Here is a 72,089-nt window from a genome sequence, read left to right as displayed (position 1 = left end):
CATGTTCTATCTGCAAAGTGAGCTGTTACTTTTTCACCGGGAAAGCTTTGAAAGTTACCTGTGGGGTGCTAATGCTGTTAGCTGCACTGAGCTATGGTGTCACGTCTTTCTTCCTCAGCCAAACCGGCGCGTTTCAGTTTCTTTCGGGTGCGCCCCCTGCTGTCGGGAAGTCTGAACAACAACAACAACAACTCTTAATGCATCACGTGACTTTTGGCACAAATTTACCGCAGCTGTGGTGGGATTGTTTCGTACTCGAGCAGAGGCTGCTTTGTGCGAGCAGAGGCTGTTTTGTGCAAGCACAGACCGTTTTGTACCCGAGGAAAACTTATAAATGATATTTTGAGTGCAAGGTTGGCGAACAGTTTGCAAAACAATTTTTTGTGTGTGAAACATATCTTTTTGTGTGCAAAACAAGTTTTATTTGTGTGCAACACATTTTTTTGCTTACAACGTTTTGTCAAGAAATTATCTCCATAATATAACATATTATACAAATCCATCACAACTAAATTAGTGTGTTAATGGAGCATAATACTACTGTACTTAGATATTAAGAATAATATCACACACATGCACACATTGTCTGATGATGTGCAAAAGGGCTAAATTGATGATGTACATGTAAGATACATGTATTGATTACACTGTTATGGTAAATACATACTACATATAATTTCAAGATTTTACATCAAGACTGAATTACAAGTACATGTCTGTTAATGCTATAGTATTTTTCTATTTACAAATTGTGCATGCATGATGCCATATACTTTTATGCTGTGTCTGTGCATTAGCCTTTAAATCTGACATATATTTACAATATAGCTAAATTAATGAACCAATTTAATCACTTCACAGAGCTTCAGTTTCTACACGGGCAAAATCACATAAACTTGCAAAATAGCTGGCAACATCAAATTCATATTTTGTTTTATGCACATAGTAACAACAAGAAATGGACAATTACACTTCAATGTTCAAAAATTCCCATGGAAACTCCTAATGACAAAAGAGCACTCATGGTTAACAAATGCTCTCATTGTACAAAATGCAAATGCCATTACAAGATGTACCTACTGCCATACACATTCAAGTGTACATGTATATCTATACATTACATACACAGTGTGTGTATGCAAACACACACACACACACACACACACACACACACACACACACACACACACACACACACAAATGTATGCCTTTATTAATATTGCAAGTAACTACACGTCGGCATGTTTATGCTGTGACTCCATGAGAGCACCAAGGTGGTGGCAAATGACTTCAGGTTTTCAGCCAATCGGATATCCAGAGAATAAATAGAGATCAGTGGTAGCCCCAGCTGCCCTGGGGCAGACTGACATAAGGGAGGCTGCTATGCATTGGTGTCACCGGGCCCTCTGGCACCCCTGTGTTGTCCAAGGACACAACAAGGATCTGTGCTTGGCCTATGTCTATTTTCCCTTTATCTGCTGCTGTTTGGTCTTCTTTTATGTTCTGTTAATGTAACCTTTCATTGTTGTGTAATGATTTGCAGCTTTATGTGCATTTAACCACTGGTAACTGGGTTGACTTGTTGAAAATCTGCTTGTTTGCCATTAGGGGCTGGTTATCCAATAATTTCCTGCTTCTTAATGCTGACAATACAGATTTAATGGTCATCGGACCTGAAAAACGTCCATATTTCATCTTGAATATTGAAGACAATATCATAAAATGTGGGGACAAGGTAAAGAACTTGGGAGTGTGCTTTGATCTGGACCACACAAACGCAAGCAGAAAAAGAGCTTATCAAGAGGGAGTAAAAAACAGCTGGGACTGAGTGAAAGGAGAGCAATAAGTTGAATGATAAACAGCTGAAACTAATGAGAACTAAAGAGCTGGGATGAGCAGGGAAATGAACAAGAAAAACAGAGGAGATCTAACGATCTAAACAAACCCCCTAAATAATCGACCTTCAAAGATTGAACTAAAATGACAATGCTAGAGAAAATATAGGCATAGGATCATTTACCAAGAAACTTCTAAGAAACTTTAAGAACCAGTCAAACATGTATGCAAGAGATGATCAAATCATGGTAAGACTGTTTGATGTGATTGTAGGAAGAACAACAACCTTTAAGTTTGTACAAACTTAATGACTTGAAGATAAGTCATTTATTTCTGTTCTTTTCCCCCCACAAGCTTTTTCTATTTCACAACAATACCTAGTTTAACCTGAAACACAGGGTGAGGAAGAGTGAGCTGGAAGGAGCTTTTCCAGGTAAAACCTGGATGTTGGCTCAGTTGTAATGGAGTCATATTCCAGGTAATCTTCAAAACAACAAAGCCAGCTTGGCTTTTTTTCTAATGCGGAACAATGTTTAATTACCAACATTGATAAACTGAACCTTCTTTCTTTTCAACTTGAAACAATTTGCAGTAAGTGCAGCAGCTGTGCACGAACCGGGAAGTCTCAGTATTGTAGTTGTATATGAGGGTGGTGGGAATTCTCCCTTGTATTCATGAAAGTACAATTGTGAACACAATATTCAGCTTTAGAGGAGTTAGAAGATCACATTCATAATCATTGTTCTTGTTTATTGTCTGCTAGAAACCATGACTCTTTATTTAACACATTCTTACCCCCTACTCGTCATACATTGATGCTTGGTCAGGTTCCCTGCACGGGGTACCCCCTTCTCATCTTTATTTGATGTGCAGGGTGCCCTCGTAGAATATTATAGCAACGCAGTCTACATTAAACATTTAAGCAAAACATCTGTATTTACATGCATTTAAACACATTTCTAGCAAAACGTATGTACATTGTTTTCATAATCTTCGTTCAGGGAGGATAGACAATATTTCATTCATTAGTTTAGGCCAATATCTTAAAGAGTTCCATCTCAGACAGACGGGAGGAAGTGACGTTTCCTACCTACGTCACCGAGTTGCTACGAGATTTCAGCCCTCAGCGAATAACCTTTAAGCAAAACATCGGCAGTTATATGCATTTTAATGACAACTACAGCGAAATGTATGCATGATATATTTATAGTCTTCGTTCAGGGAAGGGAGACAACTTTTCCTTCAATAGTTCAACTGAGGATTTTTCAGTACGTTCTCAGAAAGACGTGACAGCTATGTTGTTATGCTCGTTGCCATTGCCAACAACGTGACCACGTACATCCCCCCGTGCACTGACTTCCGCGATCATAAAAAAACAATATTTAATGAAAACATCACAGTTCTATGCATTTTTATGACATATCTAGTGAAAAGTAAGCATAATATAGTTATAATCTTCATTCAGGGAAGGTAGACAATCTTTCCTTTATTAGTTCTGCCAAAGGTTTCACTGTCACGTGTTCTACCGCGTGTGAGTTGACAAAAAGCAGGCTGCGTTCCAATTACTCTCAACTTATTCAGCCTCGCCTACTTTTTCATCAGCAGCACTTCTGCTTTGTCTTAGCACTTCTAAAAAAAGCTCTAAAGGGAACGAGTCTGCCTCATCAAAGGGCTCAAGTCTCCCAATGACCATGAGACATGCATTTGCCTGACTTCACACGCATTGCATTCCTCACACAGAAAAATAAAGCCCATAATGAATGGGCTGCAGATGATCAGTTTACAGCACTGTCTATTCAGAGCTCAGTCTAAACCCCGCCTTCTGCATGGCTGTTTCAGCTTTTTTCACAGCTCGTGGGCATATGTAATTCCTGTAGCAATTCGTGTTAAGAGTTGCAAGGAAGAGCTGGAAAAGCGCCAATCAGTTTAATAAAATTGTTAAATTTTAGCCCTGTGACTGTTGATCTGTACAGGATGTAGTCTACCCCACATCTCGCTCATTAATAATAATAATAATAATAATATTATCATTATTACTACATTATATATATATAAATACAGAGCATTGTTTGAGTTAATTGGACCCCGGGCCAAGACACAAAAATCAGGAAATCTGGTCTCCCTGTGTTGGTGACAGTGGGGCAGACTATGGGATGATCCTGGATTGTTTAGTTAATAAGCAGTAGCGTAATCTCTAATCCCTGTATTATGGTTTGCTACGCTTAGTAGTAAAGGTTAGGGAACTAAGAAGCCCAGCTTTTTTTCAGCACACTACTGTGAAAATTGTCATGCCATGCCTCGTTCTAAAAGCTTAAATCCTACAAATTCCAGGCACTTAATTGATTTTAAAAGCTGTAATTTTACTTCAGCACAAAAGATGAAACCAAAGCTAGAACTATTTTTTTCCCTCCCAGTGTCCTGTCTAGCAATGTGGCAATAAGAATTGATGTCTTAATGCCAAATAGAGCTTGACAGATTTTACTTTCACAAGTGGAGCAATCAGCTTTCGCCATAGTGCTCCGCTTGATTTATGCATGTAAATAGTTTTATTGTGATTCCTGTGGGGAGAATTTCAAATTATGTGGACACTACAATGGGAAAGTAGGAGAGTAAAGGAAGAACAAGAAGAGAAAAAAAGAAAGAGAAGAGGTGAAAGAAAGAAGAGATAAAAGGGCAATAATGATAAAACATCTTCCGTCTGCTTCATCACCTGAAAAGAGATGTAAAAAGAACAGCACAACAAACGGACATAGTGTAACATAGAGTAACACCTTGATACCATTGCTAAATCATATGTAATATTATTTAAGCTGACATGTGTAAAGTGATACATGAGAAAATAAAGTGAAAAAATAAATAAATAAATAAATTATGGGCTTTCTGTATATAAGTGAACACTTAGAACCTGAAACCCAGCACCTGTGGGTGTTTGTGAGAGTGCACTTGTGTATGTGAAATTTATCCAGAAGAAAATTGCTCAACAGTGGTTGTAAAAAACCAAAGGCCCGCCTTCCCCGAGCACCGAGGCAGGCGCCAAGGGACCCATAACCCTGGACTCCCAAAGGGGCCCCCAAAGCAGGGCGCCCAAGAGGGGCCAACACAGGAAATCTGCTTCGTCCTGCACCTTACCCTAGCAGCCCCTCCCCCCCACCCCTTTTTGGGGAGAGCAGAGGCGTCAGCCCCAGTCCCGGCAAGCTGCCCGAGCCCCACAGCAACCCCCCGCCAAGACCCTCTGTGCCGCAGAACGGAGGGTTGGAAAAGACCCTAATTCTCCCTACGCCTGCTCAGATGTTGTGTTGTAGCATGTGGTTCTCAAGTGTGTTTAAAACTGGGAGCACCGAAGGGGGTGCCCAGCACAGTCCACCCCCCCTCCGGAAGGTAGCTGGTGCCAGCGTGCCCCCTCCAAGCAACTGCCCAGAACCCTCAATGTCTAAATGCGAGAGGGGGTGGAGGGAGCCGTGGCTCACACAACATACAAGAGCCTACAGCAGTCCCAGGGAGCCAGCTCCCCTACTGACTCCAATAGGCATTACCGCTCCCCGAAAGCCCACCCGGAGAGGGGCCCGCAAGCCAACCACCCAACATGACCAACGCCTCCACCCCCTCCCCCCCAGCCCACCCACCAAGCCTCCTGGCTTTCCTCCAAAAAAAATATAGATAAATATTAAGAGGGGGGACCCTGGCTAGCCAGCCCACACGAGCCATCCACAACCCCACCCCCCAGGCAAAACCCTCACCGGGAGATGGCATGGACCAGGACTGAGACAGGGGGCCGGACACAAAGCCCACCAAAACGTCCACATCCACACACACCCCCTACCCCCCACTCGTAGATGTAATCCCTCCCCAACACTAACATTGAAACAACTCACATACAACAATAGACATCCAGGCTGGGTTAGTTCCTACTCCCCCTCCCCTCCACCCACTAGCAGAGTACCGCTTGCGGAACTCCCCAAGGCTGCGGTAGGCCGCCCGTAGGCCTACCAAGCCCCTCCCAGATGGGCGTAGCAGACCCCGGGGTCAGACCCACCAGGCGCCCCACTCCGAGTGCCCCAGCGCAGTGGCTGGATAGGGACCCCCTATCCAGCCACTGCGCCCTGCAGGACGCAACCCACCGCCCCCCATTCCACTAAGTGATGATGCTGATCACAGGAGCCCAAAGAGATCGATCAGATGTGGATGCAGATGCTGTCTCAAGATTAATATGATCCAACAAAAGATCTCTATACTGATTGATACTGAGATTTTCCTTACTTTTCCAATTCATGAGGATAGTTTTCTTTGCGATACATAATGCAGTGAAAACTATGCAAACTATTTTTTTCCCAGAGGGCTTTCCTCAAAGTTACCCAGCAAGCAAACTGATGGGGAAGGTGAAATTTTACAACTCAGGCACTTTGATAAGTCCTTAAATATCTGTGCCCAGAACCTCTGGACTGGTGTGCATAACCATAACGCATGGATATAATTATCGGGACGATTGCCTATGCAGTGTGGACAGATATTAGATGCAAAACCCATCTTGAATAATCTTTGTACTGTGTAGTGTACTCTATGAAGGATTTTGTATTGTATTAATTGTAAATTGGTATTTTTAGTCAGTTTGAAAGTTCTTAGACATATCTGAGCCCAGATGTTTTGTTCAAAGCTGATTGATAAATCCTCTTCCCATTTCATAATAGGAAGAGATATTGAATCATCTATTTTAGTCAGTGTCCTGTATGATTTACACAGTAGTTTGGGGGTTTAAAATCTAGAAAGTCTAAGTCAAAGCTAGAACTATTAACAAAACGGCACTGGACGTTGCGAGACAAAATGGTGCTACCCATCCTTGTCATGATGCAGCCTGAAGACTGCTCTCTTTCCTGCCTCCTCCTTTCTATGCGCAGCCCTGATCAGGATCACCTATCAGGCTGTAATCAACTAATGACTGGCTCCACCTGTTTATACCCCTATAAAACTCACCTTCAGTCTGTTCCTTGTCGCCGGCTCATATTCAGTTATCAAACACCTCGCCTGTCAGTTCCAGTCCTCGTCCTTCACGTCTTGCTCCCTGTCTGTTCAGTTAAGTACCTGTTTGCTGTGCTGCTGGATTCTGCTCTTTTGTCTCCGTCTTCATGTTCTCTGGTCTACACTCCTGGTTCTGCAGCAGCCCAGCTCCTCCGACTCCTGACAATCATCTCCGCTCCATTCCTGTCAGCCAGCCCCTTCACCCCTCAACTCCCGTCTGGTAACTGTCTCTGGTTCTCATCATCCATCATCCACTGTTTGCAATAAACTCTCAAAAAACAGCTCTGTGTGTGTGTGTGTGTGCTGTGTCTGGGTTCATCCAAGACAGATCATGACAATCCCGACTTCCTGAATAAGGTCAATAGAGGGAAATGCAACATTTAAAGACAGGACCTGCAATTCATCACATTTTGATGACATTTCTACCAAAAGAATACATAATGTTTTCACATTAGTCTTTGAAGAAGTGTAGATAATAATTCTATAGTGGTTTTTCCAACCCTAACCACTTTCAGTGGATGCTGCTATGTTTTTGTTTTTTTTTGTGGTGTGTCAACTTGTGACTCTGAGGGAACCTGACCAAGTGTCAATACTCTCACGCCACATTTTTAGGTACACCTTGTTTTTGTTATTCAGAGCTGTTCAATGTGATTTAAGTCTGTTGTCTGGATGTCATAAACTGCTTGTCTTTCTGTATTGTGTAATGTTTTACAATGTATATATATATATATATATATATATATATATATATATATATATATATATATATATATATATATATATATGTGTGTATGTATATGTAGGTACGTACATACATAAAGCCTGGTGACCTGTCCAGGGCGTACCCCACCTCTCGCCCATTGAATGCTGGAGATAGGCACCAGCACCTCTCATGACCCTTACAGGGATAAGCATGACGGAAAGTGCGTGTGTGTGTGTTTTTTTGTTTTGCTCTACAATCACCCAATGGTGTCATGAGCGTTCAACATCAGCGTATAACATTAATAAAGCTCATTAATGTTGATTAATGGTATTCTGTGTATCTTAAGAGAAAGCTACTAAGCTAGTTACCTTGCTGTTAGCTACATGCACGTTCCTTCCTAGCTTCCTCTTGCTGGTTGCTCTACTAGTTTTTATATATCCAGTTTGCTTCCGTTCATTGCAGCTCTGCTGCTGTCACCGTATACTTTGAAAATGGTGGAGAGTTGCAAGAAGCAAATTGTCTTATAAGTTTATCAGGAGAAGAGGAAGGCCTCAGAAGAAAGAAATGAGACCAGAGTATATATATGTGGTGAGTCAGACTCAGGAGTTGAAATTGTGAGCATTGGGGGCATTGAATGGTAGTGTTTTGTTACTGCTTGGCAGTACCAACATCGAGCATTGCTGATCCAGCACCTCAATTCAGCAACTGAAACTGCTACAACAAACATTGTGGTTGATTAGCCACAATAATGTTTGTTGTCTGTTTAACAGATGTAATTTCAGGATGAAATTCTTCTTTAGAGGTTGGCTTGATTAGTTAAAGCTATATCCCTTGCATTATTACTAATTACTAATACCAACTGGAGACCCCCAGGTCAAAATGGGAGTCACCTCCCAAGGTAGTGGAGAACGACAGAGCTAAGGTTCAGTGGGACTTCCACATATAAACAGACAAAATGGTAATGGCCAACCAAACGGACATTGTGATCACTGACAAGCAGCAGAGGACAACCGTTATGATCAATGTTGCCATCCGGAGTGATGGAAACATCAGGAAAAAAGAGCACGAGAAACTAAAGAAATTCCAGGGGCTCAGGGAAGAACTAGAAAGAGCCTGGAAGGTGACAAAAGTAGTGCCTGTGGTCATCGGAGAACTTGGGGTAGTAACCCCTACTCTGGAGAAGTGGCTCCAACAGATCCCTAGATAACATCAGACATCTCAGTCCAGAAGAGTGCAGTTTTAGGAACAGCAAAGATCCTAAGAAGAACCCTCAAGCTCCCAGACCTCTGGTAGAGGACCTGAGCTTGAGAGATGGAGAACCACCCACCCTGCTCAGGAGTATGAGGGGTGGGTTTAGGGGTAGGGTTAGGGACAGACCATTGAAAGGTTTGAAAAGGTTTTTAGGTGTTTGTTTATTTATTTAAGAGTAAATGTGCAAAAGGGGACATGGAAACACATTTGTGGAAAGAGTTCTGACATAGTGAACATTTACCTCACACGACTGTTTCTGCTGCCGTCTTCCTGGATATTCTCATAACACTAGAAATCATGGCTGGAAGCAACAACAGGCACATTTGGACAGACAAAGAGACTCAAGCGTTTCTTAGTCTTGTCCATGACAAAACTGTTAAATTAATGTTGGATGGAAAACAGCAAGGTAATGCCACAGTGTATCAGGATTTGCAATCTGAAATGTTTGCTAAGGAACTTGATGAGGTCACACTAACCCTGACATTAGATGTTCCATCACCTGGTTCTCTTGCTACAAACTACTAGATGAAAATTCAACTAATTCACATTTCTTTTTTTTTTGCAACATTTTAAAAGTTCACTCAAAATCTGATTGAGAATTGGATGAAAACAAGGCTAGTGAGCACCTCCAGAGCCTGAGCCTCAGGAGGAGTCCCTCCTCCAGTGTTGTAGTACTCGAGTCCGAGACTCGAACTCGAGTCCGAGTCATTAGCTAAATTTAGAGACTCGTGACTTGACTTGGACTTGAGCACTGATGACTCGAACTTGGACTCGGACTCCTACATTCAGATCATTCTGACTCGGAAATTGAGAAAAAGACTTGACTCATTAGGCTATAATTTTAATATGTCATTAGAATATTATTTGGTGTATGATTTTAATATCTAAATGGCGCAACCGCGCACGTGACCTCACCATCTCATGAGCAACGCCCCTTACCGCTAAGGTTGGGCAAACAGTGTAAGAGCGCACGTAGCAACCAGCCATTACACATGCAACAGATACAACGATCTGACCGACTTTACCGCTGTTAAACTTTCACAAGAGGATGTCCAGGCACCCATTTTACTGATAGAACTGTGGAACAACATACCAACGTTCAGCTCAAACGATGGCTTGAGTGTCGAGGTCTTAGAAAGACAGGAAAACGGGCCGAGTTGATAGAAAGGTACGTCGATGTTTTTCTCCTGCTCGGCGTTCATGTTGTCAGCGGCCGTTTTTTTTTCTGTTTGTAGTCACCGTCCAGGAATCGGTATAAATTTTCCGGCCCGCCGAATAATTTAGTCCGGTCCGGTGGCCAAATGCATTATCATTATCCAACGGCTGTATCTCCTTGCTGCATCTGCACCAGATTTATTGTGAGTCATGAGGGAACGCTGCCGAACGCGTTTGTGGGAATCGCCCGGTGGACGGGCGAGGAAAATGCGTGACAGCATCTGCGGCCACCGCCGGCCGGCCGGAGCTGCGGCGGTGCGCGAACCCCGCCCGCCGGCCGGCACAGCACCAGTGGCCAATAGGCCGGAGCGCGCTTGGCGGCGAGGGCCGATCGACGCCGCTTGCGGCTTTAACATCCTTCATATGCGGCCTATCAGCGTACCTCGAATCGCTGTTGCACGTTCCATAACAACAATGTTTAAAAACCGTGGTTAGGAGACGTCTTAGACTTGGAAAAAGCAGTCGTTTTACCGAGTAAAACCAAGGGTAACTACAGCGAAAGAGTGGAGGAAAACGCATATTTGCACTACCTGTATGTGATATGACGTCACGTTCTAAAAATAGCTCGCTAGCGGAACGCCATTATTAGTGCAATGGAATGTTACTGCTTCATGTCATACATCACACGTCACGGCATGTTCCTACAACGTACTTGGATCAATAGTGACTCGACTCGGACTTGACTCGGATGAGTAGTGGACTTGACTCGGACTCGACTCTGATGTTTTTTTTAATGACTTGGACTTGACTCGGACTTGAACACTGGAGACTCGAACCTGGACTCGGACTCGAGGCATAGTGACTTGACTACAACACTGCCCTCCTCCATGGTTTTTATAGGATACTAGGCTTTTCAGGGATTTGATGTTGTCTCAGTCAGTGTATGCTTTTGAAAACCTCGCTGAAAACTCACTAGAGCACCTTCAATATATGTTGGTTTGGATAGATCTGTAACACTGACCCAGGCATCTGAAACCTGTGAAACTCAGCCACATGGGTCTCTTTGGCCCCTCCTCCATGGTTTTTAAAACCAGATAAACGGAGTTGTAGACCAATACTTAATATTTAGTTAGCCAACCAAACATTTAGCACCACATTAAATATTCAATTAAAAACTAAATGTTTAGGTCCAAGATAAATATATAGTTACCAGCAAGCTAAAGCTTTAGTGAGAAAGCAAAATATTTCGCTCCAAATTAAACATTTGGGTGTGAGTTAAATATTTAGTTTGCAAATACAATATTTGGTTTTAAAATAAAATGTTTAGATTAAAAAATATTTAGTTTGTAAACTAAATATTTAGCTTGCTGAATGTATACATTTATGAATGACAAGATGAAAATATGACTTTGAAAATTTAACCAATTTTTCTCTTATGACACAATATTGCTGTAGTTTTTGTCTGAGTAACTTTACAAACGGGACCCCATATATTTATTCATTTATATGTTTTAGCTCTAGACAAATTTTGTGTCGTAGCAATTTTTTCAATTCAAAAAGTGTCTCTTTGAATTGCTGGCTTTTAACCTGAACCTTTCTGTCGATTTCTTTGTTCTCTATCCCCCTCTGGTGGCTGAAGACAAAATCTTAACCTTCCTATTCAGTCTCAGTTTAATGAAAGATATCCATCCATCAATCCATTTTCTGACCCGCTTAATCCCTCATGGGGTCGCGAGGGTTGCTGGTGCCTATCTCCAGCGTTCACTGGGCAGGAGGCAGGTTACACCCTGAACAGGTTGCCAGCCTGTCGCAGGGCTAATGAAAGATATGATGACAGATATTTATTTCAACGGCATAGTAAAGATTATATGGAGAAATATTATGTCTTCTAAAAGTTGTTTACGTACTACTAATATAGCGAATCAACAAAATCCAATGATAAGCTGGAAAACAAATAAATTCAAAATACACTGAGTAAGAACAGGGGGGATTTTTTTGTGTGAGAACTTATGTTTCTGTTTACTGTCATGTTAAGAAAGATTATTTTTACACGCTAGTTCAGAAGTGTAAGACTCGTGTTTGATCTGGTAAGAAAACGGAGCAAGGAGAGAATCCTTTTTTCCCCACAGCTGCAGCCGGTTTGCTTATTATCCTCCCCTGCTTTGGCAACGCAGTTTACTCCTGCCAGTATTCTGGCAACTACTTTTCTTCAACTGCCTGTTTGTCTAATTGTGTTCCCGGTTTATGTTTGTATTTTCTTTACAGATCCAGTTGATTGTGTGTTTGTTGGACTGATCACAATCTGAAAGTGTTTGCTTCAGTTTAAGCTTTGCTGCATTGGTGGTCAACCTGCCTGGCATATATTCTTGTTTTTCCTATCTTTGAGTCCTCATCAAAACCCAGAATCAAAATCTACATTACTGCCAATTAACACAACCCCTGTATTTACAACTACAGTCAGGGAGTATTAATATTTGAGTATTATTGTGTAGCCTAAATAGTCAGATTTATCAAAACTTAACCACATCCCTCTTTTAAATGAGATAGAAGATTATCTTGCCTGGTGGAAATCTCTGCACCGGGCGTCCCCCTTTTTGGCCATCTGACCTGGGATCGGGGTATGGAGTTAGGGCTAGAGTATGGACCGGGTAGGTCGGGCTATGAGGACTGTTGGGTTTGGATGGTTCCCCCCATCCTGATGATAGAGTTCATCTCTCAAGGCTGGAGACAGGATACCCCTGTGGGTTGCCGGTACCTAGACCTGGAAGAATAGGATGTGTGAGGTGAGTGCCAGTGTGTGTACAGCGTCCTCTTTTCTTGTGGGTAAGAGTTTATGCTTTTGGGGGCACTAGGGTGGGAACGTGTGAATGAGACTTTGTACCTGGTTTTCTGTTTGTCTTTTTGTCAGATTGGCTTTTGGACTACTCCCTCTCCTGGGACATCTCAGGTGTCCTCTATGTGTGAAGCCCACCCCTCCCCACCCTGCTCCCTTTCATTGGCTGGTGCCTTGACCCGCTGGTGCATTGGTAGTTCTCTGTATCCAGGGCCTGGTCCACGTGACTTTGTCGGGGCCCCGCCAGGGGCGGTATACCCCAGGGCCTCGGGTCTCTGGGTCCATAGCTGGATCCACTCCAGCGTAGCTGGTTGCCCGCGGAGCCCACGGGCTCTTCAGCACTGTGGCTTTTGATTTTTTTTTTTTTACGGGGCTCCTCTCTGTTCTTCCAAGGGATGTGAGATGGTATCCCAGTGTTGGTCTGTCTTGGGCCTCTTAGCTGTGGGAATCCTTTTGGACATCTGGGGTTCTGGTTTCCCCGGCGTCTGCCTCGGTGCTTTGGGGGTGGGGGGATGGGGGTCTCTGGTTGTTTGTACCTGTAAAATTTTTATGGTTGGTGTTGCTGTTCTTTTTATATCTCTCTCTTTAGGTGTAAAATCAGGGTAAGCGGATCCTATCTTGTTCTCTCCTTTCCTCTCCCATTTTTGTCACCTTTTCTCCCTTTTAGCATTTTCTCATCTTTTTCTCTTCCTTTTTTTCTTCTACCTTGCCCTTTTTGTGTCCATTGAATGTCAAATAGTGCCAAAATAAAACCTAATAAAGCTATTTGCATATATGAATCAAGCAGAGCACTACGTCAAGAGCAGTAATGTTCCACTTATGAAAGTAAATATGTTGGGCTCTCTTTGGCATTAAGACATCAATTCTTAATGCTGCACTGCCAGACAGGAGGATAAAAAACACAGAATTATGACAGAGAGGAATGAACTGACTCCATCTGGCAAAACTCTGATCCTTAAGAGGATTCTGCAAGAGGTTGGATTACCTTCTGCTATTCTGCAGTAAGAAGCGTCATCTAGTGTGTCTGGGATGTCAGTCGGCTCATTAAAATGTATCTATAAAAAGGCTAAAAAATTTAACTGGATATGACCTTGTTGGAGAAATATGAATGTAATCATTTTATTTCTATCAAGTTACAGGCATTTGGTTTGTTTTAAGAGTTTGCTTTCAGGAAGGTTCTGTTGTTTTTAACCTTAGACAGGGAGAACAAATAGTTCTCCCAGATAAGGAAGTTTCCCTTATCCAGCTGTGAATGAAGCTGGTGACTGATCATCACCCGCAATAAAACTTGCTCCCTTCTTTGTTTTCAACCCCCATGTTGTAAACTCCTGAATCCTCCTGACCCTTCTTTGATGCTTGACAATAAAGGCAGGAGGACAGAGGCAGACCGGCACAGATGATCCCAGACTGTTAGGGAGTAAAAGTTATCCGTTTGGGTTTATCCTCTGTCCTCTCATATAGAACAGTCTAAACTTGTGTTGTGTGGTTTTCGTTCTAGGCTAAAAGGGGTTAGTTATGATAACCCTATCAGACCTTAAAATATTTATGTCAGTGAAAGATGGTAGATCACTTAATAAACTCCAGTCAATTATGAAAAACCATCCTCACCTCTTGACCAGCCTGTGGTGACACAGCAGGGCTTTTCCTTCAACAGACATACTCTGCTGTCAGCGGGGAACATTTTCAGAAATTATTCTTGACACCTGCAATCTCTATGGATGCCAGCTCATCTCAAGCAGATACCTAGAATGATCCTGAAATGTGCATATGTCACTTTCCATGCAAAAGCTGGAATCTATAAAGAGAAAAAAAACTTGTTAGGAAAATGTGTGGTCCTCACGGCATCTTTGACCCAGGCATACACTTATTTTGGAGACAGGGGGAATTGGCAATGCACATGGTAAAGTGGTGGTTTGCAGCCAGAATGCATGATGATTCCTCTCAGATTTTCAATATCGCTCCTTATCAGACTTTAATCATAGATCGACTTGATCATGATCATTCAAAACTGCAGTGTTGTTCATGCTTGCGGTGGTGACACTTAAGTATACACAAACACCATTCAAATAAATAAATAATGTCCGTGACCAAATTTAAATATCGAAAAAAAAAAAAGCCTGCACAACATTTTATCTAGGTTTTCTACTATCACATTCCACTCCCCAAAGATCACCAGGGTGACATGTAACACAGATTAACATATTATTGTAACAAGGTGTGAGGCAAATCAGTCAAACACACTTGTGCCTATTGCTGTGCAGTGGCACTGTTAGAGGACCTTGTTAATTCGGAGAATCACTGGCTAATATGCTGCTTCAGACTCCAAGCATCACAATCTGCTATAACCCAAAGGTGACAGTCGCAACAACCCCCACCCCCAAGTTTCAGTGGTCCAAATCCCAGACCACAGAGAAGCTGCGTGCTCACTCTGCAGCACTCCGCTGAGCATCCCATCAGTTTCTAAAAACTGCGTCTTGCATTTTTTTTGATGGGGACGGGGGGTTGTTGGGGGGTTGAGACCCCCTGGTCCCCCTCCCTCCTCAGATTATGGATCTGAGCTTCAGTGGAATTTCCACATGGTGCTCGGTGTGAGTCTTTCATCCAGGCCTTTAAAATTGCAATTGTGTTTACTTTTTAACACATATTTTTTTTATGTTAGTAACATCTGTGTTTTTGGCTCTGATTTACTCATTTACAAATGTGATCTCCGTGATTACAACGTCACTGTTACTACCTGACTCAGAGGCCATAACAAAAAGGGAGACACACCATGTATACAAGACAAGATGCACAACAAAACACAGCTGCCCCATCTGTAAAGAAGTGCCAGTTTAAATACCAAATCAACCTCTGGGATGTCACAATTTTAAAAAGCAAACTTAACAGTTCTGAGTATTGTAAGACAAACATTTTATAATTTTTTTACATGGACAAGCTAATGGACATGTTATTCGAGTGCATGGTGGAGGATGATTTCCCACATGTGGTAACAAAATAGTTGTTATTGAATCACTCTGCCTAGTTTTACAGGCCAGATAAAGAGGAGGCTGTGAGCAGGCACAACTCAAGATTTTTCAAGAACGCTTAAGGTGAGCAAAACACCAGAAGATAAAAGATATTCTGTAGTTATTCAGAATTTTCTAACCTTCTAACTTAATAATAGTATAGTTATATTGTATAAAACTATATTGGCAGTATGTTTAGAAAATGCTGATTAAGGTAATCATCAGTATTATTTTGTTTCAGCTTATTTGCCTATACATAATTGTAATAAAGTGAGTATAGGAGTATTATCAACTCTGCAAGTCATTGGCTGTCTTGTAGTTTACAGTTTACACCAGCAGGTGGGAGACTAGCATTTATTATTAATACATGCATCATTTTTCTTGTGACACATTATCATTGTACAATATGTATTTTTTTATAAGTAAGACAAATATTGAATATGCTATCATAAATGTAAGAACATTAAAAGTTGTAAAAGCTTATTTGAGTATAGTGTATTGTTTTTCATCACAGTTTTCTTTTGAAAAGCAACATTCATTTATTGTCTTTTATTTTCATAGACTACAGCATGCTGCAATGCACGACAATGACAATGCAAGCAGGTCACATGCTGTTACAGGCAGAAGAGAGCTTCAATACTCGATTGATGATCCAAAATACAAGCATGTAGGTTAAACTGTGAGAGCGTTTAAGACCAAAAATTACCTCATGTTGTAATTCTAACCTTAAGACATATTTCAAGTATGAAATTTTTCGTGTATACATTTTGATATTAATCTGTTGCTTGTGAAGGTTACATTGACAAGTTGATGGTTCAGCTTTTTGACCATTACCTGGAAGACTTGAAGCTGTACATTACTTCTCAGAGATACCTTCTGTCCCACAGAGTTTTTGAAAACAGACAAGAGGCAGTCTGCAGACAAAGGTCATGGTTCCTAAATAATCCATAGGGGGAAAGCCACACTCTTTCTCCAAAGGTCATAACTAGACACCACAACAAAGTGGTATGTATGTATGTATGTATGTATGTATGTATGTAGGTAGGTACAGGAGGCTGCAACCTGTTGCTCTTTGGCCTCTCCTCTGTAGTTCTTAAAAAAAACAAATAAATATTTCCAGAACAGAAGGTCACAAACCATATAAGGCTCTCTACAAACTTCAAACACACTCTTACAAAGTACCCACAATCAACACACACATCCTATATTCCCAGATCCAGGCACCAGCACCCCAGAAGAGTATCTAGCCCCCGGACCAGGGAGGTGAACCCCAACATCAAGATGGAGGGGGGGATATAACCATCTTTCAGTCTGATTTCTTAATTAGTCCCAGGCCAACTAATAACTACAGTTCTTTTGAACATTTAACCCTCAGTTTTCCTCATCCAAATTGCAAAGCAATAAAACCTCTTCTGTTTGTTGTTTTCTATCGTCCACCAGGCCCTTACTCTCACTTTTTGGATCAGTTGTCAGACTTCTTATCTGATTTGGTGATAAACACTGACAAGACTATTATAGTGGTTGATTTTAACATTCATGTTGACACAGAATGTGATAACCTTAGTGTAGCCTTTAAAGCCATCCCAGATTCAATTGGTTTTGCTTTAAAATGTGTATAAACCGACGCACTCTTGGCTCCATACTTTAGACCTTGTGCTGACATATGGCATTGATTGTGAAGAATTAACAGTATTTCCTCACAACCCTGTCCTATCTGATCATTTTTAATAACATTTGAGTTTAATCTGAGTTCTCCACCCCCAAAATAGGGTTCCATTATAGTAGATCTTTATCGGACAATGCTGCATCAAACTTTAAAGAGTCTGTCCCCCTTTTAATATCGTCAGTATTGCAGAAATACCCTGCAGATAGGAGCAATGTTGTTTCTTCCCATTCACAAATAGATGTCTTTGTTAACGGTATCACTTCATCATTGCATTCTGCATTAGACAATGTAGCTCCCTTGAAAAAAAGGTGATTATTCACAGGAATGATCACATCTGGTTTAATTCAGATCTGCATTCCTTAAAGCACAATGTTAGGAAATAGGAGAGAAAATGGCGCTTTACACACCAAGAGGAATCCTACCTAATCTGGAGGGACAGTCTATTGTTGTATAACAAGACCCTTTGCAGAGTTAGAGCAGCATATTTTTCATCATTAATTGAGGAGAACAAAAATAATCCTAGATTTCTCTTCAGTACAGTTGCCAAACTTACACAGAGTCGCAGCTCCGTTGATCCATCCATTCCCTTAGCTCTTAGCAGTAATGATTATACGGGATTCTTCATAAATAAAATTGATTCCATTAAAAATAAAATAATTGGCATCCTCCCAAACATGATTACCTTGTCCTGAGTAAGTGAGTCAGCATTGGAGGAATCTTTAGAACCTGCGCAGTGTCTGAACTGTTTAGAAGCAGTAGAGCTTTCTGAACTATCTAAAGTTTTAGCTTCATCTAAGCCTTCTACCTGTATGTTAGACCCAATCCCAACCAAATTGTTTAAGGGGGTATTCCCTTTGATCAGTGGTCCTACTTTAGACATGATTAATCTATCCTTAGTAAATGGATATGTACCACAGGCTTTTAAAGTAGCTGTTATTAAACCTTTACTTAAGAAACCATCTCTTGATCAAGATGAGTTAGTAAACTACAGATCTATATCTAATCTTTTTTTCTTATCTAAAATTCTTGAGAGAGTAGTTGCTAATCAACTATGTGAACATTTACAAAGTAATTACCTACTTGAGGAGTTTCAGTCAGGCTTCAGAGCTCATCATAGCATTGAAACAGCTCTGGTGAAGGTAGAGCACCAATGATATTCTCATGGCCTCAGATAATGGACTTGTGTCTATACTTGTCCTGTTAGATCTCAGTGCTGCATTTGACACAATTGATCACAATATTCTCCTACAAAGACTTGAGCATACTGTAGGGATTAAAGGGAAAGCATTAGGCTGGTTTAAATCTTATCTGTCAGACAGACTCCAGTTTGTTCATGTTAATAATAAATCTTCCTCAAACTCTAGGGTCACCTGTGGAGTACCACAGGGTTCAGTCCCAGTTTTGATCCGTGAGGCAGACACCCTGTCTATTTTTAAGACTAATCTTAAAACTTTCCTTTTGGACAAAGCTTATAGTTAGAGTGGCTCATGTTTCCCTGAGCTACCTCAGTTATGCTGCTATAGGCTTAAGCTACTGGAGGACATCAGGGCCTATTTTTCTCACTCTACTGATTTCTACTGTTCTCCAGTCTACTGTTCTCCAGTTTTTCATTGCATTACATTCAAATGACTGTTGTTATTTCAGCTTTTAACTTTTAGCTCTCTCTCTTTTTTCTTCATAGTAGGTACAACTGGTCTGACGTTTTGTTAACTGTGACATCATCCAGCAAAGACCGTTATTATCATCTAATATAGAACAGATTACTGGATCGATGTGTGCTTCTGTGCTTTTTTGTCTGTCTTGTTGTGTCTCTGCTCTGTCTTCTGTAACCCCCAGTCGGTCGAGGCAGATGACCGTTCATACTGAGCCCGGTTCAGCTGGAGGTTTTTCTTCCCGTTAATGGGTGTTTTTTCTTTTCACTGTCACTTCATGCTTGCTCAGTATGAGGGATTGCTGCAAAGTCATGGACAATGCAGGACTTTGAAGCTATCAACTGGTCCACTTATATAGGAAATTTTTTACCAATCTGTATAATATGATTGATTTTGACTTTGTAAAGTGCCTCAAGATGATATGTTTCATCAATTGGTGCTATATAAATAAAATTGAATTGAATTGAATATCTAAGCCCCCCTTCCACACAATCAAGACCCCGACCAGGTGGACCGCTCTCTTTTCTCTTCATAATGGGTACACCTGGTCTGGATTTCTTTTAGCTGTGACACTATTCAGGGGACAGATCATCTTCCATTTCCATATAACATTGAATGAATTCCAAGATCAATGTGTGCTTCCGTGCTTTTTTTGTGTCAGCAAGGGGGTTCAAAGTGCTTTACATCACAAAAAAATAATAAACATCAAAACGGTCACTGGTTGTCAGACCAAATAACAAACATTGGAAATATTTACACCCTTGCTGATAATCAAGTCCAGAGTTTGTCCTCGATTGTGTGTTGCTTGTTTGATATGTTGAGTCAAATCAAAATTATCAAGTATATCACACAGGTTTTTGTGTCTCTGTCTTTTGGCTTGTCAACAAGAATGCTGAAATCTTCCACAATTATTAAACAGTCATAAACAACGTATATAACAGATAAAAAGCTCATTAACGTCATTGAAGAATTTTTTTTCATATTTTGGGGTCTCGTAGATAGTGTCAGAGTTTGTTTATGGCCTTTATCTCAACTCCCAAATATTCAAGAGTCAAATTTTCCAAGGAAAACTTTGTTCCAGTTTAGTAAATCCTGAAATATTGCAGCAACCACTCTGCCCTTTCTTATGCTTTCTATTTTCAATTAGAAAAATTGTAGTTAGGCGGTACTGATTTATTTAGTACAGGTGATTTATTATTGTCATTCAACCATGTTTCAGTCAGAAGCACAACATCAATACTATGCTCAGTAATTAATTCATGCTTTTGTTAATAACAACCTTATATTTAGCAGAGCCAAGTGACTTGGTGGTAAACAGTTCTTCAGGTTGCTTTAGACAGGGGATTAATTTAAGATTGTAATATAGGCCATTGGATTTAATTTAGCTGGTTTCTATTATTTTTCTTTTAGTGATCCAAAGAGGTGTTCCCCTGTATTGTACAGTTGTTTGGCTAGACGCATTCTGGAGGAACATTCTGGTGTAACGTTAATGTCGGGTACCCTGTTTCAGACTTTAGATACGCAGAGTGGAAGTGATCCTGAGACATCCAACCCAGGTGGTTTTTTTTGGAGTAGAACATACCTTTTGGGCACTCAGAAGAGAAGTACCTAGTAATACATGGGGGTCCATTTTCTCACTAAAGTTAAGAAACATCATTCCAGGTGACATAACCTGTTAAATCAAGAATAGAATTTAAAATTCTTCTTCTAACGTATAAAGCCCTTAATAATCAAGCTCCATCATATATCAGAGCTCTGATTACCCCGTATGTTCCTAACAGAGCACTTCGCTCTCAGACTGCAGGTCTGCTGGTGGTTCCTAGAGTCTCTAAAAGGAGAATGGGAGGCAGATCCTTTCGCTATCAGGCTCCTCTCCTGTGGAACCAACTCCCAGTTTTGGTCCGTGAGGCAGACACCCTGTCTACTTTTAAGACTAGGCTTAAAACTTTTCTTTTTGACAAAAATTATAACTAGTGGCTCATGTTACTCTCAGCTACCTTTATAGTTTCACTGCTATAGGCTTAGGCTACTGGAGTATATCAGGATCTAATTTTCTCACTCTATTGAGTTCTACTGTTCTTCAATTATGCATTATGTGTTGTCATTTCTGCCTTAACTTTCTGTTCTCTCTCTTTTCTCTTCATAGTAGGTACACCTGGTCTGGCGTTCTGTTAACTGTGACATCATCCAGAGAAGACGGCTCACCCGCTACTACCATCTAATGTAGAACAGATTACTAGATCAATGTGTGCTTCTGTGCTTTTTTGTCTCTCTTGTTGTGTCTCTGTTCTGTCTTCTGTAACCCCTGTCGGTCGAGGCAGATGACCGTTCATACTGAGCCCGGTTCTGCCGGAGGTTTTTCCTTCCCGCTAATGGGTGGTTTTTCTTCCCACTGTCGCTTCATGCTTGCTCTGTATGAGGGATTGCAGCAAAGCCATGTACAATGCAGATGACTCTTCCTGTGGCTCTACGCTTCCCCAGGAGTGAATGCTGCTTGTCGGGACTTTGATGCAATCAGCTGGTTTCCTTATATAGGACATTTTTGACCAATCTGTATAATCTGACCCAATCTGTATAATATGATTGAACTTGACTTTGTAAAGTGCCTTGAGATGACATGTTTCATGATTTGGTGCTATATAAATAAAATTGAATTGAATTGAATTGAATAACTTCTGAACTGTCCTGGCCTTAAGGAGAGGCATCCTCTGATAAGCACTGTGGGTTCCTTGCCAATGTTGATTGGGTGGAGGGGGGGGGGGGGGGTTGGCACAGGGGGCTCTCTCCTTTTTCAGCTTCTTCTCTAAACTGGAGTTCTGAGAGACGGCCGCTTACCGGTTTGTTTGGAAATTACCTCTTGTTAACAGCACTGAACATATTGGCAGTGAAAAGTCTTTTTCCATCTTGATGTAGGCCAATGCCATTGTGTCTGAAAAGATGATAGCGTCGCTGTACTAGAGTGTGGCTCCAGCTTTGCTTTACGACAGCAGGTGTATCTAACCCAAATAACACTCCCCCGACTTAGCGTAGGGCAAATATCCAATATCCAACCTATAAAAATAATCTTACTGAAAGGACTCACTGAGGGAAAAATTGCCTTGTAAAGCTCCAAATTTGAACTCCCAAAGGGGGGAACTTTGGAACAGGTTAGTTAATCCTATTTGTAAGCACACATATTTCTCCACAGATAAAAAACAACAACCCTTAAACACAATTTAGATATTGAGAAAATCATTATAAGTTTTATTTGATTCAGTTTGACATTTTAAGATCATGCATGTAAACAATAATCAGCTCCCTCTACACATATGTGTGTGTGTGTATATATATATATATATATATATATATATATATATATATATATATATGTGTGTGTGTGTGTGTGTGTGTGTGTGTGTGTGTGTCACCAGCTGGTAATAAAAAAATCCCACAAAAGAAAAAGAAGGCTAACTTTAACATAAATCCTGCAAATGGTCTGAGGCACAGAAGTTTGTCAAGAAAAAATTATTCTGTTTTTACCCTGATAAACAGTAAACACCAAAATCCCTGAAATTGACTCTAACTAACATAAATCATAAGTTTTGATGGATTTTAAATCATGATACTTATTTCACCTCAGTATAGCAAAATTCTGGTCATCAGCAAACTGACAATCAAGGTGATAGTTGATGTCAAATAGCCTGAAGCACCATTTCTGTAGATCAGTCCACCTGTAACAAACACAAATATAAAGATTTTTTCAATCTATTGCAACATGATATTTGGGCTTACTAAGCAATCAAAGTTAGAGAGAACTTTACCAGTCGTCTCTCTTTTCCTGAGGACTAGTGGTCCTAGTGATAGACTTCCTGAGTCATGGTAAGATATGTCTCTTCGGAAGCGGCTGTGATGACCCGGATAGCAGTCCTGTAAAAAAGCAAAAGCAAAACAATAACATTACAGGCTTTGGAGGGTGCACAATTTTATTAGGTGATTTAGCCACACCAAGCCCGTAATGATTCTCACAGCTGTGCAGGTGTTGTTTCTCAAAAGACATAAGTGAACATTGCAGTGCAGGTAGATCTCTGTGTGGTTGGTAAAAGTGAACATCCTGAAGGAGAAACGTGCCGCAGTGGAGACACCGTTCTGAATCATCTCTACGGTTCCATCTTCTGGATTGGGGCACCTGTGAAACAGAAAATAATGCAGAAGTTAAAATTTGAAGCAGGCAGTGAAATAAAAAGATAGTTAATAAAAATCACAGATGTTCTCATTTACTGTGAAATAATGAGATCCCAGCGGACGGGGTAGTTTGCTTGGTTGACCGGCGTGGCCCAGCAAGAATCCAGGACCGTAGAAAACTGCCGCTGATCCACTCCCTCCGTTCGCACCTCCACATAAAACATCTCATCAACTTCCATTTCTATGTTTCTGTTAGTGCTGAGGGGGATTTGGAAGCCCTCATCCTCATAGGGGATCATTCTCATTTGATACGATCCAGTGCCAACAGGAAGTTTCCTCCTCAAAATGCTGCAGAATAAACATTCAGTGTGACCACCCAGTTTTACACATTTGATAGTTTGACTAAACTAATGTAGTTTATTGGACTAGATGATAAATAATCCATAGCTGGTTGAAACAGAAGCAAGAACTGGAAAAAATGGAAAAGCTTGCCAAAAAAAAGAAAATTGTATTATCACCTCTCCACAGGATTGATGCCCACAGACATTGACAGGGCCTGAGTCAGAGGGTAAACACAGCAGAAACTTAGATGAAGGTTCCTCTGACGACTGATCAGACCTCCATGAGTGTCCACATCACCCTGAATGGTGTTCTCATACATGAAGTGAGTTCCATTGCTCTAAACAGCAACGTTAAAACAAGATTGTTAGTTGAGTGTTGCAACAGAATTTAAGTTCTAAAGAAGATGTTCCAATTTCCTAACTATACCCTCAGAGTTGTCCCACACAGATGTCCATCATTGTCAAAGTGGAACACGAGTCGTCCGTCCTGGATAGTCCCGTTGCAAGATTCATCTCGGAGGTGGGGAGCACTGGAGTGAAAGCCTGCTTCAAACAGCTGGCAGCGAGAGATCGACATGATGCCTGAACTGCTGCTGCATGTGATGTTTGAGTCTGTTCACCAGAGACAGAAAGATTATGAGGTTCAGAGGAGGCATTATAGCTCAGCATCAGTTATCCTTCCACGGCTATGCAGATGATCTACGGGTCTACTTATTTCTGAAGCCAGGTGGCATTAATGCACTCATTCTATATTGGATTGCATTTTGTCAAAAATGGTTGGGCTAGAATTTCTTGTTTTTAATCATAGAAAACACTTGAATGTATTTCATATGGTGGCAACACCAATCCATATGTCAGTGCTTACTTTTAATCAGAAGAACACTTAGGTGTAAGATTTGATAAGGATTTGACATTTAAAAAAGCAAATTGACTCTGTGGTCAGGACAAGCTTTTAGCCAAGATTAAGCTTTTTTTTAATCGACCTGACCTGAAGAAGGTCATTCATGCTTTTGTTCGTTTGAGACCAGCTTCCTTTGGACCTTCGTACTATCACCGAGCCGTGGACCAACAGTAAAGTACCAGCTTACAAATCATGCTTGATTGTGATCACACAATTAATGCAATCAATGCATCACCGCAGGGCTACAGTAGAAAAAAGATAAAGTTTTCAAGCTATGCCCCTTACCATAGCTCTCATTGTTGGGTCTGTGGTGGTGCTCATCACAGAAACAGCCGTACACACCATCTTTCTTACCACACCACTCATACTCTGCACAGTCCAGCTGTTCACAGGGGTCAGTCTCAGCTGAGAAAAAATATATCAGAAAGAGTGGAGATAACATGAAAATATGAATATTGCAAATCACCAATGAAAAGATTGGTTTTGTGAATCTACTTAACCAAACAAACATACCACAATGCAAAGGAGAGCGCCAGTCTGGGATGTTTAGGCCCAAAACAGAGCAAGTTTTCTCATAGGCAGAGACAGCAGAACACAGCATGCCATTGGCGGGTGTGTAGAGGCAGAGATCATAAACACAGGAAGTGAAAAATGGCTGCGGGTCAGAGTGCAGGTGACAGGAACTGAACGGGCCGCTGGTATTGGTGATGACTCTGCAGAGTTCAGTGTATTCTTCTATAAAGCGGCAGTCACTCAGTCCATCACCACTTCTGTCGTCAGTGGATCCACATCTAGAAAATGTGTTAAACAGATTTTAGAGACAGCTTAATTTTACAAAAATCATTTTTAATTGTTGAGATTTTTCAGGGGAAATGCAGAAAACTGGAGTCTGAGCTCACCCTGCTTGGCTCGTCTCCGATTTCCAGCTCTGACCAAAGTGATTGTCGTTTTCGGCCAACATACCGTTGGGCAAAACTTTGTCATCAGTAGGATTGCCGTTGAAGTTCCCACACATTCCAGTGACTCTGTTCTGATACTGGCGACCCATCCTGACCAGTAAAGTACTGTAGCCATCAAACTGGACTATGACATCAACTGCGTCAAACACTATGTAACTTCCCTGAGTCATCACCTGACCTAAGGTTCCTGCAGTGGTGGGAAGAGAAACCTCAGCTCCATTTACCTGTGATGATGAGAGTTTAGAGAGTTAGACAGAGGGTTCTAACACATAAAAATGTATTTCTAAAATTGCTTGTGTAAAATAAAGTTTACCTTCACTCTCTTGTTAGGTCCAAGCCTGACATGAACACTTTCTGGAGAATTTGAGAGGTATATATCAACTGATGACACAAATGACACAAGGTTGTTACCCCTGTGTTTGTTGGTGGCCACTACTTTATATTGAGTTTCATTGTTGCTGTGACTCAAGCTCTCAGTTATGACGTAAGAGCACGAGCCCTGAAAATGAGCCAGGGCTCCGTCGAAGGTGATGTAATGCGGGTCACCCCATACGGTACAGGTAGACATTGCGTCATAACAGCCCAGCTGACCATCTCTGATGGTGCACTCTTGTGCAGGAGTGCATGATGAAGGATTACATTGCAGGACATTGGGGGCATGACATTCACAGCGCTGGGAGCATCCGTCTGTCCAAAAGGATTCACCGGCCTGCAAGGTGAAAAAAAAAAAACAATGGATTATATTGCATGACAATATAAAGGATAATTAAGCTCAAGAGAAGAAAAAAAAAAGTTTGAAAAACGGCATCATGCCGAACCGGATTGATGATTTTCTCATGCCAACTTTCCACTTCTTCCTGTAAGCTAAGGCTTTTTTATATAGCTGAGGAATTTCCTAACTGAGCTCCAAAAACTTTTGTAATTAGAGACAATACCAGATTAAGATGGCATCAAGTCTGCATTTAGAGAAATGGGCAATTCCACCAAGGACTCATCTGCAGTGCAGTTGGTAAGTATTGTTCCTTGTGTAACTTTTTACCGGAGTTCTCTTTTCTCGGACAGCAAGGACTGAGGTTTTAGTATCGCCAACTGCAGTGTGTGTGTGTGTGTGTGTGTGTGTGTGTGAGACAGAGAAAAAGAGAGAGAGACATACACTCGGCATCGCCGACAATGTTGGACAACGATGGTAAACAAACCATGCCACATGGATGCGTGCCTTGGCAAGTCAAATTTTCGCACATACCTTTGTGAGAAAAATTTCCCGTTTGTTTCTTTGTAAAATAAATTAGGCAATTTTACGGATTGTTTCCTCTTGATTTTTTACCATATTTATGTTTATTCAGGTACTGGTCCACTCGTACAGATCAGCATAGTATAAAAGTAGAGATTTAGTTTTATTGGTAATGTTGTAAGCCAGGTTATACTTGTCTATAACATATTACATGGTTTTGCTCTGCCTCCTCTGCAGGATTTTATTCACCTTAAACATGGTGTGGGCGCAAAAGCCTGTAGCAGATGGGACTGTGCAATTCCTCCCAGAAAAACAATGAGTTTTTCATACTTGGAACACTGTTCCAGGAACATCAGGAACATTTCAGTACTTAGAACCTTCAGTAGATCAGTGAAACTTTTGCTCCTGGTTAATCAGATCTGCAGTCACAGTGTTGACATTTAGTGGATTTTTAAAATAATACTTTAAACCTGAACTGTCTGCGCTCAAGCAGTATCTGAGGTTCTGCTTTAAAATGCACCCACAAGTGTGCATGAAACTCAAATGTTAAGAATGAACCTATCAGAGGTTGAGATTGTTTAAAGGCAAGAGATTTTAGCACATCTACAGTTCTAAATGTGAGCTTAATAATGGCACAAATGCATTTTATAAGTGTAAAATGACATTTATAGAAGAGATTATTTGGCCCTCAAGTTCCAAATTCCTGAGCAAACTTGATAACCTTGATGAATCAGAAAAAAGTAACTTAAAATGGCCTACATTGAGGTAGAAGCCTTCATACTGACAGCCACAGCTCTCTACAGGGACACAGCTTGTTCCACTCCTGGAAAAACCGTCATCACAGAAACATCCCTCGGAGCAAACATGGTCACATGTAGCATCGATGCTGCTGGCACAGGTGTGGCCACAGTCTGTTCCACACAGCTCATAGTGACTGTTGGCTGGGCAGTCAATTCCTTTATATTTAAAAAAAAAATCTTAATCAAAGTCTCTATAACTGTAACATATCTCTATACATTACATCTCCAAAGTCTTTTAAAGAAAATACTTGTTTAATTGATTACTTAAACAGCAGAGAGCCTTCTATACTCACTACAGGTGGTGTTTTGTCTCCAAGGGTAGACTTGAACATTAGCAGACTGACAGGCCCTGACATACGTTTCAAGAGCCCTGCAGAGAAGATCATTGCCTCGATTTCCCGCCACGCAGACATCAAAGACGCAGTCATTGAAATATGGTGCTGGATCCACCTCCTCGTGGCAGAAGCTGAAGGGGCCGTCAGCTGCCCGGATCACCTCGCATTGTGACCTGGCATTCTGATCATTGTTGCATCGTGGGCATGAGGAACCACAGCCGTCACTGCAGGTGTAGTTACCAGGAACCTTCCAGGATGCCCCGAAAGTGTCTGGAATGTTGACCAGTGCTCCACTTGGGGTGTGGAAGTCGTCATTTGGATTTCCATTGAAATTTCCACAAAGTCCACACACTTTTCCTCTGATGATGATAACATACACTGAATAAGATTTTAAATATCTATGTCTCTAACTGATGTTTGATAAAGAGGACAAGAAATAATTAGACAAAAAATGAAGTAAAAGTACTAAAACAAAATCACATGTAAGGATAAAAGATATCTAAATAGGAATTTTCAATAACTAGTTAGTTAGTAACATTGAGATCCAAGGCTATGGGCTCTAAGCGATAACTAAATTAAATGATTTTTGAAAAAAATGCACCTGAATTCATCCTAAAATGGCCTTATAAAGAAAAAAAATTAATTGAATTGAAATTTCAGCTGTGTGGAAGAGTGGATAGGTTACCTGTAATTAGGGGGTACAGAAATGGTGACTGTGTAAAGTCCATCATACATTACACTCAGTCCAAAGTCTGCATTGACAAATGTTCTGGACCCACTTCCAAAAATAGAGAGACTTCCATTGAAAACAACTGGCAGGTTTCTGGTGATTCCATTCACCTGTGGGTAGAAAGGTGTTTGCTGGATGAACAGTTAATAATACTAGACCACTACCACATGCTAGATATTTAAGAATCAAATCTTGTTGTAATATACCATAAACAAAACATTTTGGCTTATAAAAGTACTTTGCAATTCCATTACTACAGTTTTAAACATCTTCAGCAATCCTCCATCAGAAAAAGCTTGACTTACCTCCACAGTCCCTCCGCTGCCTCTAGACATATGCACTTCATAGCCCAAGACATCAACAAAAACCTCAGCTGTGATGGAAACTGGCAACCCCATCCATGGTTCATTCTTTGCTTTCACAGAGAAGTGATGCAGTCCATCAGTCTCATTACAAACTGTTGCCAGGACATAGCGGCAGGTTCCCTGGAAGTCGTAGGCCTTGCCATCAAAGGTGAAGTAGTGAGGATCTCCAGAGGCAGAGCAGGTGCCTTGGGGGTTGGGATGGCAGCCAAACTCACCTGCCACAACCTGGCAGGACTCCTGAGGTCCACATGCACTGGGGGAACACTGGACTAAACCAGTTACACCATTACATGTGCAAAAACTCTGACATTCTTCACCGTTCCAGAACTGTTCACCAGCTTGCCGATAGCGTCCTTCATGATAACAACCACATGATGTTGGTGGCACACACTGGTTACCATTGAGGACAAATCCACTATCACACTGGCACCCCTCCTGGCACTGAGTGTCACAGGTGAAGGGGAAAGAGAGGCTGGGGCAGGAAGATGGACATGAACTTCCACAGAGTTCATAGTGGCTGTTTGAAGGACAGGTCAGGTCTGGACGAGAAAAAGGAACAAGTTAATTTAAAAGTACTAAGAAATGTGGTAATCTCTAAGGATTCTCTATCGAAAGGGTTACTAGAACTTACCACAGCCAGTTGCATTCCTCCAGTGTCCCAGAGAAACTCCTTTGTGTTGACACACAAGTGCATAATCTCTTAGGACATCACATAATGTTGAAGATGGATCTCTGGACCCCTGGAGGATTTCTACACATGCATCTACCTGTTGTTCTGGGTCCACTGCACCCCAACAGCTTGTAAATGGCCCAGTGTGTGAACTAAGAACTCCACAGTATTCACTGGAACTGAAATTGGTTGCAGAGTTACGATATCTGCTTTCCACACAGTGATCTGCCAGGGAACCAGTTCGCCAACTGTCCCCAAACACCTGAGAATCACTGACCAGAGTGCCATTGGGTGTATGAAACTCATCATGTTGGTCATCATTATAGTTTCCACAAAGTCCACCTAATGATCCACTGTAGACACTTGGTGCTGTGATAGCCACAAAGTGAGGCCAGACAGTCTGCAGAGTTACACCAAAGGTTGTGCGAAGGATGATGCTGTGAGTGCTGCTTTGGAAGATGCGGATTCTGTTGGACGCAGAGCTGAACGGCAGTCTGATCAGCTGGCCATCAACCTTTAAACATGTATAAATACTTTAATATATTGATACAATTTTTTATTTTTAAACATTAGAGAAAGCTTTCAAAACATTCAAGTCTTGCATCAAAAAGTTGCATTAAATGTATTAATTGTTTACACATAGTATAGCACCAGCACAACCTTCATCATTACCTGTGAGTATAACAGTTATATTGCAATTCCTTCATTAATAAGGTCTGACAGCAGAAAGAAAAACTGGATTTTGCTGCATGCAGCAAATAACTCCAATACAATAATAACTCCAAGTTCTGGGTTATTATATGATATATGAGTGAGCCAAAATCTAAAAGGTTTGCGATTTTTGAACTTTGTTTAGTTTGCCAAATTTCGTCAAACATGAAATCTTATGGGATAAACCTGAAACAAAAGCAATGTTTTTGCTTTTTCGTTGTTTTATCTGTAGAAAATTATTTCTGTCACTCACCTTAACAGTGCTACTACTCGCCAGCTCAATGACAACCAGTGTTCCCTCTGCCTCAAACTTTAACACATTGGAAAAACTCTGCAACCCCTTTGGAACTTTTTCCACAGTAACCATGAAGTGCGAGTGATTAGAAGATCCCACAACGTTGGCAAGTGTCAAGCGACATGCTCCTGGGTACTGGTACATTAGTCCATCAAACGTATGATATGATCCTGGACCTCTGATCCAACACGTTGCAAAGCTGTTCGGTGTGCATCCTCTTTCTCCATCCTGCACCCTGCAAGACTCATGCTGACCACAGCTGTGTGGGCTGCAAGACATGGAGCCATAACTGCATCTACAACGCCTCCCACAGTCTTCGTCCAGTATTACAGTTTGTCCTGAGCGGTAGTAGCGGCCCTCAAAGCTGCAGCCACAATCAGCATGAGGGACACAGACGCCACCACTCAAGAGGTAGCCTGAATCGCAGACACAGCTCTCCTGATGAGGGAGGGGGCAATTTTGATCGGAATTAGGGTTGACACATGTGGGTGGACATCCTGTCGCTTGGGCCTCATAGTGACTATTGGCTGGGCAGGGGATTTCTAAACACAAGAAACATTCATGCTCAAAATTTTGGACATTTAACAGGACTTATATTTCAAAAAATAATTTTGACTGGCTAAAAGACATACCACAAAAACCAGAACTCCGCCAGCGTCCTGGCTGGATACCATTTTGCTGACATTGACTTGAGTAGACGTTGAGGGCTTGGCACAGAATGGGCTGATATCCTCCACCGACACACAGATCGTACACACAACTATCCACAAAAGATCCTGGAGGGAGCTGTTGATGGCATGCTGCAAACGGTCCTGTACTGTTTTGAAGAATACCACAGTGGGCATCATTTCTGTACAGTGCGTTCTGATCTGCTGTGCAGCCAGCACAGGCCAAACCTCCACACTGAGCCTCACAGCCAGGCTCATCATCACCAGATGCTTTCCAGCTGTTGGCAAAAACCACATCAGAGCTCACCACTTCACCTTGACGGGTTCTAAAGTCATCTCCAGGGTGATTGTTGAAGTCACCACAGAGGCCACATGTGCTGTTCTGGTAAGTGTAGGGCACACTGATTGTGACATATGAATACATGTCATAAGACACCATCACTCCAAAGTCAGTGCTGACGATGACAGAGAAACCAGACTGATAAACCTGGATCGTGCCGTTTCTGAGGGAAAATGGAGCTGTTGCAAAGTTTCCATTAACCTGTAAACATGACAACAGAAACATTGTTACACATATAAACAGAACAAAAATGTTCAGCATATTTCTTTTGTCAGTAAAAAAGTCCTATTACCTTAGCCTCACCATAACGTCCTTTAACAAGCTCAATAGTTTCATTGTAGGCAAAGACTTTGACTAGCCGTGTCCAAGAAACATGAGTGCTGCCACGATGCTCGTTCTTCCCCTCCACTCTATAGTAGGGCAGCTCATTCTGACACTGCTCAGACAGAACATAAGTGCATGTGCCTTGAAAGTGAAACACTGAGTTGTCAAAGGTGTAGTAATGTGGATCCCCACTGATGGTGCAGGTCCGTCTATGCACTGTCTGACAGGAGAACTGAAAGGAAGATGGCCGACAGATTTGGGAAAAGGAGCAAGGGTCACTGACACACTGCAATCCTGCTGTGGTACAGGCGCACTTCTGTGCACAGGTGCTGTCACTCCAGAAAGAGTCGCCAAGTTGAACAGGTTGACCTTCAAGAAAAAAATAGTATAAATCTTAAAAGGCTTACATTAAGTTTAAATTAGTTTTGGTGTTCATATTACCCCAGTTAGAATTATATAAGAAAAATGAAGGAATTTAGTTAGAAGAATAAAACTGAAGAGCTGTTCAGTGTTTCCACTTATTTGAACTGTTCTACCACATGACTCAGAATGGGGTTGTCCCTTTCATTCTTGGAGGCATGTGGTTATTGTTATAAACAGTTAAACTCTGATCTTACCATTGAAAATGCAGCCTCTTAAACCATGGTCTACGCGGAAGACCCAGCGACCAGGTACGTTGACATTGCTATCGAGGCTAAAAATGGAGTTTATTCCAGATGCATCATTAGACATTGATCCAGGGATGCTGAAGTGGTGAGAGGAACTGATCGTGTCGTAGCCAGCCTGGAAATTACATGTGTGTAGATAGATACATTTCCTTTATACCGCAGAGAAAAATACACTCAGTAGAACTAAGACCAGGCAAAAAAGCATGTTGTGATAAACATTTATTTGAATAGTTCTAACCTGTATAGACCTATATGTAGCTGCTAGGGACCCATAGTTCATCAGCACAAATGAGTATTGCCCATTGGTGGTCAAGACGGCCTGAAAGGTTGTTCGCTGAGGAAAAAATACTTTTTAAGAATTAATTAGCATATCCAACATAGGCTATCTTATTTAATTCCACATAACATATAATCGGGTTCAGCATAGCACTTACTGTTCCAGTCGTTGGATAATATGCAACCTCATACCATGTTGCAATAAAGACCCAGTTTGCGTGAAAGTTAAGTTCTGGGAAGTATGCATTGATGTCCTGCGTAACTTGCTGGAGAATAGAGCCGCTTGTGTACTGAACATAATAGATGTCACCATTGCCTCTGTTGTCTAAATCAGTCCAGTACGGAGCAATAATGTCTCTGCTTCCATACATTGGAAACTGTTGAGGAGAATAGCTATACCATGATGAATCAAAGGTCAGATGTCCGTTGTGGTTCACCTAAAAAAAACAATCAGCTTAGTTATCACTATTCACTTACTTTTTGTTAGTATGTATTTGTATTTTGTCTTCACAATTAAAAGGAAAATTGACTTAACGTATAAGACACAAGGTAAACATACGTAAATCTGAGAGTAATTCTGGCCAAAAAAGTTAAATCTTCGGAGAAGTGGAATTTGAGGGGAGCTTCCATCATCTGATCGAGAGCTTATTGTTCCTTCAATTGGGTAGAGGGGTCCTACAAAGTACAAGAGACATCACCTGATTCAATTGCAATCAGATCCTATTTCTGGATTACAACAGCAAGCTTTCCTGCTCCAACCTATAACTTGTACAGAGCTCTATCCAAGGTAAAGTCAGACCTCACAGAGACTCTTACCTTAACCTCCAAAACCATCTAAACACAATTACAAAGTCAACCTTCTATAACCTGAGAAACATTTCCAGGGTTAAAGGACTAATGTCTCAGCAGGATCTGGAAAAACTAATTCATGTGTTTATTTTTAGTCAAATCGACTACTGTAACGTTATTTTCACAGGTCTGCCAAAAAAGTCAATGAGACAGCTGCAGTAGATCCAAAACACTGCTGCCCGCACCCAAATAATATAGAGCACATCACCCCAGTTCTAAAGTCCTTACACTAGCTTCCTCTATCTCAGATAATAGACTTTAAATACTTATATTAGTCTATAAATCACTGAATGACTTAGCTCCTATATACATTACAGACTTGTTATCAGTGTATCCACCTTACAGACCACTAAGATCTTCTGGCTCCAGCCTACTTGCCATACCCAAATCCAGAGCCATATATGGAGAGGCAGTATTAACTTTTTATGCTCCAGTTATCTGGAAAAAACTCACCGAAGACTGTAAAAGTGCTGAAACCCTAAGTTCCTTTAAATCAAGGTTCAAAACCTTTCTTTAGACCTGCCTTTAAATGTTAATGTTGAAGTTTGTAGTCCAACTTGTCTTATACTGTTTCTGACCTGCTGCTACTATTCTAATACACTGTGCTTGCTCTACAATGTGTTTCCTGTCTCTGTAATGCTTTCGTTCCTCCTTATTTTTTTAATGTACAGCTCTTTGAATCGTCTTGTTACTGAAAAGTGCTTTATAAATAAACGTGCCCTGCCATTCAAAAAAGGTGTGTGTCTTTTTGGGAGGTAGCTGGGTGTGTAGGTATGTAAATGGATGGATGGATGGATGGATGGATGAATGAATGAATGGATGAATATACGAATGAATGAATGGACGGACGGACAGACAGGCAAATATATACATAGATAACTTTCAGCTTACCTGCATTCTGAGTCGTCATTTGACCTATAAAAACAAATAAATAATTGAATTTAATGTGACTACGATTAATACATTACTCTAGTATATTCTTGTGTACGTAAAACGATAGATAGATAGAACGTTCATCTTACCTGCATTCTGAGTCGTCATTCCACCTGTGAAAAAATAAATAATAAATATAACATAAATGTGACTACTATGATAAATAGTTGACATTGAAAAAAGGTATATAACTGTCTATACTTGAGAACCATTTTTGTGTGGATTGACAGACTGAACTTTCAGTTTACCTGCATTCTGACTTGTCATTACACCTATAAAAATAAATTATTGAACATTAATGTGACTACTTTTAATACATAACTCTAGTTGTTTGTCTTGTACACATAAAATGATAGATAGAAGTTTCAGCTCACCAGCATTTGGAGTCCTCATTCCACCTGTAAAAACAAAGAAATACTTGAATATAACATAAATGTGACTACTTTTAATACATAACCCCAGGTTTATTCTTGTATACGTAAAAATATAGATGGAAAAATGGATGGAGGGAAGTTTCAGCTCACCTGCATTCTGAGTCGTCATACCACCTATAAAGACAAAGGAATAATTAAATATAACATAAATGTGACTGCTCTGATCCATAATTGACACTGAAAAAATTTATAGAACTGTCTATACATAAGAACCATTCTGTGTGGATGGATAGATAGACAGACAAATAGACTGAACTTTCAGCTGACCTGCATTCTGTGTTGTCACTACAGCTAGAAAAAAAAGAAATAATTGAATGTAACATTAATGTGACTACTATAAATACATAGTACCAATTTTATTCTTCTGAACAAAGATGGATAGAGAGATAGAATTTAACTTTCAGCTTACCTGTAATTGTAATTTCATCTATAAACACAGAGAGATGTTATTCAAGATAAAAATGTATGTATGATGATTGTGTAAATTTGAATGTATAATGGTATACACCTTTAAATTAGTATAAGAATAACATTTATATATAACAATTATTATATGACAATACCTGCACAATATGCCAGATAGCATGTAGATGGCCTTTCGAGTTTATAGACATAATATCCATAGCATCGTTTGATCTGGATAGTGTGCGGAGTAAATTGACAGCAGGAACCAGACCATGCGTTACACACAGTGCGAGTTACAATTTCATTAAACTGCACTGGATGATTTCCGTTTAACCACAAAGGAGCATGGGTTCCACACCGGTTTTCTTCTACACATCGCTCTGGAATCTGAGCGTTGCTTTGCCCCAAATAAAAGCGATACCAGCCATTCCAGGCAATGTCCTGATCACAGTGTAAGATAGAGTTGTTTGTATTATTTGTTGAACGCCATGTATCATTCAGTATACTGTAGCTGACACAGGGATCAAGACATTGAGCAATTCCATTGGTGATGATGCAGTGTGTGTCTGAGGGACAACACTGACAGCCAGCACAAGCCGGAGTTGTTGTTGCTTCAAATGTAACATGTAGGACAAAAAAGAAGGTAAAAATAGTTAGTTTAACCACTGCATAAACCTCAACCAATAAATCAATAAATATAAAATGCATGTAAATGATATCAATACATAAAACTTGTTTAATTTTTCTGTACATAGTCCTGATGTCCTGTACTTATGGAACCGTTGTTTATCCTGCACTTGCTGCTATTGCACTTCTGGTTAAACCTAAACTGCATTTTGTTGCCTTGTACCTGTACATGTGTAATGACAATAAATTTGAATCTAATCTAAACAACTAACCTGGAATGAATGAATGGATGGATGGATGGATGGATGGATGGATGGATGGATGGATGGATGGATGGATGGATGGATGGATAGATAGATAAATCTATCACCTCTCAGCCACCAGTCACCAACCAATCCGTTCATTACATCTCTAGCCACCACCCTTCCTCTGATCAGTCTCACCTGTCGCCCATAATTATCGGTCACCGGTGCAATACTCTATTTATACCTGCTTCAATCATCTGTTCAGGGGCTCGTTCTTCGTACGTTGCTCAAAACATCCGAGATCAAATGAGACATCCAAGATAATATCATCATGCTAAACATGACCCGGCTAATTGGGTTCTTCGAACACACCTGTTGTTTATGATTAGTATCGCTGGATTGAGTTATCTGAGATAAGTTTAAAAGGGGAAATGTGTCAATAGTAGAAACAATGAAACAATGAACAGCAACGCTGCTATTGGCTGTTCAGCATGGCCAAAGAACGCGCACAGTTTTTCTCCCAAGGTTATGCCGAATTTGAGTCATTAATTAAAACGACAGGAGATTTACACAGTGGTCACAAAAAGGTATTACTGGAAGATTACAAGCAATACTAAATTAAAGATTTCTAAACAATTTCAAGATAACTATAACCTGGAAAAATGTGATTTCTTTAGATACCTTCAGCTAAGATACCATTACCATAAAAATATAACTTTTTTGGAGCAGGATGAGACAGGCATACTTAAAATCTTATTAGATTTCAGCAACGGAAGACCTCCCAAAAAAAAAAAAAAAAAAAAAAAAAAATTCCAAACTATACTCATGTATACAAACAGAGAGAAAATGTAATACAACATATCCAATATGGAGGACCAAGTCTACCATATTTAAAAATAAATACATAAATAAATAAATGCTCAATAACTAACTAAGCATACAATTAATTGCCACCAAAAATACAATAAACACATAAATGTAGGTAGAAATTAAATTATACAGTGGGACATAAATGTATATATCTCTTAATTAGCTTCTTTATTTATTTGCCTTTGTAATAATAACCTTATTTATTTATTGTCCATTATAATCTTCAACTTTATTTATTAATTACTTATTTTTTTATGTATTTATTTATGTGCATGTTATAATATTTTTGTCTGTTTTATTCTTCCTTTGTATTTTTTTTACCCTATTTATTTATTCGATGCTATTTATTTCTGCCTGTCCTTTTTACATTTCTGCCTGTCCTTTTTTGCATTTCTGTATGCATTTCTGCCTCATTATTAGGGATGGGAATCGAAAACCGGTTCCTGTTCAGAACTGGTTCCGCGTGTTCCAATTCCATGGCACCGTTTGGCAGCTCGCCTAATGATTCTCTTATCGATTCCAGGCAGCACCAGAGCCGGGCAACACGACTTACGTCACGTTTTTTACACAAGTTACGCATGCGGCATTCAGTAAGCAAGTATGACGTGACCAGGGGCCTGTTTCAATAAGGAGGTTCAACCAACTCTGAGTTAAAACTTGAACTCTGAGTTAACTTAGCCTGAGATGGGAAACTTTGAGTTTTGGGTTTCAGAACAGCTGAAATTATTTAGTTCAATCAACTCTGAGTTGGCTGACTCTGAGTTAAGTGCATGCACCACAACTATAAAAAGCCATTATCAATGGAGCGCAGATATTACGAGTCACCATGGCAACAGCGTCAGACAAAAAAAGGTGTGCATATTTCTCACCAGCAAAACTGGATGTGCTTATGCAAGCATATGCAGAATTTGAGCATGTATTTAAAAAAAAAAAAAGCAACACGGCTGCAGCGGCGAAGGAGAGAGAGTTAGCTTGGGTGAAAATAGCTGCTCGAGTCAGTACGTAAGTTTACATTTTAATTACTTTTATACAGTGTTGGGTGTAATGAATTAAGTTACTAAGTCATCTAAATACTGTAATTAAATTAAAGACTATAAAACAATAGTGGATTTAATATCAACTTTTAAAAGGTATATTTTTAATTTAACTTTTTCTCCCTCTATAATACACTTTGGTCAATTTATGATTAATTCATGCAATTGAATATTGTTTTAATTTGAAAGCATTAGAAGTGCAGTTTCTTGTCTCTCCTTGTATTGTTCAAGTGGTTGAGGTTGATTTGGGATTTAGAAAGTAATTAATAAGTAAATAAAACAAATTAGTAAGTAGACCAATACTTTCTCGAGACAGTAATTATTACATTAATCTAATTAGACTTGTTGAAGATAAAATTTGTAGTTAGTAATTAAGAACTATTTTAGAGTAACTTACCCAACTGTTATAATATCAGAGGTGAAACTGGAAGAACAGTATTTTATTAAACCTAATTTAATTTTCATGGATAGGTGCAATCCTGCAGGCATCAAAAGAACATGGCAGCAGCTGAAAATGAAATATAAAAACATACTTCAAGCAGGTAAGCCTTGAGCACATCATAGGAGTAGCTACCTGGCTTTACAAACATTTGACATATTAAATGACTAAATGGCATTCAGTGTAGCATTTTTGACATATGTCTAAATGTTCATTCTCATTTGACTTCTACTCAGCCAACAGAAAGAAGGCAGAGGCTCATAAAACAGGGGGAGGACCTGCACCACCACCCCTGACAAATGCAGAAGAGATGGCCCTGAGCCTAAATGCTGGAAGGCCAATGGCTGAGGGAATTCCTGGAGGGACTTCATCAGAGCCAGTCACTCCAGAAGATTTAAGTGCCTTCATAAAATGTAAGAGGTCTACCTACAGTGTTATTTTTTTATATAGACTGAATGTGATATTTCCATTTATATTACTTTGGGTTGGGTTTTTTGTTGGTCCCAACAGATTCGGATGGTAATATCTGCCTCTTGGAGCCTCCTGTCCCAACAGTACCCCATACAGTTGTCAGTAGCCTACTCCATACACCATCAATTATGATAAATAGTATTATAAAGTGTACTCTATGAAATGCTCATCTTCACAGGATGATGGGGATGAAGAAACCGTTTCTGCTGCCACAGACAGGCCTACAGAGGTAATTTTAATATTATATGTCTACACATCAAACAATCTACACATTCACATTTATATGTGGAGTAGCCTATAGAATCCAAGTTTATATCTATAAATGGTCATTCTTATCTCTACCCCCCAGAGTTATGGAAGAACGGCAGGAGGAAGGTCCATCAACTTCTGGTGCACAGATGGACACAGTTCAGTGATTTACAGTAAATGTCACAGTTTCATTCTGAATTTTAGACTACATTCATGATGTAACTCTAATCTAATGTATTTTCAGTTGCCAGTTAAGGAGTTATATAGACTTCTTCTTATTAAAAAGATAGAAAAAAACAGCAAAGAACTTGTATACTTGGACCGCCAGATCCAAAAGGCAGATCTGGAAATCAACATTCTGAAACTAAAGTGAGATGTGAGTGTATGGTCACAGGTGAATTCTAGGAAGTATTGAAACTATTTTAAAATCTTTTTTTTGTTTTCTTTTTTTTTAGCAGATGAACAACACCATATAAATTGCTGTGATAGGATAGGGATATGACAAAAAATCCACTCTGGGCCTCAAAATCCTTTCCCGACGTAAATGTAACTCCCTACGAAGTAATACAATCTCTTCGTCAACAGGATCATCCATAAAAGGTCATGTCATTTCATTCCCTTTGATGCGCTCTGCGTGACTGAAATGTGCGCAATTAATATGTCCCCAAAAAATCAATGAGGTGTTTAAACACCACTTCCTTTTTAAAAAAGGGGAGGAGACCAAAATAAACTCTCGGTTTTCTGAAGAAAACCTGCTCCCGACCAGGTTAGGTTCACAGAGTAAATTGCCATGGTAACTGACTCTGAGTATAAGTTACCTCTCTTTCAGAAACGGGCTTGACTTACTCTGCTTTCTCAGGTTTAACTTACCTCCCTTTCTGAAACAGAAAACCCAGAGTTTCCCTCATTTCAGGGTTAACATACTCAGAGTTTTCACTTAACCCCCTTTCTGAAACAGGCCCCAGGCGTAAGTCCAGAAAAGCAAAACAAAAAAAATGGCACCCCATCGGGTAAAGTTATTGAAAGTCCGGTCAACAAGGAAAAATCAGTGGATCATTAGCTATACCTAAAACTAATATGTTTGTAATGATTTAATGAATATAGTGTTAATCAATAAGACAATAAAAGCATAAATTGTCAACTTGATCACTGTGTAGGGGGGCGTCCATTAGGCCTGTTTACACTACACTTTTTTAACCAAGTCGAGACGAGTCCGAGCTCGGTAACCGAGATAACTTTTGTGTGTAAATGGTCAGCAGACTGAACTGGCCCTCGCTAAACATAACCGGACCGCGCTAACTGCAGACCAGTTCCTGAGTAGGTCTCGGCCTGGTTTTATTTTTTGGCCCGGTTATCTAATAACGAAGAGTGCACGAGAAGACCGCGTCATGCCCTTACAGTCAGCTGGCTGTCCGTGTTTTTTCCGGCGTGTCTGGCTGCACGTCCCGATCCACACTCCATTCAGACAAATTTCAGACATTCATAATATTACTAGCTTCCTTACCGTGCCACACCATTTGCAGAGATGATTCTGCTTAGCAGTGTGATGAACCTCAGCCTCTGTTGTTGTTTCCTGCGTCTGTAAATCCTTATTAGACGTCCGTTTGTCTTATCCACGTCCCAAAAGCCGACTCTGTCTAACCATAACATCCTGAATGTTACGGGCGCCGCCATTTTGATTTGCTCGGTCCCGCCTTCAATCCCAGAGAGCAGTAGTACCGCAGATCGTCACTAGGAGGCGAGGAGCAACCAAGGAATCGGGATAGTGTGGTGTGTAAACGGTCGTCTCAGCTTGGTTAACTGATCCAAGCTCAGACTGGTCTCGGCTCGGCTTAACAAGGGTAGTGTAAATGGGGCTACCATTGCCCGACATCACATCCTGTGATGTAATGTCACGGTAAGGCACTGCGCTCTACAACAACAATTGTTTTGGATTTCCAGAGGACTTCACCATTGAAATTCACGAGAGTTTTTGTTGAAGCAACAATGTACACATGCATGGCAGTTGAATGTTCCAACACATCGGGTAAAAGTGAAAAATAAAAAACGTTTTTTCACCTTTCCAATTCATGATCCACCGGGTTCTTTTGTTGGATTGCCAACTTGACATCGAACTTCTGGCCAGAGAGAAAACATGTCGTCTGTAGCAAACATTTTGAAGAAGAATGTCTTCAAGATGACATGAGAGCGAGACTTTTCAGTAGGTTTTTCTTTTATATAATGTAGAATTTGCGGGAAAATTTGTTTACCGACCAGAGGGGCGGAGTGATATCACAAACTTCAATAGATTGCTCACTGTTGCGAAGCCCACTTATTTTATGCAACTTTGGTCTTATATTTTCTAAAGTCGCTTGTAAATTTGTGTGGGGTTGCAGTTTTTCGGGCTTGTTTCTGAAAGTGAAGTCGATTGTTTCGGCTCTAAACTAAGTGACGCCGAAATATCCCTCCACCTCATAACGCACTGCAGCTCATTCTGACAGGAGCAGAGAGTACACTCAGAAGGAGCCACTCTGCCCGTATTTTCTGCAGTTTGCGGTTGCAATAACTGATGATAACTCCTGAAAGTAAATTAGGCGATGCACATCACAATTTGGAGCAGAAATTGGTTCTAAAGATGAGTTTTATACTCATCTTATAACATTGCAGAACCCAACCCATAAACCGTACTTTAATGCTTATTTGTTGTCTTTTTATGTCACTAAAATGTTAAATTAGTATTACTTTAAATTTAAATGCTTAATACAATGTCTATTTTTGTTTATGAGGTGAAAAAAATTTCCCCAAATTGGAAGCAATAAGAGAATCGATAAGGAATCGAATCGTTTCACAGAATCGATAAGGAAATCGGAATCGTGAAAATCGTTTCAATTCCCAACCCTACTCATTATGCAAATGAGGAGGGGCTGTGTCTTAAGGGCTCAATTCTTCCCATTGGTTGGGTAGCATTTTACTACATCAGTCGAATCTACATGGCTTTTCCCTGCACTAAAGCATTGTTTAGTAACTCAGCAGGCAGACGTTCAGTGTCTGACCTCTTAAGGGAAGCTGCTAATAGACTGGAAGAATTAGAACGCTGTACGTTTGGGATCTGAAATGTTTTTCTGTGGTTTCAGATTCGGCTTTTCCAGATCAGTAACTCATGGGCGGATGATTTATTCTACAAAACAGACACCTTTCCGCAACCACAGCAAAGCAGACAGTGAGCTACAACCATAGTTTCCTCAAAACGAGTCTCCCATCACGCTGGGAGAATTACATTGGGCCCTATGCAGAGCTCGCTTGATAAGAAAATATTGTAGTTGATTATAAAAGGCACAATATGGATTATCAGATTCACATCCAGGCAATAAAAAACACTACAGATTATCATTATTCTATCCATGTTGGTCTAATTTGTGAACGAGGCAGAGTTTCATTAAGCCTATACGGTCCAACATTTTCCCTTCAGCTGCTACACTTAAAGCACGCAGGGGTTAATTACTGAGTCTTTACGCTGATCCAGCTGCTGGATTTTACCCTCGTGCGCTGTGCGCGAGGGATAAACAGTGGGGAAAATGCATAAATGAAGACTGTAAAGGGCTCCTTTAGAGGGAAGAGAAGGAATAATGGGTCTGAGCTGAAGCCACTGATTTTACAAGTCCCTTAAAAAGTCTGCACCTAAATTACATGTAACGTAATTTTGCGCACCTGAATTCAAGCGCAAGGCAGCAGCCCACCGAAGCACCACTGGTTCTGTATCGTTAAATACAAAAGAGCATGAAACACAGCTACTGACTCTCCTATTTGATTTTTATTGGGACATTTTGGTACGAGTGGAAGAACATTAAATGCAGTGATTCACGTTTTGAAGGCTGGCCGCTGATAAAAGCCCCTGGCTCCATGGGAAGGGAGGAGAGAGGAGCAAAAAGTGTTCAGGCACAGACACAGCGCACATAGTTAAAATAAAGCAGGATAAATAAGAACAAAACTTATAAACAGACTAATTGGCGTTTTAGAATGCATCTGGTTAGCAGAACTGTTTCCTGATCCGGCGTGCAGCCATGACTGGTTCTGAATGAAGGCTTTATCTGGGAGTCTATTAGCAGTATCCCTTAAGATGTCGGACACTGAACGTCTGCCTGCTGAGTTTGACCTTACTAAACAATGCTCTAGTGCGGGGAAAAGCCATGTAGATTCGACCAATGTAGTAAAATGCTACTCAACCAATGGGAAGAAGTTGACCCCTTAAGACACGGCCCCTCCTCATTTGCATAATGAGGCAGAAATGCATACAGAAATGTAAAAACGAGAGACAGAAATGTAAAAACGAGAAACAGAAATGTAAAAACGACAGGCAGAAATAAATAGCAACGAATAAATAAATAGGGTAAAAAAATACAAAGGAAGAATAAAACAGACAAAAATATTATAACATGCACATAGATAAATACTTAAAAAATAAGTAATTAATAAATAAAGTTAAAGATTATAACGGACAATAAATAAATAAGGTAATTATTACAAAGGCGAATAAATAAAGAAGCTAATTAAAAGAGATATATACATTTATGTCTCACTGTATAATTTAATTTCTACCTACATTTATTCGTTTATTGTATTTTTGGTGGCAATTAATTGTATGCTTATTTATTTATTGAGCATTTATTTATTTCTGTATTTATTTTTAAATGTGGTAGACTTGGTTCTCCATAATCTTAAGGTTAAATGGGTATAAGAAGCTAAAATAACAATAACTGATGATGTTTGGTTAAATATTTGTAATTCTGTTATCCACTTGTCAAGTTCTGACCTATGGAGGGAATTTTCCTGGACATGCATGGTGCATTTTTTTGCTACACCTAACATTAAAAGCAAACATTGTAACGTTTGGATGAGTGTCGAAGAACCGAACAATCCAAGATCATGCCAATTCGTCAACAATCAAATCCAGCTAACTCAGTTAACAACGTACGAAGAACGGACCCCAGGGCCGGATTATTTCGAGCCATTTGGTGAGTCTAGTCCAGCGTTCTGTTTTTGTGTCTGCCTAATGATCTGACCCGATTTTGCCTCCGGATATTCTGAGCCAGCCTAATCCCTGAATTACCTTTTTTCCTGCCTGTTTTGTCTGACCCCTGCCTGATCTGATTGCCTGCCTTTGTTGCCTGCATGTTACCGAACTTGGATCTGTTACCCAACTCTGCTCCCAGAATCTGCTCTGGTATAACTCTAGTTTATTTTTGTACATGTAAAACAACAGATAGAAATAGAATAGATAGAACTTTCAGCGTACCTGCATTCTCACTTGTCATTCCACCTAAAAAAAGGACGAAATACTTGAACATTAATGTGACTACTATTAATAAATAACTAGTTTATTTTTGTATACATAAAACAACAGATAGAAAAATGGATAGATAGAACTTTCAGCGTACTTGCATTCTGACTTGTCATTCCACCTAAAAAAAGAAAGAAATACTTGAACATTAATGTGACTACTATTAATAAATAACTCTAGTTTATTTTTGTACATGTAAAACAACAGATAGAAAATGGATAGATAGAGCTTTCAGCGTACCTGCATTCTCACTTGTCATTCCACCTAAAAAAAGGACGAAATATTTGAACATTAATGTGACTACTATGAATAAATAACTAGTTTATTTTTGTATACATAAACCAACAGATAGATAAATGGATAGATAGAACTTTCAGCTTACCTGCATTCTGACTTGTCATTCCACCTAAAAAAGAAAGAAATACTTGAACATTAATGTGACTACTATTAATAAATAACTATAGTTTATTTTTGTATACATAAAACAACAGATATAAATATGGATAGCTAGTACTTTTAGCTTACCTGCATTCTGAGTTGTTGTTCCACCTAAAAAAAGAAAGAAATACTTGAACATTAATGTGACTACTATTAATAAACAACTCTAGTTTATTTTTGTATACATAAACCAACAGATAGATAAATGGATAGATAGAACATTCAGCTTACCTGCATTCTGACTTGTCATTCCACCTAAAAAAAGAAAGAAATACTTGAACATTAATGTGACTATTATTAATAAATAACTCTAGTTATTTTTGTATACATAAAACAACAGATAGAAAAATGGATAGCTAGAACTTTCAGCTTACCTGCATTCTGAGTTGTCGTTCCACCTATAAAGACAAAGAAATAACTACTATGAACCATAATTTACATTGTAAAAAGGTATACATCTGTCTATACATAAGTGTGGATGGATGGATTGACAGACAAACAGAGAGACTGACTGAACTTTCAGCTGACCTGCATTCTGCATTGTCACTTCAGCTATAAAAAATATATAAGAAATAATTGAACATATCATTAATGTGACTACTATCCGTCCATAGTAGCAGTTTCATTCTTGTGTAGATAGACCGATGGACTGATGGACAGACAGATGGAGACAGACAGACAGACAGAAAGCTTACATGAATTCGAAGTTGTTATTCCAGGTGTGGAACACACAGAAATCATTGAATAAAAACTTCTGTATCTATTTATATTTTACTGTCTATACATAAGAACCGTTTGATTTTTAGGCTGACAGACAGACAGACATACAGCTTACCTGTGGTCTGACTTGTCACTCCAGCTATAAAACACAATATTATCATTAAACATTAAAGTAATATAATGACGAACAATGAAGAAAATCTGTTCTTTTATTGCAAAATTTAGACATTTGCTTCCACTGAAATATGTTCTTTTTCCTGTTCAATATACAGGGATACTTAGTACTTTGTTTTATTGACATATTGGATCTCATTGAGAGTACCTGTATAAATAAATTAAGATTATTTGAGAATTAATGTAATTAATAATAAATAATAATAATAATAATAATAATAATAATAATAATAATTATTATTATTATTATTGTTGTTGTTAATCAACTGTATGAATATTTACTGATTAATGTCCTATACGAAGAGTTTCAGTCAGGCTTCAGAGCTCATCATAGCACTGAACCATCTCTGGTGAAGGTCACTAATGATATTCTCATGGCCTCAGATAATGGACTTGTGTCTGTACTTGTCCTGTTAGATCTTAGTGCTGGGTTTGATACAGTTGATAACAATATTCTCCTACAAAGACCGGAACATACTGTAGGGATTAAGGGGAAAGCATTAGGCTGGTTTAAATCTTATCTGTTTGACAGATTCCAGTTTGTTCATGTTAATAATAAATCTTCGAACTCCAGGGTTACTTGTGGAGTACCACAGGGTTCCGTCCTGGGGCTAATTTTCTTTACTATATATATGTTCCCGATTGGTAAAACTGTTAGACAGCATGGAATTAAATTACGGTGTTATGCTGATGACACTCAGCTATATTTATCCACAAATCCAAATGAATCCCATTGATTACTTAGACTACATGCATATAGTGATAACATCAAAACCTGGATGACTTTAAATGTTCTGCTTTTAAATTCTGACAAGACAGAAGTTGTAATCTTTTGTACAGAGTTCTTAAAAAAATTCTAAATCAATCATTTAATCTTGATGGTGTTAAATTGGCCTGTGGTGATATAAAAACAATGGTGTTATTATTGACCAAGACATGTCATTTAAATCCTATATACTTTTCATTTACTGGATTTAAGGTTATTCAGGGATAGAAAAGTGCATTTGGCAGCCTGTTGTTTTTTACCAAGTTTGGTACTTCACAAATTAAATGATTTTGTAGCTTAATATAGTAATCTTGATTAGTTTTTACTAAGTCAAGAGTACATTTAAAAGGTCAAAGTACACGGTATTTGATTGATTTAATTTCTTAAACTTAGAAGTGCACCCTACAAAGCACTAGTTGGTACAGCTTAAAATCTATTTCTCTTTATTTTTTTAGTGCAATTGGTTTGCATGCTTTTTTAACTAATACTAATTGAATTTTACAGTGCACCAACATCCATCATCGTTTACAAAGGTAATTCAATCTTATGAACAAAGTTTAAACCAGCTCTCAGGACTTTAAACACTACTGGAGTCTGCAGCAAATATTTTGCTGTTAACATGTTAGCGAGGACGGCAACCTGAAGTCTTCACCTAATAACAGCAAGGTTTGACTGCTGGTTAAATATTATTACAACACTGCATTTGATTTTATTTATGAAAAATCATTTAAGATTGATTTGGGTGGCTACTTACCTGTGAACAACAGAAGCAATACTGGCAGTATGATTTTGCCTGCCATTCTTCAAAAGTTAAAATCCAAACCTGATAGAAAAAAAACATAAAAAAAAAAGTCTCCTTTTTTAGAAAATACGAATCCAGAAATTAAATACAAAACGTGTTGTTTTTTTGTTTTGTATCTTTGTTTTTTTTTCTGCTGACATAAAATAAAACATTCTTAATGCAATTTGTTCAAAACAAAGTATTTGAGAGTATTTTAGTTATAGGGGGGGAAAAAAACTTTTACCTTTTCTATGTGCCTCTCTGCTGTGTAAACATCTCAACTGGCTGTGCAGGGCTGCAACAAGGCTTTATACAGTGACAGTTGGCATACATCCAGTATTCTCTCTTTTCCAGTAAGTTGTACAGAAAAAAAACAGTTGCTTCCTCATATTTTGGCACAGAAATGTTTGGTAAGCAAGGAAGACTTCACAGGTTCCAGGTTTAAATCTTGAAATATATCTAGGTGGCAGGTTTAGAGATTGAAATAATAAAAAAGAAATTTGCTCAGATTTATAAATTTCCTGCATGAAGCACAGTATGCGCAGGCAAATTTTTAAAATAGCATATCAAAATAAGCTGGTGAAGATTCTTAGTCATCCAGTTTGGAATGACATATCAAAATAAGCAGCAGCATGCTGTTTGAACTGTTATGAAGATTACATTTAAAATGAGTAGGTTTTAATGCAGCTCAAAGCAACATTTCTGAAAACAACTTTGGTGTGGCAAGCATGCAGGAACAAATCATTACATTTTTCAATTAATATTCAACAGATTACTGCTTATTATAACTAATTATTTACAGATTTTTACTGGTTCCTGAGATTGTTTCACTAAACCTTTGCTGTTGACCTACTTCCATGGTCATTGGTCAAACCCACATATGGGTTTTCCAGTGTCGTGAGAGCTGAAAAATGTTGTTTCTTTTAGTTTGATTTGGTTGAAAACATCTCAAAGCTTCCAAAGATGAGCAGCAGGTTTAGCTCGTTATACTGTAGATTATTGCTACTATGTGCTGGCATGTGAGGCTCTACACTAAAGTGAACAATGTCAACAAACCCTATGTATGTTTTGCAAAGCAAATATTAATTAGTATCCAGAGATAAACCCACTATTTCTTTAAAATATTAATACATATTTCAGACTACCTTTAACTTTTATTTTTTAGAGTGAGAATTGATGAACATCAGCTGGAAGTCTGGACAGTCCCAATGAACTGAACACATTTTTTAACAAGTTCAGTTCAGGAACAAGATTGGCATCTTGATCTGTACTTGTACACTTGGACTCAGCAGGATTCCTATAAGGCGGTGAAGAATATTTAGGGTCCAAGCTGGCAGATATTTGGAACTATTCAGGGTTTTGTTCACTTTCACAAAAGCGCCAGTTCCTTGTACAGAAAAGTGGCCCCAGATATCACCATGGGGATGGTGTTCTTTTGGTCATTTACAGCTTTGGTTTTTAAAGCAAAATATAATTTGCAATACTGGCCAAAAAATAAGGCTTAATGTCATTAGGCTATAATTTGTTCTTCCATTAAATTTTGGGATATTTTTAAACAACACCTGGATGTTTTCTTTAAAATAAAGCTCTTGCAATGTTACTGTTGGCATATACAGTTTGTTGAATTTTTTTTACACAGTGCCATGATAGGTTTACATTTAAGGCTGTATATTACTTTAGTTCCTGTCTTAAACTTTGTAACCCTCCCACTCATCATGGACTGTTCACCATGCTATCCCTGGCAAAAGGGATATGCAAATGCAGAACAACCACAACAGCTTCATTCCACACTTCATAAGACTGCTAAACTCCCGTAATCCCCCTTTCCCTTAGATACAAGACTAGTCACTTTACATGGACATTATGAACTCTATTGCACTAACTTTACTATCGACATCATCATATTGTCTGTTCATTGTTGCAATACATCCATTCATATTGCCTACGCATTTTTGGTACATATAAAATTTATTTTTTGGTGTCCCGTTTCATTCCTAGCAAACACTTATATTTATATTATCGTCTGTTTTTACTTGGAGCCTTGCTAGGAAACTTCGCTCAAATGTACATTATGAATGTGCAGTTCAATGACAATAAAGTCTATCTAGGTCTAAGTATGATGAGATCCTTGAAATCCATTGAATGCTTTATTTAAAGGCTGCTGCAGATCAAAGCTTCAAAAAATTTATATTAGAACATCAGTGTGCGTATTCACGCAGAATTCTATAACGAAATGTAGCTGTTAGTGACATTACTGTTGAAAAAAATTATAGAATTTCTCAAATCAAATCTAAACATTTTTTTTTTTAGAATTTTACTTTAGTAAAATAAAAGCTAATTCACAAAGCACTTAGACCTTACAAGAGCTCCTAAAGTGAGAACAAATTTAGGAGTAATGAGTAGGGCTTTTAGCCATTCTAAGAGTGTCTTAAGCAGGGAAGATGCTGGAAACAGAGAGAGCTGTTACACGGATCCATCACGTAAACGTGGAGGAAATGAGTACATAAACATCTTTGACAATTAAACAATTAATAATGTCTAGATGAGATGAACTTTATCATCCCTATAGAGGGAAATGGATTAGTTTCAGTGAGAGGATGGGTTAAAGCGGGTCTAGTAGTGTTATTTTACTGTCATGTATAAAAAAGGGATAAATGTACAAAGAATGTAATACAGAGGGATTTGTATATTACTTACAGAATGTAAAATGCTCTCAATGATAAACATTTTAGAAGTATTGGAAAATGTTGCAGAAAGATATATTTATAAATACACACTAGACAAGAAAAAAGAGATGAGAAAGTATTTTCTGTGTTGCACAAGAGCATAAACCATTTATAGCATAAATGGTCCTCTAGAATTTTTCTTGTGTGATGCCATCTCCTCTGTTTTGATTGCTACATGGAATTCTTCTCACTCCCCAGGCTGGTGCATTAAAAGAGAGGAAAATACGCACAGAAAATATGATGCATTGATCTGTGGCATTGAGATTCAAAGTCTACCTATTTGCACCATGATCCTGGGATTAATTTTGCTTTCAACACTCTGGGCGGACTAAGGTGCTGCTCCTCTGTCAAGTTTGGTTTTCTGAACTTTTTTTTCTCCATTTTATGCTTTCAGCATAAAAGGTTTCAGCAACAGTATGTACTCAAATTATGAGGCAGCTGAATACCTGAATATGATGAATGACCAGGTTATTCCATCAATGGATTTTTTCTTCCCTGATGGCATGGGCATACTATTCCAAGATGACAATGGCAGGATTCATCGGGCTCAAATTGTGAAAGAGTGGTTCAGGGAGCATGAGAGTTCGTTTTCACACATGGATTGGCCACAACAGGGTTCAGATCTTAACCCCATTAAGAATCTTTGGCATGTGCGCAGGAGAAGGCTTTGTGCAGCGGGAAGATTCTACCATCATGAATGCAAGATCTTGGTGAAAAATTAATGTAGCATTGGGTGGACATAAATCTTGTGACATTGCAGAAAATTATTAAAACAATGCCACAGCAAATGTGTGCTGTAATCAAAGCTAAAGGTGTTCCATCAAAATATTAGAGTGCGTGACCTGTTATTATATTTTATTTTTTAATTTTTTTATATATATTTTTTTGTGGCCATTTTTTTTTATTTTTTGGCCAGGCGGTGTATTTGACAACAACAAATCTAGTTTGACCTGAACCACAAGATGAATGTAAGTCAGCTGGAAGAAGCTTTTCCAGGTAAAACCTGAGTGTTGGCTCTGCTGAACAAGGAATGGAGTCCTATTGCAGTTAACCTTCAAAACAACAAAGCGATCTTGATTTTTTTTTCTTTTACAGAAAGTTTAACCACAAATGTTGATAAAGTGAACCTCCTACTGAAATGATTTACAGTAATTGCAGCAGCTGTTAGATGTGTAATATTGATTGTTAAATATATGAAGGGGGAGCATTCTCTCTTATTTTAATCATAGTACTTTGGGAACACATAGACAAATGTTCATCTTCAGAAAAAAAAAACACTGTTGCAGATTATGCTGGTAGGAATTCTTCCTGTTGGTTCACACTGATGCACTGTGAGTGTTATCTTCGAACTGGCACGCAAATACTTCAGTGATGGCTGTCAAAGGATAAAGTATAGTGACTGACTGACCTGAACCACAAGCTTAAGGTTAAGTGTGCTGGAAGAAGCTTTTCCGGGTGAAACCTGAATGTTGGCTCTGCTGATCAAGGAATGGAGTCCTATTGCAGTTAACCTTCAGATCAACAAAGCCATCTTGATTTTTTTTTATGCAGAAAAATGTTTAACCACAAATGTTGATAAAGTGAACCTCTTACTTTCCTTTCCAAGCTTCAGATAATTTGCAATCAGAGCATCAGCTGTTAGAAGTCTCAAAATTGTTGTTGAATACAAAGGTAGTGGGCATTCTCCCTTTTTTTAATAGTACATTTTGAACACACAAATAAATGTTCAGCTTCCGAGAAAAAAACACTTTTGAAGATCACATTGGTAGGAATTGTTCCTGTTGGTTCACAGTGATGAACTGTGAGTGCTTGTTATCTTTGAACTGGCACGCAACACTTCAGTGATGGCTGTCAAAGGATAAAGCATAGTGACTGACTGACAGGTAGGCTACTAAATAAATCTAGGTAAACTTTTACTTATCACACATCAACTGCATTTTTAAGACTGATGTTTTTTATTTAGAAATATAACAAATTTGCATAAACATCCTTATAAAAATAGTTTGAAGCTGGACGGATTAGTAAAACATCATACATAACAATTTAGAAAGTTAAATGGCAAAGGTTATATCAGTATTTTATGTAGCAGAACACACAGTTCCTTACAGGTTCCAAAAGTTAGAGCACAAAACCAAAACAGATTCCACTTTATAAACACAAAACTGAATGCAATAATCAATCAAAAGTTGGTTGAACACAGTCTTCGTTTTAGACTAAATATGCATAGACAATGTTGTGAAGTGTGTAAGTAACACTGATCATATCTTATCCAGATGTACCTGCTGCATAACTTTCCCAGTAGAAAGAAGCGCACATGGTTAAAGAGTGAATTATTGTGTTTTCTTTAACCAAGGACTCAGATGGGAGTTGTGTTAGATACCAACTGGATCGTACCAGTGTGTGCACTCCTATTTTCTCAGATGAAGAGTTATCACACTTCCTATGATAACCCAGAATATAATAAAAATGTGCCTTTTTTCTCTCGCTCTGTTTCCTGACAGCATTAGGACAGAGACATCAGACGCTCTATGCTTTTGAATAAAGTGACAAAGATGCATCTTTGATCAATTAATGAGTAGTGTGCTATCCATCTTGATAAAGATTAAAATCAACCAAAACAACCAGGTTACTGCAGATTTTTTCTGTCTTTTATTTTAGATTCATTTGTTTCATAAAAGTGCAATAGTTCTCATAATAGTGCAACAATAGGGACATGCTCCAATCCTTCAAGTTGTATTTAAAACTGGTCACATTGTCAGTCCTGTACAATCTTACAGGTAAGAGAAAGCCACACCTAATTCACCTGAGATCAAGTTCCTGTAACTTGGGGCTTAACATATTTCCAAGAGGTGTGTTGAGTTTCCTTTAAGGTCAAACTAGCTCTGAACTAGAAGAACTTGCTTCAAACATAGAAAAAAAGTCAGAAACACCCAGAATGCCAAGCAACTTTGCAATCAAGCTTGCACTACCAGATGAGTGAGCCGTGCTCTATTGTGTCTGTGTCACTTATCTCTTTCTGTTTTGAATTTGCATGTGCACACTGATGGTAAAGCTACATTTTATTTTATGAACAAATGTTAGTGTGCTCAATCAGAATGGGATGAACTGTTTCACGTGTGCTTATTGGGATACAACAGATATTGATTAGCTGGGAAATTTGCCTTTTATTTGGACGAATAAAGAGTTTTTCTATGCAGTTTTGACCTTTTGGATGGATACAAAGGTAGAAGTCCAAGTATAGCCATATATATATATATATATATATATATATATATATATATATATATATATATATATATATATATATATATATATATATATATATATATATATATATATATATATAATAACAAACCAGCATGGAGAAACCTGAGCTTTTCATCATGTAAGTACAGGGGACAAATCTGCAGCAACTGTTTTATAAATTGACGTCTCTAGGAATATTTTGGATAATTTTATTCATGCAATATTAAGTCAAATATAAAAACAAAAGCAGATATTTTGGACAGATTGTTTAATGTGATTATAGGTAAGGGTGCAATTAACGGGTTCACAGGTACGCATGCGCGACAAAAAATAGGAAGCCTTATTAACACCAGTTTTGAGCCACTGTCGAAGATGTCCAAAAAATAACAAATATTAAGCAGCCTCTTTGGCGTTTTGCCACCTAGAAAGAAACGCCAAACTGAGCGGGAGAAAACCTTTTTTTTTAGAAAAGTGGCTCCAAGATGTGCCATGGCTTGAAGCCAACGAAGAGCAATCTGAACTGTGGTGCAAGATTTGTCGCTCGCATCCAAATCTAGCAGACAAAGCAGGTGCATTTTATAAAGGCTCAAAAAATTTCCTTCATTTGAAAAACATCAAAAGAGCAAGGACCACATAAATGTGGTGCAAGCCATTGCTAAAAAACAAGCTAACCGAGAATAATTGTCCAGTCGCCCACTTGCCGGATGGCGAGATAAGCTGAATGAAGAACAGCAGCATGCTCTCCTTAATATTTTTCTCCTCGCCTTCCATAAAGTTAAACACGTACATCCCATGGCTTCCTATTCCAAGGATATTCCTTTACTGAAGCGGCTAGGAGTAAATGTCGGAGGTGCATATCATTCACGTGAAGGTGGCACATCCAATCATGCAGAGTATCGCTCACATACATCAGCGGGGAGTTAAGAGCCAAGTTGCAATCTGCTGAATTTTGGGGGCTGCTTTTTAATAGATCTGAGGACATCACAAAAACTGAGCAGGAAATCATTTACATTGTGTCTGTGTCGAGCGACGAAGAGTTTACCTCAGACTTTCTCTGACCGATTGAACTGGGTGCTGGCCTAGGCTGTGACAGACGGACTTGGGAGACTTTTCCAGGACACAGGCTTGGATAACTGGACAACAAAGTTGGTTGCGATGTGCACAGATGGGGCTGTTGTCAATGTCGGTATGTGGAATGGCATTGTGTCAAAGCTCAGGTAACTTGTTCTAGTTGGAGACTCCCTTGTACACATTTCTGTGCACCGCACACGCACACTGGAGAACTGCGCAAAATTGGCTGACCACACCGTTCCTTACTGTGAGACATTTAATCACACTGTGGTCAAGCTGCTGCAGTTTTACTTAAAAAAAGGTGGTACAAAAAAAATGCTGCACTGAAGAAGCTGTGTGAAGAAAATGCGATCTCCTTTGTGAAACTGGGTAAGTTTCATAATATCAGATGGTCTGCATGGAGACATGAAACACTGTTAAAAATATCAACACTACTGCCAGCCATTAAATTGCAACTGTCTATGAGTGATGACAGTAATTTGCAGCAAATCTGCACAGAGCTTTTTCATTGCTTTCTGTCAAACATGCTTGACATTAGAAGAAAAAAAATTTCAGAAGGAAAAGCTGACCATTGGAGAATGTAAGGATGAACTCATGGTAGCTATTGGGCAGTTCACACTTCTGCTTGATGGTGAAGGCCACTACAGGGCACACACTGCTTCTAATGCAAATGCTGACAGAGACAAGACAAACATACTTAGGGGATTAATTGAAGAGTGTCAATTCAGATATGACTCCCTCAAGTCATGTGATCATGTCTTAGTATTTGATCCTTCAACATGGCCGGAGGAAATGAAAGACCTCCACAGATTTGGAAACGCAACAGTTTGCAGCATTATCAAGAAATATGAGGCCGCCTTGTAGCTTGACAAAGACATCACTGTGACAGAATGGATGCACTTAAAGCAGGCAGGAAAACGCCTGGGAGCCTCATCTGTGTATGACTTGGTCCAAATAGTAAAAACAAGTGACCCAGATGCGTACTCCAACATCAACAAGGTGGTTAAGCTGTGTCTTACACTGCCTTTTAGCAGTGCAACCTTTGAGAGAGGATTCTCGCATCTCAACATAATAAAAACCAAGTACAGATCTCGTCTGTCACATGCTCGTCTCTCAGCCCTGATGCACATTCTTCTGTCAAAGCAGACCACACAGGCATTGACCCAAAGCCAGCTGTTGACCTGTGGATGGAGTCAACTGATCGGAGGCTAAACCTAGGACAGGAAAGTGCATCTGCAGGATCTTTATCATTTACCACGCAGGAGTCTGAAGCAAAGGACAGTGAGGGCAAAACTAAGGAGGACAGTGAAGAAGACTGAGCTTAATTAGACCACGCTACATTTGGGGTGAGTACCAAACACCATCTTCTGGTACTCACCAGAGTAACTCAACAAAAACGTTATGTTCACCACTGATCATAGGAAAAAGTAACATTATTTTTGTGGAATGTAAGTCATATCTCTGTTTGCTGTCTGTCACAAGCTTTTTCTACACTGCCTGGCCAATGTAAAAGTCAGCACCTGGATTTAACTAAACAAATAGGTACAAGCCTTACACTGAAAAAATACTGCATGTTTCAGCTGGCATGTTAAGAAGCAATACTATTTTCTGTAACAATTAAGTTCTGGAATGTGTATATGTTATCTTTTTGTTTGCAAAATGTTTGTTACCTTTTGGGTGTGTCCTTGTAGCAGCCATCTTGGAACCTACCAAAGAGGAGGCCCGCCTCAAACCCAGCTCTTTTATAGAAAGGACCTTGTTTGCTGGACTTCGATTGGCTGGGCAGTTAATTGAGAAGGTGGGGACGGTATATAAGGAGACTGTTGGCTGAACCAAGAAGAGAGGGAGTAGGCTTGAGAGTCTGAAGGAGATTGAAAGCTAAGAGACTGTTGGGAAGATGTCATTTTTTTTTTCCCTTGTCCCTGACCTATGATGTGCTGAAGGAGGCCTAATAAACCACCTTTGTCTAAACTACAGCCAACTTTGAGAAGTTTTCCTTCCACACCACGCCTTGCAGCGTAACATGGCAGCAAGTTATTTAACCCCAACTGGTGCAATGAATTGCTTCTCATTTGTTAAACATCCATGTTGAATGACACATCCCGTGGTCTTGGAAAAGATGTCTCTTTCAGAAGGGTCTAATTGTTTGCATGCATCAAGCAAAGAAAACATGTAAGGAGTTTGCAGAAACTACCAAAATTGTCTTTAGAACTGTCCATTGAGTTATTTAACAATGGATGGATAGGGAGACTCATAGTCTTCGAGAAAAAAATTGTGGCCCGAAAAAATTCTCAATGATCGTGATTGGCGATCATTTAAAATCAAATCGAAAAAACAAAAACACAGTTGAACTCCAGCTATATTTAATAGTGAAAGTACGAGTATTTCCACACACACAATGCGAAGGGAACTCAAGGTATTGGGACTGAACAGCTGTGTGACTTTAAGATAACCACTAATCAGTGAGGTTAACTGGGAAAAAAGGCTTTCATTAGCTAGGGAGTATAAAAATTGGAGCAATGGAGGAAGACCATATGATCTGATGAGTCCAGATGTACCCTGTTTCAGAGCAACGGGTGCATCAGGGTGAGAACAGAGGCAGGTAAAGTGAGGCACCTATCATGACTGGTGCCTACTGTACCAACCTGTGGAGGCAGTGCTATGATCTGAGGTTGGTGCAGTTGGTCAGGTTTAGATTCTACAACAGTGCTCAAAGAATAAGGTCAGCTGACTTCCTGAATATACTGAATGAGCAGGTTATTCCATCGATGAGTTATTATTTCCCAGATGGCATGGGTGTACTATTCCAAGATGACAATGCCAGGATTAATCTGCTCAAATTGTGAAAGAGTGGTTCAGGGAGCATGAGACATAATTTCCACACATGGATTGGCCACCACAGTCTGGATCTTAACCCCATTGAGAATCTTTGGCATGTGCTGGAGAAGGTTTTGCGCAGTGGGCAGACTCTACCATCATGAATGCAAGATCTTGGTTAAAAATGTATGCAACATTGGGTGGACATAACTCTTGTGACATTGCAGAAAATTATCAAAACATAGCCACAGCAAATGTGTGTTGTAATCAAAGCTATAGGTGTTCCAACAAAATATTAGAGTGTGTGACCTGTTACTTTATTTTATTTATTTTATTTTGTTTTATTTATTTCTTTAGTGGCGATTTATTATTTACTTTTTTGGCCTGGCAGTATATTTGACAACAACACATCTAGTTTGACCTGAACCACATGATGAAGGTAAGTCAGCAGGAAGAGTGTTGGCTTGGCTGATCAGGAAATGGAGTCTTATTGCAGTTAACTTTCAACACAACAAAGCAACCGTGATTTTTTTTTTCTATTGAAGACAAATGTTTAACTACAAATATTGATAAAGTGAACCTCTTACTTAAATGATTTGCAGTAATAGCATAAGCTGTTAGAAGCCTCGAAATTCTGGATGAATATAAAGGGGGTGGGCATTCTCCCTTATTTTAATCGTAGTACATTGTGAACACAAACCAATGTTTAGCTTCATAGAAAAAAACATGTGAAGATGACTTTGGTAGGAATTTTTCCTGTTGGCTCACAGTGATGAACTGTGAGTGTTATCTTTGAACTGGCACGCAAACACTTGAGTGATGGCTGTCAAATGATAAAGCATAGTGACCGACTGACAGGTAGGCTGGTAAATCAATGTACGTCATCTTTTACTTATCATATTTCACCTGCATTTTTAAGACTGGTGTATTTTATTTAGAAATATAACAACTCTGCATAAACATCCATATAGAAATAGCTTGAAGCTGGATGGATTAGTAAAACATAATACAAAACAATTTTTAAAGTTAAATGGCAAAGGTTATATCAGTATTTGATGTAGCAGAACACATAGTTTCTTACAGGTTTCAAATGCTAGAGCACAAAACCACAACAGATTCCACTTTCTAAACAAAACTAAATGCAATAATCAATCAACACAGTCTTTGTTTTAGACTAAATATGCATAGACAATGTTGTTTGAAATTGTATTGATGTAAGTAAATCTGATCATATCTTATCCAGATGCACCTGCATAATTTTCCCAGTATAAAGAAGCTCACGTGGTTACAGAGAGAATGATTGTGTTTTCTTTAACCAAGTACTCAGATAGGAGTTGTGTTAGATACGAACTGGATCGTACCAGTGTGTGCACTCCTATTTTCTCAGATGAAGAGTTATCACACTTCCTATGATAACCCAGAATATAATAAAAGCGTAGTGTGCCTTTTTTCTCTCGCTCTGTTTTCTGACTGCGTTAGGACAGACACATTCAAACGCTCTATGCTTTTGAATAAAATCACAAAGACAAAGATGCATCTTTCTCTAATTAATGAGCAGTGTGCGTTCCTTCTTGATAAAGATTAAAATCCACCAAAACAAGCAGATTTTTCTGTCTATTATATTAGATTTGTTTGTTTCATAAAAGTGCAACAACAGTGATATGCTCCAATCCTCCCAGTTATAATTTAAAACTGTTCACAATTTCAGTCCTTTACAAACGTACAGGGAAGAGAAAGCCACACCTAATTCACTTGACATCAACTTCCTGTAACTTGGGGCTTAAAATATTTGCAGGAGGTAAGTTCTTTAAAGTAAAACTAGGTCTTGACTAGAAGAACTAGCCTCAAACATAGAAAAATTCAAGAAACACTCTGAATGCCAAAGCAACTTTGCAATCAAACTTGCACTACCAGATGAGTGAGCCGTGTTTTATTTTGTCTGTGTCACATGTCTTTCTCTTTCTGTTATGAAGTTGCACGTGCACACTGACTGTGAAGCTGCATTTTATTTTATGAATAAACGTTAGAGAGTTCAAACAGAATGGGATTAACTGTTTCTCTTGTGCTTATTAGGATACAATTGATATTGATTAGCTGTGATATTTGCCTTAGAACTGCAAGAATAGAGTTTTTCTACATGGTTTTGACCTTTTGGATGCAATTATATGGGGGGCCGTTTAGGACAGAAACTATTTTTCCTCTCACATACACCAATAAATTCATGCACACACCTCAAAAGACACACACACACACTCAACAAAACTGTTTTTTTCTCTCAAACACACTACTACGACATGCACACACCACAGTAACACAGTCACACACACTCACTAAACTAAAATTTAACATATGTTTTATGTGTGTGTGTGATCTGGTACTACACTGAATGAGAGTGTATACATATGTGTGTGTGTGTGTATGTGTGTATACGTGTACACTAATACTTGACTTAATGAGAGGCTATACATGTTTGTCTGTGCGTGTTTAACTGATATTAGACTGTGTGAGAGGATATACGTGTGTGTATGTGTGTGTGTGTGTGTGCGTGCGTGCGTGTGAACTAATACTAGACTGAATGAGAGGCTATACATGTTTGTGTGCGCATGTTTAACTGATATTAGACTGTGTGAGAGGATATATATATATATATATATATATATATATATATATATATATATATATATATATATATATATATATATATATATATATATATATATATATATATTAGGGCTGGGCAAGTTAACGCGTTAATTTTGCGTTAATTCATTAGACTATTAACGGCGATATTTATTTTATCGCGCATTAACGCATGTTGCTCACATGCTTTCAGTCAGTGTCAGTCAGCAGGCGCGCTGACTGCAGCGTGCTGTCACGGCAGCACTCTCCCGCTCCCCCTCCCCTCTCGTACATGGCTCAGCGGCGCCAGCCAATCAGCACGCAGGCTCAGCCTGGCCCGCCCACTCAGCTCTCACACAAACTTAACAAACAAACAGCTGAGAGAGACCGCAGCAGCGAAAAAACATGAACAGGGGAAGTAGCACCGTTTGGCTTTATTTTAATACCGTAAATGAAATCAAGCAGTATGTTTTGTAAAAAGCCGGTTCATTTCAGTGGAAACACAACAAATTTATCTAAGCACGTGAAAAAACATGAAAACGTCGAGCCCCAGAAACGGAGAGAGGAGACGAAACTTCTCTCATTGCCCCGACAGACCCACAGACGTCTCTGACTGAGGCGTTTCAGTCCTCCAGGGAACATCCAGGTAGATCAGTGGATGGATGGATGGATGGATGCATGGATGTTACTGGAGCCCACACATAACATGTAATTAAGACCTTGAAAGAACCCAGTACATATATTAAAAAGTGTTATTTAAGATAACATTAACTAATCCTTTTTTTATCCCACGACGGGGAAATTTATAGGATTAAAGCAACAGGCAGGTGCACACAACACAGACAAAATTACATAAGGATTGAAATATATAAGAGGTGGATTAGCGAAAAAACACTGAACATAACATTATTATTATTATTATTATTATTATTATTATTATTATTATTATTATTATTTAATTGTAATAATAAAATAAAAACCACAAAACCCAAAAGGTCAACAGTTTCATGATACATCAAGCTTAGGGACTGGCTAATATACAGCAGGTCAAAAAAGGCCATATTTTGGCTGCAGTGCTTGCTGTTCTCTTATGAAGAAAAGATCAACTAGTGCACTAAATTCAATAGATGGGTTGAAAATATCCAGTATAAAATAAGTGCTACAAATGTTACAACACTTTTGTTCATATGGCAGCAGAACATTAAAATAAAAGTGCTCTTTACACTACTTTTGAATTCATTCTTGGAGTTTGTAAATATAATGCGATTAATCGCGATTAATCGCGATTAATCAGGGCGATTAATCGCGATTAAATATTTTAATCGTTGCCCAGCCCTAATATATATATATATATATATATATATATATATATATATATATATATATATATATATATATATATATATATATATATATGTGTGTGTGTGAACTAATACTAGACTGAATAAGAGGCTATACATATGTTTGTGTGCGTGCGTGTGTGCATGTGTCTGTGTGCATGTGTCTGTGTGACTGAAATAGTAGTAGACTGAATGAGAGGCTTGTAGTTGTGTGTGAGAGAGTTAAACCTGTCACGGAAGAGGCGGGGCATAGTTTAAAGATTGACTGGTGCATGCGTGGAACCCAAACTCTGCAATATTAGGTATATATGGATTGGCCAGTAGGGGGCAGCAGGCCAGCCAATTACCTGCTGAGCCAACAACAATGAGCTTCCGAGAAAAAGCCGGAGCATGGCTAACGGCAGTGTAAGTAAGGAGAGAATAGTTAAAGCAGCCGCAATTTTAAATAGCATTTTATCATCACCGGATGCAGCAAACAGTGTGGCCAATGTCTTAAAAGAAAGAGCTCCTCCGGTAGTCCCATACTGATTCTGTTGAGACAGAATTAGCTCCTTCACAGCGCTCCCGGGTCACATCACTTCCGTATTCCTCCGCCTGCTACTGCGGCACTATCTATCGCAGTGAATGTTTTTTTGTTTTTTTTTTTCTTAACAGAATTTGGACTTTTTATTAATCGTTTCCCATGCCCTGACCTGGTTTAACATGTGTGTAAAAACAGACAATAAAAGTATCACTCTGATGTTCTTCATGCTCAGCTTATTTTCTAGATTCTTGGATTTCATTGTCAGTTAAATATGTATTCTTTAAACCTCTCTAATGTGATTCCTTTCTGTACTGCAGGTTTTTTTCTCCTGGCTTGAGAATTCTTCCTAGGCAGAAGGGGACTGATGTCTGATAACAGAACATCTCTGCTTAACACATCGCAACCAGCAAACCCACAATCCCAATGAAATTTACTGTTGTTTAGTTGCTTCTGGTTTAACATGGCACAACAAAATGTGGCAATAGAATCTATCTTTGAGGAGGATAGACATTTTGGAGTTGATCATGAGGGGCCTTTACCTGATATTCAGACCAGCAATAATAGTTATTCCAGATATTGCTGTAGGCATAAATGCCACAACAGTTAATTTGATGCACCACACTTTTGATCCCCTGCAAAATGATGCATTTTGGCACTATGGCATTGATTTATTCTGCTCTGTATTGACTTTTGTTGAACGACATCAGTTGTAATCTTCAGAATTTTGTTTCCATTGTATGTGTTATAAGTGAAGGTAAAGACTGAATGTTTTAAAAATGATTGTGTGCTTCTGATTAACCTGGATGCTGTATTCATTAAACCTATACTAAACTACAAGTGGATGTTATAAGATATGTCAAACACCAAGGTTTAATTTAAGCTCTGCACACTCCCTGAAAGACCACCAAATTCAACAGTAAGCCACTGAAAAACAATGGTAAAACATCTAACAAGGACGTGTATAAAACAGGCTGGCTTGAGGTAATTTTAAACCTTTCAAAACTAGAATAGTACAAAAATAAAAGCTGAACCATTACAAAAAGACACATGGTTTCTTTGAAGATTCAATAAAAGATCAGGTTGCATGTAATAGTGAGCAGGTGGCAGTAAAATAGATTTAAAAAAATAAAATTTTAAAAATGAAAAAAAATAAGTTTTCAACATAATAGATCAAAATGACTGATTTAAATCAACTTAAAATTGTTTAATTTTTTTATTTTAAGCCAATGTCTTTACTTTAACAAAATAAACTTGCTAAATTGGATCAGCCTTTGCAAGTGTAGCAATCAAGTGTCAACTCTAATGTGAGAACTGTAATCACTCCAAAAAAAAAAAAAAGAAAAAACTTATGTTCTCCCAAATCCTTGGGTGTTCGCAATGGCAAAGTCCATGTTTTCCTTTTACAGTTTATAAGAAGTTACAAGTGGCAGTTTTAAGCAGTTTATACATGTGATGGCCTTGGGGAACATTGGTTTGGAGGACCCTTCTTCACTGCCCTCATGGAGAAACTCAATAGATGGTGCCGGGGAAAGCCGAATGGTGGTATCTCATTTGCTCCAGTTGCAAATGCAAGGATGTTTTGAAGCTTATATGATCCTTCTTCATCTGTGGGGGGAAAAAAAATTCATTAAAAAGGTACAAATTTGTCATTTTCTGTTCAAAGTACATAAAGTAGATGTAGTAATGACTACACCTGTGTTGTACACCTAACTAATAAAACCAAATGTGTGCATACACCAAATAAAAATACATCCAACCTTTTCTCATTTCCTTTTTAAGGCCAGTTAGGATTATCTATATTTTCATATTTTAAGTTTCGTGAACAATTTTTTATTACTTTACATAAGTATTATACACATTTTGTAAAGGTCAAAATGATTACTCTTAAAGTTCTAATGGGTTGATTTTGAACATTTGATTGAATTGGAAGCACACCTTTGGATGTATTTTTGTACAACCCCTCAAACACATTACTACCAAGCTAAAACAAACAAAAAAAGCTCAATATCGCCAGGAGAATTTTGGAGCTCTTTAAGTCTGTCTCATCCTTAGGTACAACTTCAGATACCTGAAGGTGCCACATTCATCCTTTCAATGATACACAGCTCTGGACATCATTATTCACAGTAAAACTTGTCTTGCACAGACATGGGATGAAAGCCCATTCAAAAAAGCAAGTAGCCATTCCTCCAAAGGCTACCTGAAAAGTCAGGTTAGGTCTTGGATATTAACTTTTGCGTCCTGTGCTCTCATGTAGTAAAATTAAAATGTCCTGCCAAAATAGCCATTATTCTAAAAATTGGAATAAATGAAGTAAAAAAAGGTGCTAATAATTAACCATACACTTTCAAACCTCAATGTACCATCCCAACTGAAGTATGCGGTTGGAGTTTGTTTTGCTGTAGGAGGTACTGGTGCACAATATAGAAATGATGGAAATATTGGAGCAGCATTAAACAGACAGTCAAAGCTTGGTCACAAGTAGGATTTTCAAATTCAAAATTACTCAGCAAAAGTTTTCAAAAATTGCTTCTAGGACAACAATGTCAATGTTTTGGAGTGCCAATTAAAAAAAGCCCTGATTCCCATCCCATACAAATTTCTAAACAGGGCTGTAAGTGTGTAGGGAAGAATAGTGGCATTTCTGATTTAGTTAAAGCAGTTCTGTCAAAAGGACATGGCCAAAATTTAAGCAATGTACAAGGGGACTCTTGTGGAAAGATACCTAGTTCAATTCTATTTATATAATATAAAAAGTAATGAATAAAGCATACTACTACATTTACTATATTAGAAAAGGAAAAAGCACAATATTACTTTACCTTCATTTCCTGTTGACAACCGCTAAGCTTCGGCCAGCTGCTCCAGTACGAAACAAAGATGTTAATTCTGTCTCAACAGAATCAGTATGGGCCACCGGAGGAGCTCTTTCTTTTAAGACATTGGCCACACTGAATGTTGCATCCGGTGATGATAAAATGCTATTTAAAATTGCGGCTGCTTGAACTATTCTCTCCTTACTTACACTGCCGTTAGCCATGCTTCGGCTTCTTTTCGGAAGCTCATTGTTGTTGGCTCAGCAGGTAATTGGCTGGCCTGCTGCCCCCTACTGGCCAATCCATATATACCTAATATTGCAAAGTTTGGGTTCCACGCATGCGCCAGTCAATCTTTAAACTATGCCCCGCCTCTTCTGTGACAGGTTTAACTCTCTCACACACAACTACAAGCCTCTCATTCAGTCCACTACTATTTCAGTCACACAGACACATGCACACAGACACATGCACACACGCACGCACACAAACATATGTATAGCCTCTTATTCAGTCTAGTATTAGTTCACACACACACACACACACACACATATACATACATATATATATATATATATATATATATATATATATATATATATATATATATATATATATATATTAGTGCTGTCAGTTAAACGCGTTATTAACGGCGTTAACGCAAACCCATTTTCACGCCGACAATTTTTTTGTCGCCGCGCGTTAAAACACACACACTGTTCCCTAATGCTTTTCCCCCGCCGCGCTCTCCGGACTGTGTTTCTTTTACCCTTGTTCGCTTTCCGTAGTTTCAAGAGTGCTAGAAAACTATAGCAAAACACACCCGCGCAAAGTTTCTTTTACCCTCGGACACATGCGACTTTGGGCTTTTTTCTAAAAGCCCTTCTAAATTTCATGAGTCACGGGTTGCGGGTTTTTTTGGGCAGGTTTCTGAAAGTGAAATCGCTTATTTGGGCTCTTAAATAAGTGATGAAACAGCGGTTATTATGAGACCTGCCTGCACTGCCCACACTCTGTATCCAGCTGAACTATCCCTCCGCCATAGGAGCCGACGGTAGTAAAGGCAGAGAGAGCAACTCTGCACGTATTTTCTGCAGTTTATGGTGCAATAACCGGTGATAACTGCTGAAAGTAGATTACATGGTGCAGATCACCATTTTATCAGACATTGGTTCTGAAGATGAGCTTTTACACGTTGATAACATTGCAGAAACCCAACCCATAAACCGTACTTTAATGCTTATTAATTTGTTTTCTCTGTATTTGACAAACTAAGGCTGAATTACGTTGCCAAACGAAGGACTTGGAGTTACTAAACAGTTGCTAAACAGTCTCATTCAGGGTACTAAGCTCCTGCCCAGTTGCAAGCAAAGTGTAAGACTGGAATGACCTGTATTGTTGTTGGTGTGAAAGCTCAGAATTAGATGTGTGTGAGAGAGAGAGTGAAGAAATGAACAAAACTTATGACTTTATTGAAATGTACAATTTTTATTAATTTATATGTTTGTGCATAATACCATGTCTAGCTTTGTTTAAGAGGCAAAAAAAATATATCGGAAAACAGGTATTTATTTACACATTTGTTTACACATGGTGTAAACATCAGGGCGTCATGATTAGTCATTTAGCCATTATAGTCCAGAGTTTAACATTTGGCACCAGGATGTTTTCATTCCAATTCTGAAAAGTCCTTGAAAAATAACATAAAAATATGTTTTGTACAAGCATATTAGTGTCATTTATTGCAAAATTGCACATTAAAATGCCTAAACAGGCTATTACACTTTCAGAAATAAAAGGATAAAATATGCGATTAATTGCGATTAATCTCGAGTTAACTATCGACATTATGCGATTAACCGTGATTACAATTTTTAATCGTTTGACAGCACTAATATATATATATATATATATATATATATATATATATATATATATATATATATATATATATATATATATATATATATATCCTCTCACACAGTCTAATATCAGTTAAACATGCGCACACAAACATGTATAGCCTCTCATTCAGTCTAGTATTAGTTCACACGCACGCACACACACACACACACACACACACACACATATATATATACCTTTTCACATAGACTACTATTAGTTAAACACACACACACACGTATATCCTCTCACACAGTCTAATATCAGTTAAACACGCACAGACATGTATAGCCTCTCATTCAGTCAAGTATTAGTGTACACGTATACACACATACACACACACACACACACATATGTATACGCTCTCATTCAGTGTAGTACCAGATCACACACACACATAAAACATATGTTAAATTTTAGTTTTGTGAGTGTGTGTGACTGTGTTACTGTGGTGTGTGCATGTCGTAGTAGTGTGTTTGAGAGAAAAAAACAGTTTTGTTGAGTGAGTGTGTGTGTCTTTTGAGGTGTGTGCATGAATTTATTGGTGTATGTGAGAGGAAAAATAGTTTCTGTCCTAAACGGCCCCCCATACAATTAGGTTACATGGGTCCAAAGGTAAGGCAAGGCAAATTTATTTGTATAGCACGTTTCAGTACAAAGACAACGCAAAGTGCTTTACATGATTAAAATACAGGAAAATAAAACAGAATGAAAGCAAGTTGGAATAAAATGTAGAAACAAAATAAAACATGGGAAAATAGAAACTAAAAGAAAACATTAAAAACAGTTGGACTACAAAGTTGAACTAATGGTGTTTTAGTAAAACTGTTTAACCAGAACAGTCGAACGTAATCCTAAACAAATGTGTTTTTAATCTTTAAAGGAACTCAGGTTTCAGCACTTTTACAGTTTTCTGGAAATTTGTTCCAGATCAGTGGGGCATAGGAACTAAATGCTGCTTGTCCCGTGAAAACACTGTGAAAACACAAATGCTGAGACATCAGTCCTTTAATCCTGGAAATGTTCCTCAGGTGATATAAAGCCAACCTTGTAATTGTCTTTAGAAGCTTTTGGAGGTTCAGGTCTGAGTCCATCAAACACACCCAGATTTCGGGCCTGATCAGTGGTTCCTAGATGAAGCGACTGAAGCTTTGTGCTAACTCGTGATCTCTCCTCTATTAGTCCGAAAATTGTTACTTCAGTTTTGTTTTTATTCAACTAAAGGATATTTTGGCACATCCATGCAATGATTTATTTTAAGTGCTTGAAAAGGTTCATAGTCACCTGGTGACATGGTGTTGTAGAGCTGTGTGTCATCTGTATAGTTATGGTACCTGATGTTGTTTTTTTTATGATCTGAGCAAGAGGGAGCATGTAGATATTAAATAAGAGGGGACCCAGGATAGACCCTTGGGGAACCCCACAGGTGATTTTTGTCCACTCTGATGTAAAGTTACCTACTGACACAAAAAGCCCCTGTAAGTCCCTTTAAGTCACTTTAAGTGGGATTAAAACCAGTCGAAAGCTGTACTAGAAAGGCCAAACCAGTTTTCTAGGTACTCTAACAGACCGGAGTGATCAACAGTGTCAAACGCTGCACTGAGGTCCAACAATACCAGCACTGTGGTTCTTCCACTGTCTGCATTTGCATGGATATCATTAAACACCTTGATATCTGTACTGTGCTGAGCATGGAAACTAGACTGGAAAACGTTAAAGCGGCTGGACATTGTAAAGAAAGGTGTTTAATTTTTGAGACGCTTTTTCAATAATCTAACTGATTAAGGGGAGGTTTGAGATGGGCCTGTAGTTCTGCAGAAGTAGTTTGTCTAAAACTCTTAGTTAGTTTGTTTTAAGGAACTGGGGGAAAACTGACAGAAGGGACGTGTTTATTATCTGAGTCAAATCAGACACTATATAAGGTACAAGTATCATTTATGTTTTTGTTGATGAGCTCAGAGAAGAAAGATACCCTTGAATTTTTCAGTTGTAAGTTATATCTGTAAAGTCTCTCTTTATAGATGTCATAGTAAACCTGGAGTTTAGTTTTTCTCCACCTGCGTTCAGCTTTTTGACACTCAGCTTTTTCACTTTTTTCTTTTTTTTCTCTTTTTCACTACTAACTGCTGGATCACTTCTCCACAGGGATTTTTTTCCCCTTTAAACAACCTTTACTTTAAGCGGAGTAATGCAGTCAACTTTTAGAATGAAAGTTATCTACTCATCTACTGAGAAGCAGCATAAGGTTGAAAGAAAGAGTAAGCTTGGATAAAAGTTTCCGTGGCATTGTCCTTAAAGGTACGTTTTGTTATGATGTCCCTTTGGCTAAATGAGTCGCTGGAAATTATGCTTTCAAAGGTAACAAAAAAATGATCAGATAGGGCAACATCAGTTACATTGACCTTCAATAAAGGTAGTAGTCAAAGTATAGTCCAAGTCTGAAAAACCTGAGCTTTTCATTACATATGTAGAGGAGACAAATCTGCAGCAACTGCTATATAAATTGAAGTCTCTAGGAATATTTCAGATAACTTGTTGAATGTATGAAATATTAAGGCAAATATAAAAGCAAAAGCAGGTATTTTAGACAGCTTGCTCGGTGTTATTATACGAAAAAGCAACATTAGTTTTCTGCAAACTTAAAGGCTGTTTTTAAGTTTAGAAGGTAAAAAAAACTCTCTTTTTTGCTGTCTATCGCAAGCTTTTTTTTTTTTTTTTTTTTTACAAACGCTGGCCAAGATAAATGTTGGCACCTGGATTTAATTACATTACTGCATGGGCAATTATGTGTCATCTGGCAAAAAGTTATTTTACCCCATTTGGTGCAATGAGTTGCTTCTCATTTCTTAAACAACCTTGTCGAACCACACATCCCGTGGTCTTGGAAAAGATATCAGTCTGTTTCTTAAGGGTCAAATAATTGGCATGCATCAAGCAAAGAAAACTTGTAAGATTTACTTAAAATAGTTGCAGGAGGTGTGTTGAGTTCCCTTAAATTCAAACCAGGTCTCAACTAGAAAAACTAGCCTCAACCATAGAAAAATTCAAGAAACACTTGGAATGCCAAAAGAGCTTTGCATTCAAGCTTGCAGTACCAGATGAGTGAGCCGTGCTCTATTGTGACAGTGTCTCATATCTTCATCTTTCTGCTCTGATCTTGATGTGCTCACTGACTGTGAAGGTAGCTCTTGTTTTATGAACAGAAGAAACAGGTTTTACAGTGAGTTCAATAAGAATGTGATTTACTGCTTTTTTGTGCATTTTAGGATCTATCAATATTGATAAGATGTAATATTTGTTTCAGAATTTGAAAAATACATAACTTTTCTGTACACATTATGTACTTCATAGTGTCATGAGCTCTGAAACAGGAAACAACAATGGAGACAGGGTGCAGGTGGACAGCTGAGTCTTGTCCTGAGCCATCCATCTTCACCTAAAGGAAAATGTTCTAATGTTCTTCAAAATGTTCTAATTTTGGACAGAGAAGACAGAGGGTTTGAGAGAGGAGTAAAGGAAGCCTTCACATAAAGCAAGAAAAAACAACCTTAAACAGAGGAGGAGGGTTGAGGTTTTAACTTTCAAAAACTTACAACACAGCAATAGGTTTGATTCTTGCTAAGTTTCACCCCTATTCACACCTCCATAAATGTGTCCACAACATTTCTCCAGGAGCTAGGCAAAGGATGAGCCCAAAGACTCTCCATTGTGATGGGCGATCAGTTCTAAATGAATTTGATGTGCTCACTGACTGTGAAGGTGCATCTTGTTTTATAAAAGAAGAAACAGGTTTTACAGTGAGTTTAATAAGAATGTGATTTGCTGCTTTTCTTGTGCAATTTAGGATCTATTATTATTGATAAGCTGTGATATTTGACTCAGAATTAGAAGAATACATAATTTTTCTGTACTGTTTTGACCTTTTTGTATACATTGTGTACTTCATAGTGTCATGTAGCTAGAGCTCTGAAACAGGAAACAACAATGGAGACAGGGTGCAGGTGGACAGCTGAGTCTTGTCCTGAGCTGACCATCTTCACCTAAAGGAAAATGTTCCAATGTTCTCCAAAATGTTCTGAAGTTGGACAGAGAAGACAGAGGGTTTGAGAGAGGAGTAAAGGAAGCCTTTGCATAAAGCAAGAAAAAACAACCTTAAACAGAGGAGGAAGGTTGAGGTTTAAACTTTCAATAACTTACAACACAACAATAGGTTTTTCTTGCTAAGTTTCACCCCTATTCACACCTCTATACATGTGACCACTGTCTGTAGCCAACATTTTGAAGAAGAATGTTTTCAAGATGACATTAGAGAGAGGATTTTTGGTAGTTTTTTCTTTTTTATAATGTAGAATGTGCCGGGACATTTGGTTACCCGACCAGAGGGGCGGAGTGGTATGATACACTTGGAAAGAATGCTCACTGTTGCGAAGCCAACTTATTTTATGCAACTTTGGTCTTATTTTTATATCCTGTATAGCTCTTCTGGATAGGTGCAAACCACATTTCGTTGCTTTGTACTTGTTACAGTGCAATGAAAATAAAGTTGAATTCTATTCTATTCTATTCTATTTTTCTAAAGTCGCTTGTAAATTTCATGAGTTGCGGGTTGCAGTTTTTTGGGCTTGTTTCTGAAAGTGAAGTCGCTTGTTTGAGCTCTAAACTAAGTGACGCTGAAATATCCCTCCGCTTCATAACACATTTCAACTCATCCTGACAGGAGCAGAGAGTAAACTCAGAAAAAGCCGATCTGCCCTTATTTTGTGCAGTTTACGTTTGCAATAACTGATGATAACTGCTGAAAGTAGATTAGGCAGTGCAGATCACCATTTTGAGCAGAAATTGGTTCTAAAGATGAGTTTTTACTCCCTGATAACATTGCAGAACCCAACCCATAAACTGTACTTTATTGCTTATTTGTTGTCTTTTTATTTTTCTAAAATGTAAAATTAGTATTACTATAAATTTAAATGCTTAATACCAAGTCTATCTTTGTTCAAGAGGTAAAAAAAAATATTTCAGCATGAAAACGGGTATTTATTTACAAGGGGACCGATAGGGCATTGGGACTTGCTCAACAGCCGATCCCGCACAGTGACGTCACAAACTGGGAGGTGGCAGCACTGTTCTTGACCAACATGGATGCCTCCACTAAAGGATATTCGAATGAAAATTACTCTTAATTAAAAAAAACTTATCATTTATTGAAAAGTATGTAATAATTTTATATTTAAAGTACTTTCAGCAGTTTGAATTCTGATTTTGACCGGACTTCTCCTTTAAAGACTTTTCATCTCAGCGCTGCATGTCCCGAGCCCGTAACATCGTCAGTGACCCCTCACACCCCCAGCATGAACTGTTCTCCCTGCTGCCCTCTGGGAAGAGGCTTCA

At 38.9% G+C, this 72,089-nt stretch overlaps 1 protein-coding gene across 1 annotated transcript; it reads right to left on the bottom strand.

The window, feature by feature from the left end:
* Window positions 1-22,646: 22,646 nt before the first annotated feature.
* LOC105922550 (alpha-tectorin) lies at window positions 22,647-47,916 on the bottom strand. The gene is made up of 40 exons (XM_036130816.1): window positions 47,886-47,916; window positions 47,615-47,683; window positions 46,036-46,059; window positions 45,729-45,752; window positions 45,575-45,598; window positions 45,432-45,455; window positions 45,288-45,311; window positions 45,145-45,168; window positions 45,003-45,026; window positions 44,860-44,883; window positions 44,718-44,741; window positions 35,669-36,121; window positions 35,515-35,532; window positions 35,373-35,396; window positions 35,196-35,219; window positions 34,920-34,943; window positions 34,761-34,784; window positions 34,630-34,653; window positions 33,449-33,564; window positions 33,048-33,326; window positions 32,852-32,947; window positions 32,563-32,728; window positions 31,914-32,314; window positions 31,246-31,822; window positions 30,572-31,155; window positions 29,569-30,121; window positions 28,878-29,476; window positions 28,528-28,682; window positions 27,801-28,201; window positions 27,467-27,663; window positions 25,790-26,185; window positions 25,417-25,700; window positions 25,031-25,308; window positions 24,803-24,922; window positions 24,044-24,228; window positions 23,794-23,954; window positions 23,372-23,623; window positions 23,120-23,279; window positions 22,915-23,020; window positions 22,647-22,824 (listed from the first exon to the last, which is right to left on the bottom strand). The coding sequence occupies exons 2-40, from the start codon at window positions 47,658-47,660 to the stop codon at window positions 22,730-22,732; spliced, it is 7,014 nt and encodes a 2,337-aa protein (XP_035986709.1). The 5' UTR covers window positions 47,661-47,683; window positions 47,886-47,916; the 3' UTR covers window positions 22,647-22,729.
* Between the last annotated feature and the right edge of the window lie 24,173 nt (window positions 47,917-72,089).

Source organism: Fundulus heteroclitus, unplaced genomic scaffold (assembly GCF_011125445.2).
Source record: "Fundulus heteroclitus isolate FHET01 unplaced genomic scaffold, MU-UCD_Fhet_4.1 scaffold_382, whole genome shotgun sequence".
Taxonomy (NCBI): Eukaryota; Metazoa; Chordata; class Actinopteri; order Cyprinodontiformes; family Fundulidae; genus Fundulus; species Fundulus heteroclitus.
This window is presented reverse-complemented; position numbering and strand designations above follow the sequence as displayed.

Coding starts and splice junctions, on each gene's coding strand:
- LOC105922550 (XM_036130816.1), bottom strand. CDS start 47,660: ATGGCAGGCAAAATCATACTGCCAGTATTGCTTCTGTTGTTCACAG. Junction 45,169..45,287: donor AACAACAACTCAGAATGCAG/GTAAGCTAAAAG, acceptor TTTCTTTTTTAG/GTGGAATGACAAGTCAGAAT. Junction 26,186..27,466: donor ATGAAGGCTTCTACCTCAAT/GTAGGCCATTTT, acceptor TTCACCTTGCAG/GCCGGTGAATCCTTTTGGAC.